This window comes from Heterocephalus glaber, unplaced genomic scaffold (genome assembly GCF_053883595.1).
Source record: "Heterocephalus glaber isolate CG9 unplaced genomic scaffold, H.glaber_assembly_v1.0 deba00001118, whole genome shotgun sequence".
Lineage (NCBI taxonomy): Eukaryota > Metazoa > Chordata > Mammalia > Rodentia > Bathyergidae > Heterocephalus > Heterocephalus glaber.
Window position 1 is genome coordinate 1,042,473 of NW_028258196.1, and position 72,089 is coordinate 1,114,561.

A 72,089-nucleotide genomic window follows, 5' to 3' on the forward strand; every position below is an offset into this window, starting at 1 on the left:
TGATTGGTAGGAAAGCTGGCAACCCAGAGGTGCCAGTGAACAGAGACAAAAAGAACCCTTAGAAAAAGCCTGCACTTCTTAGGCGAAGTGCCAAGAAAGGGGAAAAACATAAATGAAAATAATTTCTCTACTGTAGCAGAAACCAAATGAAAAACTGAGAAAAACTCTATGGGAAGCCCAGACTCCTACTCTCTTTGGGTCCCTCCATACAGCCACCAGGGTGGTATCAAAGGAGGATGGGAAAGGAGCCAAAACTTTCATTCGGATTGGGCTGGGCAGTAAGGAGGCTTCTCTTCTCGTGTGGTTGGGGGAATCAGCTCCTAGACTTCCACCCCTACTCAGCAATGGTGAAGAACCCTTCACTTCCCTTGCCCCCACCCACCGTGTGGGTGCTAGGGGAGCCACAAGGCAGCAGTCATCGGGCACTGACACCCTTCCAACCCGGGAGGGCACAGTGGAGGAAAAGTGGGCAGCTGGAATAAAGAGCCATTCCCTGGGATTTCAGGTGAGGCTCCATGCAGGCCATAAGTTCACAGGAGACAAAAAGCTTTCTCTGGAGGATGAGAGACCACATAAATGTTTCAATTTTTTTTTGTTTGTTTTTTTGTTTTGTTTTGGTTTGTTTTTTGACTTTCAAGGCTCCCAGAACCAAATCTGGGATATCATAGGATCACAGAGCTAAGTACAGGTACAACACTCTCACTCAAAAACCTAAAACTTCTATGTAATTCTCCAAAATTCAAAACTTCTTGAGTGCTAACATGATGCTCAAAAAGTTTTGGATTTTAGAGCATTTTAGATTTCAGATTTTCATATTTGACATTCTCACCTGGTAAATCTGTACAAACATTCCAAAATACAAAAACTCTAAAATGGGGAACACTTCCAGTTCCAAGCATTTTGGATAGGGGATATCTAGCCTCAGTTAACTTTCCCTTAACCCGAAATTCACCTAATTCACACGTTCCCTGCCTTTGTGATAGTTGTTAGATATAACAATTTGGCTTAGCTACATTCCCTAACTTTTAATCATACATTAATCTTGGTGTTGCTGCGAAGGCATTTTATAGATATAATTAAAGCCCATAATCCGATGATGTTAAAACCAAAAGATTGTTGTAGGTAATGTGAATGGCTTGATTCAATAAGTGGGAAAGTCTTAAGAAGAAGAAATTCCACTTCTGGACTTTGCTGTCACCTAAGAACTCTGGTCTGTCCTATGCTCGGCCAGCCCCGCCATTACATAAGACAATTTTTGGCATCAAATCTCATAATACGCTCTATATATTCCTATTAGTTCTGTTTCTCTGTTGAATCCTATGTGAGTACATATTTTCACACTTTATAGTTTGTATTATAAATAAATCACTATAGAATGAATTGGAGCATAAACAATAACTACTCCTCCTACATCTTTTTGTTGCCCCTTGGATGAAGTCCAACAGTCATGTGTTAGCTAAAGGTCTCTCTATAATACCTCTAATATTTTTTGCCATAGTAGTAATGTAGTAAATCATTACAGATACCCAATTCCAAAGATTTTTTACCTAAGTACATAACTTCGACCAATATTTATGGTTTGGTTTATAAAATGCTATAACGGTACTAGCCCTTGTTTTAACGCGTTGGCCCTTTTGTGCAGTTCCACCCCACCCCACAGGTGGCAGCAGCAGCTCTTTCTGGCATGCGGTTTTCAACGCGGCTTCGGTCTCTGTCAGAACCGACCAAGTCACTGTCAGAGAGGGGGCAATCGCCATAGAGTCCGTGGGTTTATGCCCATGATTACTTTCTGAAGGAGTCCTCCCCTGTGGTTATTCACGTGCAGGCTCGTGATAAGCAGAGAAACGCCCACCAGCGATGGCGGCCGGACACTGCAGGGCCGGCCCTCGAGGGCGCGGCATCCTCGCACCACCACCCCGCTCGGGCGCTGAATGGTGCAGCCCACCTGCGCGCCTGCACCCGGAAGTCGTCGCGGCGCCCTCTGTGTCCTACCGCGGTCGGCCGGGTCCATGGGGCCTCAAGGCGACGGCGGGGCACGGCCAGGCGCGGCGGGGCCGCGGTGCTCCGGGGGCCTCCGCGGCGCCGTCGCCGTGTTCGCCGCTGTGGCCGCGGTGTTCACCGTCACCCTGCCCCCGTCGGTGCCGGGGGGAGACTCGGGTAAAGTATGCGGGCCGCCCGAGCCGGGCCGGCCCTAGGTCTGCGGTGCTGGGCTGTGGCCGGTCCGCCGGAGTGGCTTTCACCGCCTCTCCACTTCCCCTGCGTTTTTATCTTCCATTTCTCTTTAGTCCGCACACATTACCGAGCCCTTCCTGCGTTTCAGACGGGAGGAATAGCGGAGGTCCTGTGCGCATTCTGGTGCTGAGAGCGCACGCCAGTCACTGGATAAGCAGCTGTATTTGAAGTGGCGCTAAGTTAGGGAGACCGCAAGGAGGACTGAGGACTGAGATGGGGCGGGTGGGGTCCTGCAGAAGGAGGTCAGGAAAGACTTCCCGGAGGAAAGGTTTTAGTTGAAACCTGAATATTGAGGAGCCAGCCAAGCAGAATATTTGGAGGGAAGACCTTTTAAAAAGTGGAAACAAGGTGCAGCTTAAAGCTTGCTGCTTCTATGGGAAAGAAAAGCCTGGCCGTGGGCCGTTTAGATGATCTGCACACTTGTTTTACATTTGAGACTAGAAGGTCCTAGTTGTGATTTGGGTTCTGCTTTACTACCAAATTAAGTGATCATCCAGGGATGCCTTATGGCCATTAGTTTTGCCAGAATGGTGCTGTAACTTCAGGCAGTGGATCTGTGGTTATCTACCAGGTCTGTCAGGCAGGAGTCCTGGTTAGTCTAACCAGGTACACTACTTAGGAGGAGGCCGCTGTCTGGTGTTGGCAGGGCTGCAGTCCTCCGCAGGCTCGGTTAGGGGAGTGTCTGCTTCTGAACTCAGGTCAGGTCTTTGCTGTGCCGTGGACTTCTGTCAAGAGAAAGAGATAGCGCATCTGCTTGACACCTGTCATTTTGTACCCTAATCCTGGAAGTGATACGCCATGGCCCTGTTTTATTCCTGGAAGTCTGTAAATCCAGCCCAGGTCAGGGGAGAGGATTACACCAGGAGTAGGGGATTACTGGGGTCCATCTTCAGTGCTGCCCACCACATCGAGAATCCTTGATGTTCCATTTTCCAGCTCATTACCTTCGCTTTTTCTCGTCCTGTTGAATAAATAGGAGTGCTGTTTCAGTAGTGTAGTAAGGAGCAGAGTAGCACATTTCCAAGATTCTTATTATAATGGAAAAAGCTTCATGTTTGTTTTAACATTGGAAAGCATTATTCAGAGGTTAGGTAGTTTTGTTTCTTGCTAAAAAAAAAAAAAAAAATTGACAGCTACTTAGAATTGTGTGGGGCTGCTGTATGGGTGGCATGAGTAATGCACTTGGGTGCTCATTAATCCTGGTTCCAATGCTTAATGTCAGTCACTGCTTTATCCCTCCCAGCTTCCCTGTGAGGTGGGCAGTGTTCTCGTCCTAGTGTAGATGAGAAAACTAAAGCTGTGTCCAAGTCGAAGCCAGTAAAGGCCACGGGTAAAGAACCCAAGTAGGTTAGCTTTAGAACTAAGAGGTTACTCTTGTAACCTCTACTCTTTGTCAAAGAAATTTGGGAAATTCTTTATTAAATCCACCACCACACACATAGTGATATTTAAAGTCTGTGGTTTTAACCGTGTTTTTATTAATACTGCATTTTTCCCCCAAAAGAACAGAGTTAATATATATACCTTGAGTTACCAAATTTTTCAAGTATTCTAATCTGTTTGTTTAGGTTTATCAAAATAGTGGTTGCTTCTAATTTTTTTATGTTTATTTTTAGGAATGATAAACTTTTCCAACTACATGGCAGTATGTATGGAAAATTTGTTAAATTATAGCCTTGATAATTTTATGTGTTGAATGTACTGTTCTCCTTGAATGTTTATGAAATATGTTTTCTATCAATAAATAAAACCTATCTTCAAACCATAGTAAAGCATTTATTCTTCTTCCTGTTAAGTCTTAAGTTATACTCCATAAATCCATCACATTGTGTGGCCTGCCAAAATTATTTTTTGTTCTACGTGAGACACATAGTTCATTTCTGAGCAGGAGTGGGAATCCAGCCTCCACTGAGTTAACATGTTTGGGTTTATGTATTTCAGTATCCTGTGGTTAGCAAACTTGTTACATGACACTAGAGTAGTATAAGTGAAATTAAAAAGGAAATGTTACATTTCCTTCTGTGCCACCCCACAAAGCTGTGAGTCCTAAATCTGAGTGTACTTCAGAATTCCTCCAGAAATTTGGGCCACAGTACCAGAGGGTCTTATTAGACTAGGGAGTTTTGGGATGTGGTCAGGGAATCTTTGAAACAAAGTAACACAGTGACCGCCAGGTAGTTGTGATGCAGAACTTAATGCTGAGGAAACTCCAGTGTGAAGGGTTGGGTGAAAACATTAGCTATGAGGCTGAGTTTGGTGTTTTGTTTTTTTTTTAACTATTCACTTCCTCCTTTTCTCAAATGCAATTTAGAAGCATTATTTCCCTTTAGCTCTTTATCCCAAGGTACATTACAGGTTTTGAATAGTGGCATCTTTTCTATTTGGATTTAAGTTTAACATTTAATAAGAGTTAATGGAAGTTTGTTAAATTCTAGATTTATTTTTATAGAAGAACTGCTGAGTTTTTTTAAAAATTTTTTTAATTTTTTTGGTTGTTTTGAGTCAGGGCCTCATTATGTAGTCTAGGCTGGCCTTGGACTCACTGTGTAGCCCAGGCTGGCCTGGAACTTGCAATGATCCTCCTGCCTCAGCCTCCCGAGTGCTGGGATTACAGGCATACATCACCATACCTGGCCCAAAAAGCTGATTTTTTTAAAATGTTAAAACTAAGCTAGAGAAAATCAGCTATTTTTTCTTAATGTTAAGTACAGTTTACATTTTAAATGGAAGAGAATGAATAGTGACCTTAAAAGTTTGAACTCATGGTATGTTTTGTCATCCAGAAATGTAAGAACAAAATCTAATCAAAACAGTTGGGATCAAAGAACACAGAGCTAATCCAGTATGGAGTACAACTATAAAATCATGTTTGCGAGTAGTTAGAACAATTCTACACATTTTTAGACCCGGGACAATTTCTTTTTGTGATAGTGCACGCTTATAATGCAAGCTATTCAGCAGGCTGACTCAGGAAGATTGCAAAGTCTACATCCAGCCTCAGCAACTTAGACCTGTCTCAAAAAATAAAACTAGTAAAAAACCGGGGGTGTAGGTCTATGGGAGAGCACTTGCTTTGCGTGTGAGGGGCTGGGGTTTAAGTCCCAGCAGGGTAGGGGCGTGGGAGGGAGATAGTACTCAGGATACAAAAGTACCTTGGTTTCCAGGGGGCTGGTCACTTGTGCTCCTAATGCATGGACATGAGCAGTGTGTGTCTGTGGATGCCCTCGTGGGGCTTCTGTGACGCACTCATTCACCCCAGATCTGTGTGCAGGGCTTTAGGTAAAATCTTGGTGCGTGGTCAGAGGAGCAAAAGGTGGCGGTGTCTTGTTGGGATCCTGAAGTGGATGCGATAATGTTTTTAAACTTGGTGGGAGAGAGATGGAAACAACTGGCCAGAATATGAGGCAGTCTAAATAGTGCTAAAGAGAGAGGCTCAGGCGGGTTCTATGGATTAGAAAAGTGATTGATTGTAATGGGGAGGTCGATTGTGGAAGGAGAGGAGTCACTGAGAAGGCAGCCTTGAGCCAGGTCTTGAAGGATTAGGGGAGGACGCTGGGAAAATATTCCAGGGTGAGAAAATGAGTGGTAAGAGGTGCAAAAGAGGACCACTCCAGGGGAGCACTGGGTGTTAGATTTCACTGGGGTGAGCCCAGGTTTCAGAGACACAAGCCTAGGCACCTTGAATGACTTGCTGAGGAAGCTGGACTTTATCCAGTAAGGAAAGAAGAGCAGCCGTGGATCTTTGACACCAGGCTAGGATCCAGCCAATGTTTTTGTTGTGTGGGGAGAGGGTGGCAGAGCAAATAATTTTGGTACGAAGATGAATTAAAGTTATCCACCAAGTCTATTGCTGTAGTCCAGGCCAGAGAATGTAAAGGTCTGAACTGTAGCTGGGCAGTAGAAATTAAAGGCAAAGTGGTGATAACTATTGAAGGATAGAAAACGGACATTAGTACTTTTCCAAATAAGTAATGGTAACTTTCACAAGTCATCGATATTGACCAATCTCTGACACTGTATTGTGCTTCAGTGTATAGGAAAGAGTCAGAAGGGGTCCCTGTGCTCTGGATACTTAAAATATTAACAAATGGGCATTGAGTTACTGGATCGTAATTGTTGGTCATAATCATTAACAGAAACTATATGTAAAGAATATAATGAGTCACTTGTTTGGAAAAATGTACTGCAGTAGAGTTTACCAAAAGAACCTAAAGGAAAATTGTTTGACAATATCCAGCCTAATTAATGCAGACAAGGACACATGGCAGGGTCCAAACCTCAAGTTTCTGTACATTTTATGTTTCCTAAGGTCTCCTGTTCATGGATTGTTTCTTGGGAGAACACAGTATGTTCCACTAATGCTATGTGAAAGTATTTTTATATAAGCAAACGAAGATGACTTAGGAGGGAAAATAAGCACTTTTTAAAAACCAAAATTCGCCTGTATTTCCACTGACCAGTTATTAAAAACTATCAAGGATAGTTCATTCAATGAGACTTAAGGGGGGAAGTATTCTTAGACTATTTCATGCTGCTAAATCTCTACAGATTTAGTTTTATCCAGTCAAATTAATGCAAAACCCCAATGCAAGCATTTGAATTTTGAAAACTTTGGAGAAGTGTCACTCTGTAATAGTAATTATTGGTTTTACATTATTTTTTCACAGGGGAACTGATCACAGCGGCACATGAGCTTGGAGTAAGTTATTAGTTTTATTGTTTAATCAATGCTCTCATTAACAGTTTTAGGAATTAAGAAAGTTTAATTAAGCATGAAATAAAGTAGATTAATTTATTTTCAAACCCTAGTTTTTAGTAACTTATAAGTACAGTATGTGACAATTTACTTTAAGTTTTAAATCCAATTAAGCTAAACTATAAAGGAAAGCCTGTAGTATATATACAGTAGCTGGCTTATTATCACCCCAAATTTTGTTTAAGCTGTGGAGAATAAAATAAATCGGGTTAACAATTTTAATAAGTTTATTATTTAATAAACTTCATTATAGTGCATGATCCCTTTAGGCAAGACCTTAGGACTGTCAGCATGGCGGTAATCCCATAACAGTGTGGTCCTTTCAACTTTCTAACCAAGACCATATTTCAGAACTTGCTTTTCTTCAGTAGTCTTTTAAATGACCCTAATGTACTGTAAACCTAGAGAACAAACTGCTGAAGAACTGATAATGAAATATGTCACCCTGTCTCTAGGTGACATGTGGTAGACACTGCCAAATCCACTAAGGAAAATACTTACTTGTATTGGCCTGGAGCATCACAGTGGGAAGCCACCCTTCCTTCACACATGTAGTCATTGGCACTTCTTACCTCCCTGAGAAGAGGGCTACTTTTGGATTCAAGCCTGTGCAACTCTCCCTTCCCAGATGCGAGCCTTCTAACTTGCTGATTTTCTGTAGGTTGCCCATCCTCCTGGCTACCCTTTGTTCATGCTGGTGGCTAAGCTGGCAATGACACTGTTGCCTTTTGGGACAGTCGCCTACCGGGTCAATCTCCTCTGTGGCTTATTTGGAGCAGTGGCTGCAGCATTACTGTTTTTCACTGTTTTCAGGTACAGTAGTTGATGAGTTAAAAATTAATTTTTAATAATTGGAGATGTGGTTTTGTATGAACAGCCACATCTAAGGGTTTACCCAAGACATGTGATTTCACCTTTTGAATATTCAGTAATGCTGTGTACATTTGAGCCTGCACATGATTACACAGTTGGTTCTGCTGCGTAGGATGGAACGAAGGTGTTACTACTTCATTATCACCTTTCTTTGGTTAGGCAGAACTAATGAGGTTTGTCATTTTAGGAGGATGCAGAAGGACCAGTTTAATTCAACAATATGAAGTTCATTGTTTTGTAAATGGTAAATGTCATTTAATTACTCATAACACTGCTGATGGGCAAAGGCCTGTCAGGCTGGCCTGAATCCACATGTGTTATATACCCTAAATGTTTGCATGTTGTATGCTTTTTGAAAAGAAGTTGTTGGCCAAGAAAGTGACATTTGGGGTGTGGTTTATTAAGTTTTCACTTTGTTCTGTTATAGCCCTAGGGAAGGTAGGCTGATGGAAGGCTTTCTTAGTTTGGGAGCTACTCTGCTTTTAAACGTTAGGTCATTAGTCTAGGAAATTGGCTAGCTCATTTGTCTTTGATGTTTTTGTCTCCTCTATTCTTAGTCTAATCAATGCCCAAGAGAATGATAATGAAAAACACAAATTATGCTTGGTGAAAAGGGAAAAATAAAGCACTTCTTCCAAAAACTTTTGACATTTAGGACCAGGGATTTAACTCAGTGGCACTGCGCCTGCCTTGCAAGCTCAAGGTCCTTAGTTCAATCCCTGGCACCAAAAAAAAAAAAAAAAAAAAAAAGCAATAAAACTTTTGACATTTTTTTATTAAAAAAATCATTTTTGTATGTAAATATAGTATAATTTGAATAGACATTATTTTAACTGTTACTTTTTGTTGACCAGTATTTATAATGTAATATCCATAACACTACCCTTCAGCTAAATTCTTTCTAAATTCCCTTTTTAACTATAGGAAAGTAAAAGTTAACATAATTATAACTCTATAAAGTTGTGCTCACTTCGGCAGCACATATACTAAAATATATAACTCTAAAGTTTACATTTAAATCTATTTGTAGAGAACTTTCAGATTCAAATATTTTTATTGTTGATCATTTACTAAATTTTTATCTATATAGTTTATTTAATGTTTTTATTTACATGTTTTCAGTGACAGCCAAATCTTTATAAAAGGCTTAAAATAACATCTCTGGATTGATTAGTGTTATGCATATACACTCTTTCTAAGTGGTTAGAATAATTTTGATTAGAACTGTTTCTTCTGAATCTTTTATAATTAAGAATTATTAGTATTTCCATTGACAAAGAAGTTGATCTTTTTCTTTTTAAATATCTTTGTTGAAATTTGGAACTTAATCCATTTTATATAGAATGTTAATTTTTACAATATATTTTGAGATAGTTAAAGGAAACTTAATATTTAATCTTTTTTAATATTTCATCCTTTTTAGATCTTTTATATAGCAAATACATGTATTTAAATGTTACATAAATATAAGTGGTTTTAGGCAAATGAAGCGATTCATTTTCTAAAACTTTTCCATTTTTCTTTTTTTTTCCCCATGTTTCTTAACGTATTGCTGATGCTATGCCACATGAGAACCACTATAAAAATTATATACAGAAATCTTTTCAGAATCTAAACAGCTTCGGACAATAATTTTCTTTTTTTGAATTGTCCACATTTAAAAATAATTTTTATTATGATGATAATTATATGACTTTTACATAAGCACAATAGCCTGTGGCCCTTTTCTTTTAATATACAGCATTAATGATAAATTTTTATACTTGCTGACATGTGTTTTGTTTTGTTTTTTTGACATGTGTTTTAAATTAAAACTCTAATACCACTAAATGGGGTATTTGAGTGGCTTTACTAATAGAGTACTTTGGAAAAGTTGCTTTCTTTCCAAAAAGAGATCTAACAGTATTATCTCTCACATACATTTTAATATGAAAATACTTCATTATTTTGAATACAAATCACTGACAAGGTACATGTCCTTGGGGACAACCTAGTTCAAGTGGCAGATCCGCTCTGTCAAACAATAGACACCCTTCAGAAAGGAGAAGCCATCTCTATGGTAATAGGACTAACAGTGGCCTATTGATTGAGTGGAAGAAGACATTATACAATGTCAGCTGGCTTGTTACAATTTCATTTGTCATATGACCTGAACTTAACCTCTGAAACCTTTCTCCTGTGAATATAAACTCAACAGCAGGACAGTTTTTGTGCAGCCATTGCAGTGATGGCTTTTTCTCAGTCCTAGCGTACAGTAAATACATTCCTTTCCAGGTGACTCCTCCACCAGAATTTGTTCAGGAGATATTTCCCTATTTTATTCATTTATAAACCAAATCATCATCCATTCTGCTGAATATTGGAGGGTTTGATCCAGGAAACAGTTTTATCCTTTCTTTCCCCCATCACTTAAGAGAACATTACTGTACACATGGGATTAGTGCTGACTGGTGTGCACTGAATTAATTCTTTTAACGGGTTTAGGGTTTTTTTCAGATAATTGTTCACATAGCGTTCACTATAGTTAGCTCTTGGGGTGGACATAAAGACCTTCTGTACTTTTTAAACAAAGATTGTATTTCAAAAGCAAATTTCTGTTTAAATGTGTTGATGTTAAAAGCTCCATTTTTTTCAGTAAACATGACTTAGATTGAAAGAACAATTTATTCCTTGTTTCCAATTACTATGTAATTTTTGTTTTTCTTACATCTTTCTCTTGCTTTTAAAAGCCATAAGATGTCATTAACACTGCATTTTTTGTCAGTCTTTCGTAATGGTTGGGCAAGAACTCGTTTATGTTTGCTTTGCTCTAACATAGCATATGAGTAAAGCAGCACAGTGAAAGCTGTGTCATTGTCGTTTATTGAATTAAAAATAGTAGGATTGTGGCAGTTTCTGTATTTATTTATGGATTGTTCCCTTCAGGGGCATTTTAAGCACGCATTATATTAGAGGAGTTTAATACATTTCTTTATATGAAATAATATCCATTTAATTCAGGTATATATCTGTGTATTTAAGTTATGTAATGAAGTTAGTGATTTATGGGAACTGCTGTTTTCTGTTTTAAAACCAATGAAGTAAATCATTTTAAAATTTAATAGTATATTTAAAGTGTCTTGTTCTATTTGAATTACACAAATCTCATTAATATAACGTTTAAAAGTTATAGGTAATATAAATCACAAATATACACACCATTTAACTTTGCTTAATACTTGAATTTCAGCATTATTTTCCGGCAAGCATAAAAAGGTCCTGTGTAGAGAACATGGAAGAGAACTGAAGTCGCTGTCCTCCAACATCTCTGTGCTTACATTTTATGTGTTCCGGTATTGCCAAAAGAGAAGGGATATGTTGATAGCATTGCATGATGATGCCTTACTGCAGGAAGATTTAACATGCTTACGATCTCAGATGACGGCACATCGTATTGATTTTGGTAGTTACAGGACAGGGGCTATATCCTTGACAGGCTTGAGAGTCAGCATATCCTTTTCAAACTATTAGTGTTCAAATGAACTATGGAAAGGGCGAAGCAGAAGGATAGCAAGTTTGAGCCCAGTCCAGGCAGTTTAGCAACTTAGCAAGACCCTATCTCAAACTAAAAAGTACAAAAAAGGGCTGAGGATGTAGCTCAGTGCAAAGGCCTTGAGTTCAAACCCCAGGAAGTAGTTGAAAAACAAAAAGCTTGTTGAGTGAAACTCTGTAGTTTTTATAATCAAAATTTAGTGTATTTTTTGAAAGTAAAATAAAGTCACTAACCATTTAATATGCAGTTTTTCAGATTTTTTTTTCTAAAAGGCACTGTTTCTGTAAGCTTACATAAAAACACTAATACCATTAACATTGTATAATATGAAATCAGATCTCAGGCCAGGGATTTAGCTCAGTGGCACCGCACCTGCCTCACAAGTTCAAGGTCCTGAGTTCGATCCCCAGTACCAAAAAAAAAGAAATCAGATCTCTTAAGGTTAAGTAGGTTCCCTAAGATATATGAATATTAATAGTTAAAAGTGTATAGAAACTAGGCCTGTTTATTACTAAGAACTTAGCAATTTCACCCATACTTAAATATCTTCTGGAAGATTACTTAATCCGCATATCTCAGGCAAGGGACTTTGTCATTTTTATGTTACATATTCTAAACCTTATGTTGCTGCTAAAAATTAATTTGATTATAGTTTTGGAAAGCAAGTACTTGATTCTGAGCCCTGTGTCTGCTATTCTTACAGCTTCTATTAGGATTCCATTCAATAAAGAATAGAAAATTAAAATGCCATACCTTAGAGAATGCAGACTCTCCTGCTTAAGGGACATTTGGATTTCAGGCTCAAAGAGTATTTTAGATTATTGCCATAGAGAATAATGTGAAACTCTTCCTAATTTCAGAAGTAACTATGCATAAGTAACAAATAGTCACTAAGTTTTTGTAGTTGGAGAAGAATGGAAAGTACTGGAGCATTAATTTCCATTCAGGAGAATATCTGTCTTGATCCCTGGTTAATTGATCATGTATTTCCCTCATGCTTGTATTAAAATTGCATTGACTCAGACTGGTTAAGCATATTAAAAGCTTGGCTCATTTGCATTTTCTTCTAAGTAGAGGGACATATTAGGCTCAAATAGTGCTTCATTTTGAAGGGAAAAAAAGCAGGGCAAAAACTCTTTTAAGACTGTAGAGTCTTTTCTGACAGCTAGTCAGAGTTAGAATTAGCTCAAGGAAATGGTAGTAATGCACTGGCTGGCCTAATCCCTTTGATATCACCAGGTATCCTCCTGTTCATGGGTTAATTGCTTTAAAAGCGAAGGCAGTATTCTGAGCGGTGGGCCGCTTCACCTTTTCACAGCTGTTACCATTGAGTGACAACTAAATCCCATGTGTAAGATGAGGAAGAGCTCAATCTCCAATTGGGAGAAAATTTATGTAAACCGCAATCCCTTCAGAATGTGCGGAAGTCATAGACTTTCTTGATTTACTCTGCTTTTCCCAGAAAGCTCTATTGTTCACTTTCCTAAGTCCCATCAACCCTTTGTAGCAGAATATCACAGCGGCAGCAGATAGCTTGAAATATATAAATGCTATCATAGCTCTGATTAATAGCAGTGCTTATGAGTCAAGTCTGATAACAGTGCAGCTCTCCACTCAATTTCAGATACTGCTAATGGAATCTGTCTTCTCCAATTGTAATATGAGAAGGCCTAATTTGCCATGGAGCTTGGAGCTGTCACCAGTAGGGGATTGTGGGGTCAGATGGGAGCTGCCAGGTTTTTGCCCTGCAGCTTGTATCTCTCACTTTGAATAGAGCAGCCCCCTGCCTGCCAGTTAGCTGATAGGCCGCCGTGGGGTTTATGCCACTCCGTACAATAGGAAAGGCTCCATAGGCTGACTTGATAATTGTGAAGCTAGCTCATATTTCCACAGCTACTGCGCTGCATAATTTCTAATAAGTGGTTTTAACAAATGTCAGATTATGAAAAGTTTCCTCAATTACAAAAACTTATAAAACATTTAAATTACTAAATCTGTTTCCTGCCGAGATCTTGCCACTGGAACCAGACATCAGTTATGGCTATTCTGATGAATGCATATATTTCTTTAAAATTATAAGTTATAAGTCATATAATGAGTTAAAATATTAAGATATACTTCATAACTTTGCATAAGGCCATTAATATTAAATAGTTTATTGAGTTAGTATTGCTAATGGAAGTAATTTGACACTCATTCTGTTGATTTTAGTTATTGGGGTGCTTTAAGTTTACATTAAGTACTTTTAGTTTCTTCATATTGTAGACATTACACAGTGTCTTCCTCAGTTCTCAGTTAAAAAGGATGAGTCCTGAGGAGGTACCTCGGCCAGCACTTGGGGAATGAGATCCTGGAATAGACTTTCAAGCACTTGAGCTGCTGAATGCAAAATACACTATCAAGATTGAATAACAGGCCAATCCTGAGGTCCTGTGTATTTTCACACATTTCAAATTGAACTGATTAAAATCTGTAATATGGGGGTTAAACTAGGCTGTCCCTCGAAAAGGTATTGAGGTTCTTTGGCGTACCATGGAAACTTGAGAAACCTGAGTAGGATTCTTCAAAAGACTAGTTCAGTGTTGTCTCTTAGATAATTCAGGCACAAGTTGATGGGATATAATAAAATGAGTTGTTTTAAACCTTGAAGAACTTTATCATTTGTTACTTAATAAGTGAATCTTAATTCTAATGGAAATCATGTGATTACATTTTATTTATGAAAGCTGTTCATAATCTTGTTCCTTCTATTTCAGTTGTGCTTTTATCCTTTTTGAAGACTTTAAAAAATTTCCTCCCAATGTCATATAGTGCTTTGAAATCAGGAATAATACTTTGTACTTTTCCTTTTAGAGGACTGGTAGTTAATATTTATGTAGCTGAAAATTCAGGGTAGAAACAGTTTTCCTTTTGATCGATTCTTGTGAAATAGAACTAACCTTGGTAGGATTTTATCTGGCCTGACAGTAAATTTATATAAAATGTGGAAAAAGAACTTACTTGCAAACTTATTTAAAGCAGAAATGTTTAAAAATTGCTGGCTTCAGAGATGCAACTTTTTGCCATGTCCTCAATTATTGATTTATGTTCATTAGGCCTAAACTTGGAAATGAAAAGATTTAGATTCCATAGCTCTCTAAAACAGCCACTGCAGAGCACTGGCGCCTAGGTGATGCCTGTGCCTGTCGCTGCAGGAATGCTGCATGAGCTCTACTCAAGGAAAGAGCTTCACAGTGCCTAGGGCTTTATAGCCGAGCTCCCTTTTCCCAGTGTGGCCATCCACCAGGTAGACAAGAAAGATAAATACATAGCAGAGATTATGTGAATGAGCCACAAGGGAACAGTTATGTCAGCTTCCTGAACGAGACCCAGAAAGATAAGATCGTGGAGGGTAAAGAATGATGGATTTGCTGTTGATTGTGTTCTGTTTCACCAGACTCCTTTCCTGCAGTCCCCTGCACCTTTGTAGTTGTTAGCCTGAATCTGCAGTAGCAGTAGCTTATTACATACGGGTGTTCGATTACTGCATGGTGACCAGCCAACTCTGAGCCCACTCACTTTGAGTAGGAGTTCTCAGTACAGATGGAGAGTAGTTAGTATACGCTCCATGTAGGGCTCTTTGCATGCAAGTAACACCAAAGACAAATACATTCATGGATTTTAGGAGGCACATCCAATGTGTGTGTGGAAGGAATTGCCGGTTTTTGTTATTTGCCTTTTGATTGAGGGTTAGACATACATGTGACTGCACATAAAAATCAAATACTGTGTAGTGGAAAGAAAAATATACCTTGTCATCAATAGCAAACCTGTGTCAGTGGCGTAAATTGTAACCTTTTCTGATTTATCCATTGTGTCAACAGATGAATGCTATTCCATCAGTGCGAAAACTGCTGCACAACCAGTACCTTTCCTAGGAGTCTCATCTAGGACTTCTCTGAGCCAAAAGAAGGCAGTGTATTTTGGCCAGAGGCTTCTGATGCTCACGCCTCTTACAGCTTCGCAGCAGTGTCATGCCTGCCCGTGCCCGATGCAGAATTTCATCGTGTGCATTACGGGCTGGAATTTCAAATCCTTGCCTGGTGTCTTCCTACTCTTGGTGTGTCTCTCTTCCTTGTGCATAAGCTGTGGACTCCTGGGATGAGAACTGCATGATTTTAGTGTCATCCCAAACAAAAACAATTAGAAGATTTATTTACTGCACTGCGTGATAGACTTTATATATAAAATATTTAATATATTTATGTGAAATAAAACAATGACTTGGGTTTGATATATTGAATTATCTATATCATTACTTTTTTCTTTTATTTTGAGAGGTTAAAAGTTAAGTATACATCTCTAACAGTGTAAAATTTGATTTTGATCATTGGTATTAATATGTGACTATCCTTTACAGTAGTCACATTAAAATTATAGCAGTGGTGTTCAGAGTGTGTGATCTTCTCACATTGACTCATGACATTTTATATTTCTGTATGTATTTCATTTGAAGCAAAACATGCTTTAATCTTGCTCTATGAGCCTTTTTCTCAACTTTCTCATATCCAAGCCATCATAAAGTACTAAGTTAAAATGGATAATAGTTTAGTCTAAATAGTCTAGACTAATAGTTTAGAACTAATCATATTCATTCTAGTAAAAAGAGTTCTCATTTTATTCACCACTTCATTGGCATTTGACTTCTTTTTCTCCAGTTTACTACTAGTCTTTGTTAAATGTGTCATTGTTAAAAAACTAGTAGTAGAAAAAAAAGTATATCTTAATTTGAATGGATGAATTAGTATAAGATTCCACTTCAGCAGATTATTAATTCTTCACTTGCTTTAAAAAATTATAACAAGTATATTTGTTCAAGAGAATTAAATGAAAATTGAAATAGGGCTCCTAGATTGCAAAGTAAAAGCACAGTATTTTTGATTATGTCATTTTTTAAAAAAAATTATCACACTTAGTGAGCCAGGAATCATGGCATATGCTCATAATCCCAGCACTCTGGGAGGCTGAGGCAGGAAGATCAGAAGTTGAAGGCCAGGCTAGGCAACTTAGAGAGACCCTGACTCAAACAAATGAACAACCAAACAAAAATAATCACACTTACTTGGCCTATTGATAGGTGACAGCAGTTCTATTTGTGTTATTTTGGGGGTGCTTACATTTATAGTTCATCTGTATATTAGACTTTATTGGAAATATAGAATGGCTTGTGGGCTGAGGTCCATAACTTAATTTAAAACTCACATTTAAATAATAATGTCAGATTGGATGTCTCTTTATTTATTTAGGATTTTTGAGACAGGGTCTCACTATGTAGTTCAGGCTAGCTTTGAACTCACTATTTAGTCCAGGCTGGTCTCGAATTCGCAATGATCCACCTTCCTCGGCCTCCCATGTGCTGAGATTACAGGTGTGTGCCACCGCACCTAGCCATTATTTTTAAAAGAAAGATTACTTAGCTAGAAATTAGAATTTTCAATTCACTTAATAGCATTACATGTAGGAAGATTTCTGAATGTTTTACTTATATAAAATTTTTTAAATATGTGTCATAGCCTTTCCAGGGGGGCTGAATTTATAGGGTGTGCATTCTGGCCAGCGTTATTGCCACAAAGAGACTGTAACTTAACTTGTCTAATCACTCACTGGACAACCCCGCAGTGATAGGAATGACTGCTGGCCAGGCTGTGACAGGGACCCTAGTACCCTAAGGACTGTGGGTTCATCAGAGCCTCGCACAGCTCTCTGGGAAACACCATGGTGTTTTGTCATCAACAGTTGCAGGAGTGCTTCTCAGTCGTTTCTCTTGCTGAACAAGTGAGCCGAGATTGCCTTCGGACAGCTCACATGATTTTCACAGCGTCACTCAAGCCGTCCTATGCACAAATGTGTAGTGCTTTCCTGACATGGAAGTTCACTGATATTTGGCTCAATAAACTAGAGGATGGGACTTTGAGGTATTTTGTTTGAAATTTGACAAAAATTTGAAAAAAGATTAGGAACTTTGTGTACAAAGTTAAATGACTTTTCTAGAAACACAATACCCTAATGTATCAATACAGTTGTTCAGTGGTGTCAAAAATCCAAAACTGAGCCAGGGATTTAGCTCAGTGTTTCTGACGCCTGCTTTGTAAGCGCAAGGTCCCGAGTTTGATCTCCGGTACCAAAAAAAAAAATCCAAAACTAATTTTCTTGGCTTTTTAATATCTTGTATAGATTTTAAGCTCTTCCCATATAGTTTATTGTTTTGATTTAGTTACAGTTAAAAATTCATATTTCTTGGACTCATTTTTTAAAACTGCATAGAAAAATCTGTGTGTTCAGTACCCTTCAATACATTTAATTTAATGAGAACCTGAAGAGGGCACAACTGTCCTGGTCATAGTAACAGTACTTTAGAGATAACCTAGGGAAAGTGATCCCTACAGTGAATGGGAACAGTAAGTGGGCGTTAGGTGTAGCCCAGGGAAGGCCCAGCAGTGTTCCAAACAGGGAGAGTCTCATTTGCAAGGAAACCCGTGGTGCAGAAACAGCTTGTGAATGCAGGGACTTGAACGCCATGTAGTGTTACTGAAACCTGAAGTGAGTTATGGAGGAAATGAAGCTACCTGTGGGCTTCAAACAGATCATAGAAGACATTGACTGTGGTTGTGAGATCTTCTGACAGAGGAGTCATTGAAAGGGTAGGTACAGAAAAGCGCGAGATCAGATTTGTTTTGGATCCCTGGCCCTAGTGAGCAGACAGCTCACCCTGATGTTGGTTGGCCTGGTGTAGAGAAGAGAATCAGTTTTAAAACAGTAATGAAGTACAGTAGGCAGCCTGAGGTCTGTTCAACAGGGAGAGGAAGCATTGATGACTCCGAGTCTATCAGCTTAGATAACTAAGGCAGATGATGATCATCCTGAAGGTAGAGAACGCAGAAGCAGGGCTGCTCTATGGCAGAGAGGAGGGAGGCTCAGTTTACATGTTACCCTGAGGTTGTCGGGGACAGCCCAAGTTGGAGTGGCACTAATGTGTACCGAGGCAGTTGGAGACACCAAAGTCTGAAACTAGGAATCGAAGTGCCGGGAGCAGAATTTCTTTTTTGTTCAGTTTGTCGTTGCCAGCTGAAATCAAGATAGATTAAAGCATGCCAAAGAGTAGAGTCAGAAGAATAATTTCCTGAGACTGAAGAGAATGGCATTTCGGCAACAGTCAGCTTTAAAGGAGTCACTGGGAAAGGAGGAGGCATTCGGAGAAGATGTAGAGCCACCCTTGAAATCTAGGGGATCCTGGGGCCCCAGACATCAGCCAGTGGTGCGTGCTGGGGAGAGTGTTCATCTGCCGTGCACAGCACAGAGGTCCAGAAAGCCTGCAGTTGCACGGAGGCCTCAGTGGAAGCAGTCGCAGGTGTGTAAGAGTGAGGAACAGGGCAGAGGCTGCCAGTGTGGACAGTGACTTTGAGCCTAGCTATTTGTCCTGATAGTAGCTTGCTTTTTAGCCATTTCTCTGTCTCGTTAAGGTGAAATGAAGCATGCTAAGAAAATGATTAGGAAGTAGGACTTGAACAGTAAAATAAGATTATCTTCCCACGGAACCAGTGAGAGGGATGTAGACCATAGTCTTCAGGAAGCCATCATCCTTTCCTTTTCTGGCTTGCTTTGCCTTGGCTTGGGGGATCCCTGCTGCTGGCTGCACACCTGTGTTCCCACGCGTTGCACTCAGCTAGCAGATGTACTTGTGTGGCTTACAGGACAAATACACTTGATTAAAATCTTACAAACTTAAGAGCAGTTCATTAGACCATTCCATCATGGGCTGCTTTCAACATAGCATCCAGTTGGATTTAGCTGGCCTGTTTCACCCTCTAACAGTCATAACAAGATCCCTTCTTCCCCAACCCTCTTTCACTGCCTAGCCTGACCTTCATTTTCAGCTTACTCTTTTCATTGGTGCCCTCCGCAGTCTTTGGTTTAATGGAGACCAGCAATGCTTTGTCCATCCTTTCTATTTCCTCTGTCAGCTCCCTACTGGCTCTACTTCCTTCCCTATCCAATCAAGGGCCCATGGTTCATGCTTGAATTCTTTTCTTCTTGTCCTCTTGTGCCTCCTGACCAAAGGCTTGCTCCATCTGTCCTCCCCAGGCCTGCCTCAGGCTGCAGGAGACACAGCAGCAGCCCTTTGCACTCATGGTACTGCTCCCTACCCAGAATCTCTGTGGTCTCCACCCTCAGCTGCAAATCCTGAGCTTGCATTGATTTTCCATAAAAGATGTTTCCAATTCTACTTTCCTGAGTCTACTAACTTGTACATTTTACACGTTTATATAGTCAGTAAATGTTGATTCTGAATCTTAGCATAAAGCAAACTTTAAAGGCAGTGTGTCAAAATGTGTTCATTTTAAGGGAGATCTAGAGTTGGACTTATAAAATGCTGTTGAAATCAAAGAAATATATGCAGTCTTAGTCTATATAGATTATTTTATTAAAATGTAAATGGTGAATATAAGGCCTTCAAAATGTTTCATACTCTTTTCCACACGTGGATGCACATAGGACTTTATGCGCTGGGAGGCATTCTTCGTCTCTTCTGTGTTCCACAAGACCAAGAAAACTTCCATGTTTACGTTCAGATTTTTTCAATTTCATTTGAAAACATGAGAGGAATTGTCATAAAGAGAGGGTAGCATGTTTCAGGCAGGATTCCAGGTTGCAGGCAACTGACTGTGTTTAGCAGAAATGTTCTAAAAGAAAGTTGGGAAGAACTTTACACTTCAGTTATAAAAGGACAAATAATCCTAGTTAAAGAATGGGGCAAAAGATCTGAAAAGACATTTCTTCAAGGAAGATATACAGATGGCCAGTAGACACAGAAGTCTGAGCATCTTTAGCCATTAGGGAAGTGTATCTCAGAACTCGGGAGACCCTACTTCATATCCACAAGAATGGCTAGAATTAAAAAGCCAGTAACAAGTGCAGGATCTATAGAAAGAAGTCAGCTCCTTATACTGTGCTGATAAGAAGCAGAAGATCCACTATGCTTAGGAGGTGTTTTTGATCAATACAGTGAATATTTAAATTTTTAAAAAATCTATCATAGTAAAGACACATTGCCATTAATCTCTCTCAGAATACCTCCCCTCAATTCAAACACACTTATCCCATCCTTCTTGCTACTTCTTGGAACAGTTCTGGAAGTCCTCTTTGGTGAGTGTCTTTAGTTGCTCTGTTGTGGCTGCCTCAATGTTCTGACCTTGGAGAGGACCCAGAAGTCAGGGTGCCAGATCTAGTGAATAAAGTGCTTGAGAATCCACTGCAGTGATTTTTTATTTGATAGAAATTTGCTGTAAATGCTTGATCAATCAATGTGTGATGGTCATAAAATACAGTTAAGGCTTACATTTTAAAATTTATTACAGTAAAAGATATATTGCTATTAATCCCCCTTAAAATATTCCCCTTTGATTGGAATACTTATCCCATCATTCTTGTCTTTTACTATAGTAAGTTTTTTAAAAATTTAAACATTCACCATATCTTTCAGTCATCCCTTATATATCTTCAACTTACATTAGAACTAAATCCAAACTCTTGAGGCTTAGTTTGAGCTCCAGGAAATTTGTTTGATGCTAAATAGTTGAGATTATAGGTTTGATTTTCATTACTGTTTCTTATTATCAGTTAGTTACCTTCTCTTCTTAACTTTATTCAGAAGCCTCAAATTATTTCTTTGGTAGTAAAGATAATCAGGTGAAAAAATATGTAGATTATTTATTGCAAAACTATCCTGACCTTGGCAGGGTATAGAAAAAATTCAGATTGTAGATCTTGCTGATGTGTCTATCACAAAATGTTATGTAGCTAACTATGTGTAATGATAAATTTTATCATCAAAACATAAAATTTTACCTTATTCTCTTAAACTTTTAAAACCTTATGAAATATTTGGAAAGAAAGTTACCATAGTTCACAATTCCAATAATTAATCTCAACAGTTCGAATACTTTAGGATGTCTCCCTGAGTGTGATAGCGAGTTAAAAAGTCTTTGCAGATTCGTTAGTCTTGAATTTTCTTCCTGAGAATTCATTTCCAGGACCAGGACTTTCTTCTCATTTCTCCTTAATAACCATTTGATGGTTTTAAGCTTTGAAAAAATTTCCTGTTAACAAAATATAGATTTAAAACTTGATTCCAGAGGTTTTTCAATAGTATTAAGCTTGTAGTGGATTATTTTGATAAAACGTGGAAATAAACACAATTCTAATAACCAGACTTACTATAGCCTACTCTTCACTCTGGGAGGTAATGTTTAATTAAGTAAAAGTGCAGTTTATTGTTAATCTGGAATAAGGGGCCAGGGATTTAGCTCAGTGACGGTGCGCCTGCCTCGCAAGAGCAAGGTCCTGAGTTCAATCCCCAGTACCAGAAAAAAAAAGATAAGCTAATCTGGAATGAATTATTTGAACTGACACTGATGAAGATGGGTATCTTTTCACCCAGTGTTGTGATACTAGATGGCTGTATTAACAGTTTGAGTATCAGTTTTGCCACTTAATTGCCATGGGACCTTTGGAAAATTACCTGTCCTCTCTGGACCTCCATTTTGTCATTTTAAAAAATTGTTGATTTTTTTTTAAAAGAATTCTTATTTTGACAAGATGTTTCAGATTCATTTTGTACTTGAGCTACTCCTACCCTGGGAATCAGCCATCTTGCCACAGACGCCATTTTATTTTTTAAGTAGAGGAAAAACTTACTTCTTATGCCAACTTTCCAGAATAATACTGATACATGAAAGTGTTAGAAATACTTTAAGCTTCATTCATTCATTATTAAGTTTCCTTTGTATGCTCAGGGCTAGGTGCTATAAATATAAATGAAGTTCAATTCATATTTCAACTGCAAGGCCAAAATAATTGATATAGTTAAAGGCTACTGATGTTCAGAGATAGGGTAGAGAGCTGGGAATTGAGAAATTTGAGAAAAGAGTAATATTTTTCCCTATTTAGGAATAGGGAGGACATTCTTGGGTTTAGCATGGCAGAGGTATGGTGTTGGGAGAGGCATATCATATTAGGGAATTGTGAGACATTTGATTAGTTGGTAATTTGTGGCTGAGGAACCCAGTTTATTAGAAGCCTGGATTCCAGTCTGACTCATGTAGAATTTATTCTGCATGTAATGAAGTGACCTTAACTTTGAGGCTGAGTAGCCACACAGCATATGCTTTAGGAAATTTAATACTGTGCCATATTGCAGAATACAGACAAGTTAAGCGATTAAAAATATCCTGGTCTCAGGCAGTGGGAATGTAAACTGAAAATAATGACTGGATAGGACAATAATTTAGAAGGAAAAAATGACTTTAGGGTGCTGAGTTGGATTGCTGGGACAGTGTGAGCCTCTGAAATAAGAAACTGCTAATTTTTCTAAGGGAAAGAACAGAAATAAATTTCCAGTAGAAACTCAAAGAGAAAAGGAAAGTTTGATGAATTTTTCTTTCTCTTTTTCTTTTATTTTTGAAACTGTTTATTTTTATTTTTTTAATTTTTTTGTCCTGGGGATTGAACTCAGGACCTCAAACATGCAGAGCACAAGCTGCACCATTGAGCTATATCTCCAGTACCAATGATATTGAAATTTTTATCTAACATTTTCTGTGACAGTTGATTAAAATCCATAGAATTATTCCATAGTTTTTACACAAAACAATACAATTAAAAATTAATGACTTGGAGCCAGATCATGTCATAATTATTAGACGGTAAATTTTCTAACACTATTAGAAAGAGATATTCAATAATAGCAGTAATATTTATAGTTTTAGGTTTATAGTAAAATAGGAAGCTGTGTTAGTTTGATGTGTTCAGCCATGTTACTGGTTTCAGATCAGATCTCTAAACCGAGCTCCAGGTTTTTGGTGGGTTTGAAATGCATAGCTCTTGTTGGATCTGGGAGGAAGATGTTTGTTTCCCAGCCTTGCATTTGATTCTCATGGTATTACTGAAACTCACATTCCTACCTCCCTCTTTTAAAACTAGCATTTTAAACTTCAATTTTGCCTAAAGAAAAAGACATTAGAAATTAAGTAATTAAAATCATCAGATATTGTGACCAAAACATTCTTTGCCTTATGTGGGGTGACAAAGACAGAAGAAGGGACCTGGGTCCAGACTAGGTGTTTGACATTCCTAATTTTTACTGTTAAACATATTTCGGACTTATGGAGGTCATTCTTCTTCACTGATCTAGTATGACGTGACGCATTTGCTACCACTAGCTACTATTTCTTCATTTCTGAACTGGCTTGCATCCTAGACCTAACACCAGAGAATGAAACTTCATTCTTTCCATGAGTTTGTTGCTTTGCTTGATAATGGACTGTGGACTTCCTAATTAGAATCTGTTGGAAGGAGTTATTACATGAAGTAATGTATGAACCATATAATGTGTCGGGAGGATGCTGGATGGGTGGCTGTCATAATTTCTGCTGGTACAGTTTTTGAAAAGGAAAATAGAGTCGGTTCTTTTTGTTAGAAAGAAGATTTCATGTTATCTGTATTTGCAGGCTTTCTGGCTCACGCGCCGGAGGAATCCTTGCTGCGGGGGTGTTTTCATTTTCTCGTCTAACATGGCAGTGGTCCATTGCAGCAGAAGTTTTTAGCTTAAATAATCTGTTTGTGGGGCTGCTTATGGCTCTTACTGTACATTTTGAGGAGGCAGAAACTGCAAAGGAAAGATCAAAGGTAACCTATTTTGATCAATGTGAAATTATTTTTGTTTTAATTTTTAGACAGACTTGTGTTTCATTTTAACTTTGGTTTAGATGCTGTTTATCTATTCTGATTCGGGCTGGGGATTTAGCTCAGTGGTTCCAGCGCCTACCTCGCAAGTGCAAGGTCCTGAGTTCGATCCCTGGTACCAAAAAAAAAAAAGTCTCACTATCTATTCTGATTACTGTCAAGGTAATCTAGGCATGTTGAGGGAGAGAATGTTCTCACTGCTTTGATTGTGAATGACCCACAATAGCCCTTATGGAACATGGGAGTTTTTCTCCTCAGAGTTGAGAAGTTTCTTGAGGAGGGATTATAAAACCCTCAGTGCTGTAGGTAAGGCAGACTTCTTAGTTCTTTTGTGTGTGTGTGTGTGTGTGTGTGTGTGTGTGTGTGTGTGTGTGATTGTAAAGTGCCAGGTTTTAGATGGACCGACCACCTTAAATTGTAGACCATTATAATTCATTGACTTACTGATTATGAAAATGATCAAATCTGTATTTGTTTAAACTAAGAGTATCAAATGTAAAAAGTAGCTCAGAAGAGATTACACTTATTATCAAAACTTTTTTTATTAATTTTATTGGTACATTTTAGGTATATAATATAATGACATTCATCATTGGGAATTTGCACCTTTACATAATCTCTCTCGGTTCTTATTTTTTCCCCATCCCCCTGCCCTCCCTTCAACCCCTCCAACCCTCCCTATTTACATATGAAACCCAATATTTTGTAAAGTTAATATGCACTAATTTTTAACATACATATAGAAAAATCATTTGAATGTCTTGTAAGAGCTTCCCATCTACACACTGAAAAATGTTAGATTATCTTAGTGTGTGGCAGCCTTACGTTCTCAAAGAATATCAAAACCAAAGAATACTATGACTTACCTGTGGTTCCCATAAACAGATCAATGATGCTATTAGACTTTTTTGTTTAAAATAGTCTTTTTCTCATTATATTAAAGAAAAGTTATTTAATACATTTGGTTAAAAAGTGTGAACACACTTGATTCAGCTTCAGGTTTAGGGACAACGGCAGCGGGGGTTTGCTGTAGGGGAGAGAAATCGGGCTCAATTCCAAGAACCAGGAAAAGTGAGAGCTGATATCCCAGGCACAGGCAGGGTCAGTGGGTGAAAAGTTCCTGAGTGGAGGCAACAGGGCAGAGGGGAATCTGACTCAACTGACCCTGCAGAGTTCTCACAGAAGGAGGGCCGGGGTGATGAGGGTAGAGGTGCAGGAAGAGGAGTGAGATCCGACCCCTCCCAAGTACCCAGTACCCAGATGTGGAGGGTGAGTGAGGGCTTCTGTTTGTGCTGACTTAGTGGTGCTTTTGCTAAAGTGGACACCGCATGATGGGCATGGAGCTCCGTATCTGGGCCTGCGTGAGAAGAGAACCAGAGAAGCCTGCTGAGTGCGCTCAAGCAGCGACTCTGTCAACTGTGCAATGAGTGCATGTCCCACAAGGTTAAACTACTACCGAGGCTTCTAAATATAAATACAGTATGAAGTGCTATCATTCATGTATGTAGTAAGAAAAAAGGAAAACAGTTGCTGAGCTATAGAAAGGAAGGGCTCAAGATGGGTGGAGGGGAGGGATGAGGGTTGGGGACGAGGAAAAGAGTGAGGATGTGTTACGTGTGTGCACTGGCTGCGCACAAAGAGTGTGGACATGTACTGCACACATGCGCTCATCAGTTAAAATTGAACAAAGAAAGGAATCATGCACTGCCTTGTTGCTGTTAAGTCCTGATCTACTTACAGGACTTGCTAAGAGTCAGCTGGAAGATAGTCATTTTAGGTCAAACTGCAGTTGTTTGACAAGAATGGGAAACATTAACAAAAAATTATGGTGATAAAACTGGATGTGGTGAAGCATAACTTGTAATCCTAGCACACCAGATGCTGAAGCAGGAAGATCATGGGTTCGAGGCCAGCCTGGAAAACAGGGTGAGACCTTGTCTCAAAAAAATTATACTCATAAATATTAGTGGCCAATAAAGTATAATTATTTGCATACAAGAGGTGGATTTTAACCTGAATGATGATTCCAAATGTTTGGTTTTAATAGTAAGAGTAGCTTTTTGTCATTGTCCTAGAGTTTTAGATGAATTTCTAATTAAGTTTTTTTCCTATTTATTTTCAGATAGCTAAAATTGGTGCTTTCTGCTGTGGCCTTAGTTTATGTAATCAGCACACAATAGTAATCTATGTTCTATGCATAATACCTTGGATTCTCATTCGACTTTTAAAAGAGAAGGTAGGTTTTGAAATTTATCAAAATAAAAATACATCATATTTCGTGTAAGTGAAGTGCAATATTTATGGCACTAGAAAACTTGGAGCTTTAATTTTTCATAGGTTTTATGTAAAGCATAAATAGCCTTTGGCCTTAACAGTATTGACTTAAAAAAAAAAGAGGATTTACAAAAATTATGCAATATTGATTGCAGTGGCATCTGGCCTATTTTGTAATTTTCTCCGTGATTCAGAGCAGCACCTCAATGAAAAGAGGATACAGGGTTTTCAGTGGTTTTCTTACACATTTGAAGACACAGGTGAATGCCAGAATACATCACTCGCTATTTAACTGCATGTTGAGTGCCACCCTGTGTCATTGACTCCCACCACCACGTGCTGGAGATTTAGCTCTCAACAAGCAGGTGACGTCGCTGCTGCTGTGAACTAATTAAAATCCCTGAAAAGTAACAGTCTGTTTTCTCCGAACATATTTCCCTAGAAGGAGAAATAATTGATCTTCATTTCATCTTTCTCTGAAAGAAAAATTATTGTTAATTAAAATGTCGGTAAGAAGCAATATAGGAAAATTACTCTGTTAGGCATTGCAAGATTTGGGCAAGGAAAAGGCAGAAAGTTGGGTTAGACACAAACACTTGGAAGATAAATGCCCTTTACTCTGGTAAGCTTCCTCCTAAAGGGTGAATAATTCCTAACAAAGCTAGTATTGGCATCTTTTTACTTTTTTTTTGTGAAGAAAGGGCTGCATTTATTTGGCATCTTACTATTTGCTAATTGTGCCCTGCTATAATCAGAATTCTAATAGAAAACACATAATAAATAGAATAAAATTAGAATATAGAAATAGAGAAAGTTATACCAAAGCTTTAGATACAAGGGTTGATCAAAATATACAGTGAACATTTAAATAAAGAAATTTACTCTAGTAAAAGACACACTGGGCCAGGGATGTAGCTCAGTGGCACCGCACCTGCCTCATAAGCGCAAGACCCTGAGTTCGATCCCTGGTACCAGCAAAAAAAAGAAAAGACACATTGCCGTTAATCCTCCTCAAAATACTTCCCCAACTTTGAAGCACCTCCTGAAGTCTTATTTTATGTCTTTAACAGAAATGATAAAAAATGTGGTGAATACTGCTGCCTGCTGCTATCCAATAGAAAGGCAGGCTTGTAAAAACATTATGGTGTGTCCTCATCTGTTCTATTCATCAAAGCTGTCACCATGTGACTTGTGGCTCTTCTTCATAGTCAGAATGACCCTGAAAGGTCAATGTTTTGGATTGATTTAGGACATCAAGGCACCCGTGTCAGCACAACTAAAGACATTCATGAAAAAGACTTCCATTACTCCTCCAGAAAGGGTCAAGAATAATGAGATAAGTGCATTTGAAGAGAGCAGGAGAATGCTGAGGGGTGGGATGCACAGAGGTGGGTGGACAGACGGTGTGGCCCACTGTCCTGTTGGGCTTCCAACTGGAGCACATGCCAGAGAGGTGCATCCTCCAGAAGGGCCTCCAGAAACAGATGCTTTGTGTAGAATGTGCAGAACTCAGAGTTGATGGTTTAAGGGGCAGTTTGCCCTTCACGGAGGAAAGCTGTTGAGGAATGATGAAATTTGTAGAACTGTGACTCTTCAACATATCTCTTTCAGGTCCATTATGTAGTAGCAGAGGCTAGAACATAAGGTCAACAGTGAAGTCCTAGGGTTGCTGGACCTCACTGTGAGGTGACTTGAGGCAAGGAGTTCTGGGTCGGTTGGTCTCAGCCCTGGCTGCACCACTTTATTATCTGGGAAGCCTGTGTGAGCACATGTGTACACAACGTGTTCCATGCACACAGATGCACAGGCACATGTGTGTATTGTGCTGCAACTTGTCCCCACCCCACATAGTTGTAGTATCATTGATCAGGGGGGTGAACCCCAAAGCTCAGTCTGTTTTGCTTCCTTTCTTACTTCCCAGGTGATTCCAGTGTGCTGCGAAGACGGAGCCCTTCCCACACTCTGTAATGACTCCCATAGCACTGTCTCCCATTTATTTCTCACACAGAAGGAAAACATTGCAGCAACTGCATCTTACTGCCAAACTAGAAGCATTCACTTTCCCTGAAACCACTTTTAAGGCTAGCAAAGGCATGTTGTTAGATTGGGTATTTCCACACCTTTTCACGCCGTCATTTTTCATGCATCTCATTACTGCCATAGAAATCTCAGATGGAATCAGTGATACAATAAAAACACTCCACTTTCAATTAAGAATGTTTATTTGAAAACGCTAACGTAAATCTGCTTGTTCTACTTCTGGTGAATGGGAATGATGGTGTTTATATTCATTCACACAGATTGATTTTTCTGTGAAAGAAAATTGGAAATTTCCAATTGCGATATTTATAAGAGACCCCTCTTTCCCAGTTATTGAAGCAGCCAGTGATTCAACCTTTCTGATATACCAGAACTCACAGTCTTCTGGATTTAATCTTTATGAAACTTGGTTGATGTAGTCCTTTGTTTTAGGAATGTACAGGTCAGAAATACATTTCTCCCAAATACGATATATGAGAAGACACTGTTATATTTAACAACATGTTCCCTTTAATGTACCATCTTAAATATACCTTGAGAGGAGAAAACAATTAGGTGAGCTTGGAGGTTATTCATGAGCTAGTTTTATTTGTGCCAGACATTTCTGTGAAATGTTCCTAGCCCTTGCAGAAAGAATGACGTTGTCAATATATAATTATAATAAAGCATATACTTGGAGTCCACTCCTAATGGTGGTGATGAGGTGAACTGGTATGAGAATGGCATTTGGGGCATATTCAAAATCAGCCAAACAACACATAATCAGTCCCACGTGATTACCTCAGCTGTGCAGTGCTGCGTGTCATGACATGGTTTTAAATGTAAAAGATGCAATAAACACAATATTCCTTAGTCTTCTCTAATACCTATTTGCTTCACTCCTATTTCCCCTGCCAGGTAAAGAAGTTCAGGCCAGTGCAATTTCCTGGTAATCCATAGTAATCAGAAGGGTTACATAGTATTCGGGAGTGACTTGATATAAATTGAGAGATGAGCTTTGAGCAAACATATTTGATGTTTTCCTTGATATATTCTTGAAGTTCTAGGACGAATCAAGTAGAATAAACACTGTCACACCACCATGCGCTCTGATGCAGGAGCTGTCCCTGGGATCCGTGGTAAAGCTGGGCCTGGCCTTCTCAGCTGGCTTGCTGCCGTACCTCTACCTCCCTGTCTCGTCCTACCTCAACGAGGCCCGCTGGACCTGGGGAGACCAGACCACTCTGCGAGGCTTTCTGACACACTTGCTCAGGGAAGAGTATGGAACATTCAGCCTAGTAAGCTTGTACTTAAAGCTCTTCTAAGGAAATAAGTGGCAAAACTTATGCTTGGGCCTTTATGGAGAAAAGAGTCATTGTTTATCAGTGACAGTAGATGGAATTTTCATCTAGTTATTTATAAAATAAACATGTGGCCATGGGCCAGGGATTTAGCTCAGTGGTTTCGCCACCTGCCTCAGGCACAAGGTCTCAAGTTCAATCCCCAGTACCAAAAAAAATAAAATAAACTTGTGGCCCTTACGCAAAATCATGCTGTGTATATCCCAGATATTCCTTTCAGGATGACAGGCATTAGAAGGAATCTGCTGCTTACAGTGGAAGGTTTTCACTCTTGTTAACATTGGGTACCAGTGTGGCGCTTGATCTGTGAATAGACATACCTGGAAAGAATCGAGGGAAAGAAACTTCAAACATTTTAATTTACCTTGACCAAAACATTTCCTAAAAATATTTGATGAACAGTGTTTGTGTTACAAATTAGTGTTTAAAACTGAAGACCTACCTATAAATACTTCATAAAGTATAAGTTCGGTAAATGGGATTAGTGTGCTGTAAAAAAATTCAGAAGGCCTCGCTTTCCCTGAGACATAGTAGGGAAAACCGCTCACCATAGTTACAGTAAAAGTTGCCTGAGAAAAGGACAAATAGAAGCTATTTTGGTATAGAGAGCTCTTCCAAGTTTTTCTCGCATGGTTTGTGTTCTGTGCGCTGCTTAAGAAAGTGAGTCTCAAGTATATTGTGTATGACCCCACTCATACAGAATTCTAAACATTGCAAACCCTAAACAATCTTGTTTGAAGATACATTCAAAAGTAGTAAAACTGGGCCGGGGATTTAGCTCAGTGGTTCTGGCACCTGCCTCGCAAGCACAAGGTCCCAAGTTTGATCCCTGGTATCAAAAAAACACCAAAAGTAGTAAAACTATCTTTGTAAAAAGTAGGGGAATCATGAACACCAAGTTCAAGGTCATAGTTATGTCTGGGGGCTAAGGACTGAGAGGCCTGTGGGGGCTTTGTTGATACTTCATGGTATTGATAAGGTTTTGTTTCTTAAATGAATGGTGAATCTGTAGATTTTTTTTAAAAAGCTCTTTATCCCTTAAATATTTATTATGTATATTTGACATAGAGATATTAGATATTATATCTTATATAGATATTAAACATTTCAAAAAATAGGTAAATAAAAAATAATTATTATTGACATTTAAAAGTTTGATATTTTAAATTTATTCTCTTTATTTATATTGATCAATCCAGATTTGAACTTTGTACTGTTCACTCATAATTGTGAAATTATGGACTATGATGTTGTAATGAACTCTAATCAAAGTGGCCAAAGAAGAGTGTAAAGAGTGTTCATAACAGAAGCATTAAAAAGTCTATTAATTTATTAAAATGTGTCGATCATTCCTACTAGAATAGTTGAACTGATTTTTAGCCAGTTATTTCTAATATCCTTCCTGAAAGTTGTCCAAGTTTTGTTTTTACTGACTTTAAAAATTCAACAAGGCTTTGTGGACTTTGAAAGAAGAGAGATATGCATTGTATTTTGAAAACGTGTAGCTTTTAAGTGAAGATCATTAAAATGCAGTAAAGTAACAAAGCTGAAGTTTAATGCTTATGCAAATATGTGTTGTCTTTTGTGTTTAGGCCAAATCTGAAACAGGATCCAGTATGTCTAAAATACTGCTGTGAGTATAAAATATTTGAAACTATTTTTAAGTAAATATCCATTAGTTCTTTTAAAGGACTGTTAAGGATTGCTGGGTTCTTTTTGATACTCAGATACTTGAAAAAGTATCTGAGCATTAGTTTTCATCTCTACAATTAATAGTTGTTTGCAAATGCAGTATTGTCATATATTCTCACTTTTTTTCTCACTAAGATAAAGTTTAAAGTGAGCAGTAAATACAACAGTGAATAAGAATATTGGAAGAATCGATGGAGCCTAAAAAACTAAAATGTTTCAACTTCCAATGGGATGCAAAATTACCCTGTGTAGTGTTGCTTTATAAACAATTTATTCTTGAGCTTGGGATTTAGCTCAGTGGTGCTGTTGCTGGTTGTGAATTCGATCCCCAGTATCAAAAAAAACAATTTATTCTTTGTTCTGGGTTTTATATTGTCTTTATCATACAGAAATTTTATAACACTGTATTTCACATAGTTTGAACAATTATTTTCTTGTTATTTTGGCTGGAACTATGTTTTTAGTTCTTCAGAGCTCAATTTATATCTTTATGATTATTTTTAGCTGTCTTTGTCATAAGCTCGGTTTTTGACTTACATATTTTAAACAGCCAACCTTATTAGAGCCAGTTTAAGCAGATATATTTTCATCTATATTATCCAGTAGTGTTCTTTAAAAATGGATTAATAGTTGCTTAAAATTACTCAGATTAAGACAAGTTGGAAATATGTGTGGCAACTTAAAAATATCCATAACAATTTTAATACTCTAAAACTCCTGAATAAAATAGGTTTCTTACAACACGAAAGTGATATTACCAGCTAATTACCAGTTTGGCATTCTCTGGGGTACTTGAAGAAAGTATGAAGAGAATATTTCACCTTTATATAGGAGGCCATTCCTAGGTTGTCACAGTTTGCCTTGTGTGCTAACTAGTTTGCTTACTTTCGCTCGCCTTTTCTTTCTTTTTTAAACAACTTTTCCCACTCCAAAAAGATGCATATCTTTACATTATATTATTATACATATATTATTATTGAAATTAGAAAATAAGAAAATTAAAAGGACCTATAATTGCAACATTCAAGATATCTACTATTCTTAGTTTGTTAACATTTTTCTCTGTATTCTTCTGAACTTTTGTGTGTGTGTGTGTGTGTGTGTGTGTGTGTGTGTATAAGTGAGATAATTGTTGAGGGTGATGCCACATACCTGTAACCCAGCCCTCAGGGGAAGCTGAAGCAGGAGGAGCATGAATTCAAGGCCAGCCTGGGCTACATAGAGAGACACTGTCTCAAAAAAAAAAAAAAAAAGATCATATTATACATGCTATTTTATTAGCCTACTGCTTCTCACTTTACACCATATCTGGAAAATATTTCCCTATCAACAATTATTCTTGTATAGCCTTTTGAAGATTTTTATAGTTGATTTTAAATATTTCTTTTTATGTCTGACTTAAGAGTTTTGTGATTCCTTTTCACTTTTTACAGAGGAGAAAGTAGCAAGAGCTCAGTTTTCTTTAATTCACTCTGTTCTCTCTGCTCTCTGCTCTGCTTTGCCTACCTTCCCCATGCTGGCACACTACAGCGTCCAGGGTTAGGCTTACATTTACTTGAGCAAATCCTACGGGGACCCTAACCTCTCTCAAAAAGAACCTTAGACCATGCATCCAACGTGTATTATTTGTACATAAATGTCACCTGGGGGGGGGGACATTAAAGCCCTCCTTCATATTAAAATAATAGCTATTGGGTCTTATACCCAGAAAAGGCCCAGACCGAAGCGATGCCCACTCCCATCCGCACTATTTGCTAAGTCATCGTGTAGACCAGAGGCAGAACCCAGCCTTCGGAGTGAGAGTTTTCAGTCTTCTGTTGTTTCAGGTGGACAGGAGTGTTGAAAAAGACAACTAATAATGAACTTAGGAAAAAATTCTTCAGAGTGATAGGACCTCATCATCTGCCCTTTTCCAGCCAAGCAAATTAAATTCTTTCCCCGTGCGTATCTCTAAATTGCAATCCTGTACAAGGGAATTATTGAATCTAACCTTAGGCGGTGACCATCTTTTAGAGCTTATGTTTAGGAAACAGTTCTCTAAGAATTAATTTAGAGACTAACTTCATTTCTTTTGAAGGAATGAGCCTCATGCTAGAATCAATTTTTCAAGTATATTTGCAAATGAGTTCGGATAGCTTCTTACAGTAGGTGAGTCTCCATTAGTAAAATACGTATTGTGTGGTTTCCATAATTATGGTGTCACATTTTCTCCAGTAAAATTGCCAGTAGGTAGAAGAAAGCTCATGGAGATGGTATATAATTGTTTCTTTTTTAAAAATCAAAGGCTGCTACAGCAGTGGCCATTTTAAAGAACACTTGAAGAATGCTTCTTAGCTGTTTGTTTGCTTGCAAAAAAAAAAAAGGTTGGAGATTACTTCTCTTGGCCTTTTTTGTTTTCTCTTCATGATTAACTCCAAAAAATGCCTCTAGTTAATTTTTTTTCAGTTGCTAAATTACTGGCAGCCATGTCCACATTATCAACAGAATAAAATTCAAAAACCCATTTTAAACAACTCATTATACTGATTGGAATATTCCATTCAGTATACCAGTATTAAAAACACAGAATTATTAGCTGGGTGTGGTGGCACATACTTGTAATCCCAGCACTTGGGAGGCTGAGGTAGGAGGATCATCTTGAGTTCGAGGCCAGCCTGGACTACATGGTAGACCCTGTCTCAAAAACAAAAAACAAAACAAACAAACAAACAAAACCACAGAATTATTTATCTAGATCCCATCACAAATTATACATGTTAATATTCAAAACTTACAATTGTAAAATATCTTAGAAGTATTTAACTCTTTCTATGATGATGGTCAAATACATTCTACAGAGAATATTTTATTTGTAATTAGCCAAACTTGTTTTCTGCCCACAATAAGTTAGTTTGTTTTTCACAGTTCTCAAGTAACAAGTATGAGGATGGAACTCTCACTCAACATTCAAGCTCTTGCAGTGTGGGCAAATATATGTTCAGCAAGAAAGTGAGTAAAATGATTCCTTTTGCCATTATTCTTACCATGGCTGAATGAATGTTTGCAGTATATCATTGTAGAACATTGCCAGTATTCTTTATGTTCCAAATCAGTAACTCTGCTAACCATCTCTGTTAAGGCAAATATGCTTCATTAAGAAAATGAAGAAGAGGGCTGGGGATTTAGCTTAGTGGTTCCGGCGCCTGCCTTGCAAGCACAGGGTCCCAAGTTTGATCCCTGGCACAAAAAAAAAGAAAATGAAGAAGCTAGGAAGAACTTAGCTCATTTTATCTCCTGATTATATATCAGTGTGTCAAAAAGCAATTAGTTTATGCAAAGAGATAGGTCATTTGATGTCTTAAGCTTTGGGTTTGATTGCTTACTCTGTCCAGGGCTAGTTATTATTTTTGATTTACAAAGGAAGCAAATAACTGTTTAAATTCCTCTGATAATAAAAAAAAAAAGCCTTAAAATGTAGCTCTGTTAGTCCCCATTAATTTTTATTCATTGTACTTTCACATCTGTTGAATGTATTTATATGTAAATGTACACCTGTACATATATGTATGTTTTATTTGCTTAATACTTAACATTATATTGTTAACGTTTTCCCATACCAAAAAATATGAAGCTTTAAATCATTTAAATCCTGGGCCAGGGATTTAGCTCAGTGGGTTTGCCGCCGGCTGCACAAGCGCAAGGACCCGAGTTCAATCACCAGTACAAAAAAAAAAAGGAAACAAAGTCTATGTAAATAGGGAAGAGTGGTGGGAGTGAAGGGCACATAGGTAATGGGGAAGAAAATAAGAACTAAGATGCATCATGTTCAGGTACAAACACCCAATGATAAATGGAAATGAATTGTATACCTAAAAGGTACCAATAAAACTAAAAAAAAAATCATTTAAATGCCTATATTCCATCCTGTGACCATAGAAGAATGAATTTAAATGTTCTCCCATTTGAGAATCATTAGATTGCTTCTACTTTTTCGACTTATAAGTGATAATAATCCTAGAGCATTTTTATACACTGACATTTTTCATATTTCTGTTTATTGCTTCAAGATTTATACTTGAATTTCAAATGACTGAGTAAATAATTATGAGTATAAAGGTTCTTCATAGAGATATTATTTAATTAATTTTTCTCAAGGATTATACTAACATACATTCCCATCCTAAATTCTAACTGACATTGAGATTTATCACTTTTAAATCTTTATTATTTCAAGCATGAAAAAAGGCTTTTGTTTTATATGTTTGATTACTTCTGAAATTTAACAAGATTAATAGTGTGTGTTTTGTCTGTGAATATCCTTTGCCTCATAGCTCCAAGTTAAGTTGCCTAAGTATGCAATTCAGGTTTATTACTAGGTTTTGGTTATCTGTTCCTACTCAGATTTTTAAAACTGAGGTTTTTCTTCTTTAAAAAGGTAAGTTTTGGAAATGGAAATGTTTTCCTTTAGTTTAAAGCTGTGTAATAGTATGATGTTCATGCATATTAACTTTGCAATACTTGTATTTTTTTTTTGTAGGAACAGACAGAATTCGCCATTAGTTTGGCTTTTTACTGGAATGTTTTACATTTACTCATTGTTCTTTGCCTGGAGGGCAAATTTAGATATTTCTAAACCACTTTTCATGGGTGTGGTAAGTTGTACTTAGATATATCCTTTAACTGGAAAGTTTCTGAGGATTGTACAAATTTGTCTTTCATGAGCCTTGTAGAAGAGCAAACGATTTCAGGAATAAAATAAATCAGAAGTTAAATTATTGACCCATTAAGACTAAGCCTATTTTTAGAGAGGAGTTGCAACATTTAGTTAACACTGTAGTGAAATAGAAAAACAAATCTCAGATATTTTAGTCATTGTGTGTATATGTGTGTGTGTGTGTGTGTGTGTGTTTACACTTGTAAATATATGTACAATTGCATTTCGCCTGGAAATTTTTTAGAGTAGCAAAAGAAATGAGTGTTATAACTGAGGGCACTTACCAACACATTCCTTATTTACCTCACCAGTCCCAGGACTGTGCTGCAGAACTGTTTGCCCAGCAGCCATCTCTGAGATTAGGGCATTTCTTCCCCTCATAATAGAAACTGTATACATACATCAACTGATAAACAAGATAAGCAGTGTAAATGGAGGACGGACCACTTGCTTGCTAATCACCCTGAGCTCCTGTCTGTGGCTCCTGTGTGTGCCGCAGAGCGGGCAGACCCAGCCATGAGTCACCTTCAGGGCTGTGCTAGACAGGCCTGGCCCCATCACCCCCAGCCCTGGCGCTTGGGAATAGACTCTGCTCTTGGACAGATGCTTCCTGTGGGCAGCTCCTTTCTGAGAGTGGGGAGTGGCAGCAGGGTGGGGAGACGGGCGGCCTTGCAGGCTCAGTTTCTTGGTCTCGCCGGAAGAGGCAAGGGGGGCCCTAGGCTTGTTAGATTCATGGAGCTCCTTCACAGGGAGGGAGGCTAGAAGTCAGACCAGAGCGTTTTCCTGCTCCTCCACCCCATTTCTGGAGCCCAAGATGGACGGTTATAGTATTAAAGTGAATGTGTGCATCAAGAAGGAAAATGCAGGCTCAGGATATGACTCAGTCGTCAAATGCTTGTCTAGCGTGCACAAGGCCCTGAGTTTCATCCTCAGCACCACCAAAAATAAAAAATTATTTTAAAAATGAAGAGAAAGAGGTTCATGTCAGACTTTGTTTGAAAATTGAAAAAATGAAGCAATCTGTATGGGGTTGGATTTAGAAGCTCCGTTAACAAGATCTGATCTGCATGAAAGCAGGGGTAGCACTAGGTGTGAGCAGTGTATTTTTAGAATATATAAGTACCTGATTGATCGCATGAGCTGGCCAACTGGACGCATGGTTTATGTGTCTCTTACAGGTGGAACGGTTCTGGATGCAGAGCAATGCAGTGGTAGCCGTCCTCGCTGGCCTTGGCTTGGCCACACTTGCATCCCAGACGAGTCGAGCTCTAAACAGCGGTGGGCTTCAGCGTCTGGAATGGCTCTCAGCAGCTCTGTTTGTGGTTTACCAAATGTATTCTAATTATAGGTAACCTGCCTTATTTTTGTGAAAAGTAGCACCCAAGCCATAGACATTTGGATACTTAGGTGTGGGACTTTGTTTCCTTTTTTTTTTTTAGTACCAGGGATCAAACTCAGGACCTTGTGCTTGTGAGGCAGGTGGCAGAACCACTGAGCTAAATCCCTGGGCCTGACTTCGTTTCATTTTTAGCTTGTATTGGTTTCCAAGACTTGAGTGAGACAGCTTAGTCCAAGTGCAGTGGTCTAATGTCTGGAGGTTGTTACTCCTCCTGAAACAGAATTCAAAATGGGTCACCGGTGTCTTCAGGCCCCTGCAAACAAGGGTTCAGACAGTGTATACAGACTCTTTGTATACTCTCCTCTGAAGAACCTTGGAGATTCTTTGTAGAATTTAGAGTGTGTGTAAAATTCCATGATCTAAAATACCACTTACACAGAGAGTAAAGAGACTTGGAGCTTTTTTGTACACTAAAATAATTCACTTCATGCCTCAAAGAGTTCATCTTTTGTGTAATGTTGGGCCCTTTTCCGGTTAACTTTGTAGTAGAGACTATTAATTATTTTTAAATGAAGTTCTAAAAGTTTCTTAACTCTCGCGTAGTATTTTTAAATATATATGCATTTTAAAATCTGTTAAATAATGATCACAATGAAATCTCAGTGCAACATAAAAGATGTCCAAGTCTTAGATGACAGTTCATTTCTAGCAGTTTGATACATGTTACAAAAGTGGGAGAGTCCTTGGTGTTTTGGTATAGTGAGAGCTGACAGGAATAGTTTTAGAATCAACTTCCTCTTTCAGTTTAACTCTGAAAGCCATCGTTCCTGGCCATCCCAGAGTAGAGCCTGTGAGGAAGGGTTACTGAGCCTCATGCCCGAGGAACAGGGCTGCTAGCTGGGGGAGGGTTCACCAGCCTCCCTGTACTCCAGGTTTCTTGGGTTCAGGTCACTCTCCACCAGCCTCGCCACCGAGATGTGTGCACAGACTGGGAGCTCAGCTTGCTTTGCCATCTTTGTGTCCCCCAAGGGGATGGCATTAATAGCTACTTTGCTGGGTGGCAGGATGTGTACTGCCACCCACAGCAAGGTGGGGAGCAATGGCAGGAAACAGCAACCACTGCACTGATCGCTCAGGCAGGGTGATACTGCATTCCTAGAAGTCTGTTTGCTTTGTGAGGCCAACCTAGTGATGTAACTTCAGGCGGTGCTCCTCACCGCCATCAAATGTAAGATACCTGATAACGGGAAGGACATTCCTTCTCCCATTTTTTGATGCTTTTTCTCTTTTCATGTTAAGTTCTCAGAATTCATGCACTTTTTCTTTGAAGTTACAAACCCTGCTTTGTTTTTTAAAAGAGCTGTAGTGCTGTTGTCGGCAAGAGCAAACAGTGGAGAGAAGTAGAGAGCACACTGGAGAGAACACCTGGAGAGGAGTAACCAACACACTCTCCTGCTCGTCCTTGTTGGTCTCCTTGGCCAGAGAAACTTCTTGGCCTTGAGAGAAGAGAAACCGCAGGAAGCTTGGGGTGCAGGGAAGTGGTGGGAAGGGTCAGCCTCGGCATGCAGGTTTACATCAGAAGCTGGCAGGTTTCCTTTTGCATTTCTGAAAGTTCCTTTGGTGTAAATGGAATTATTATGAAATTACCTTAATTCCACATAGAGTCACAAACCTTAGCTTTGTCGGATGAAATTGAATTACTTTGGGGAGCGCTTATTCTGGGACACTGAACATTTCCCTTTTTATAAAGATGGTTACAGGGCCAGGGGTTTAGCTCAGGGCTTCTGCCACCTGCCCCACAGGCGCAAGGACCCGAGTTCAATCCCCTGTACCAAAAAAAAAATAAAATTAAAAAAAATAGTAAAGATGGTTATAAATTCTAGATGTAAAGCAGAAACTGGGTTTTTTCAGTTGTAGTTAGGTCTTTCTCTTTTTTTTATCAGATAATAGTGTTTTTCCCAAATATATACATCCTCTCCGAGGATGTAACTTAGGAAGTATTGAAACATGAAATGTAGATTGTATGATATGAAAAGAATGGCAGTACTCTTAAAACATAGCTAACTGTGCTGCAACTTTAACTTTTATCTTTCTATTTAGCATTTGTGACCAAAGGAGCAACAATGTGATCGATATGTTTGCAAAGAACCTTCTAGACTCTATGCCCCATGATGCAATCATCTTACTCAGAGGCGATTTGCCGGGGAATGCTCTCCGTTACATGCACTACTGCGAGGGCTTAAGGCCAGATATTTCATTAGTGGATCAGGAGGTAAGTATATATAATATATAATACATAATATGTAAAATACATTTAGAATATAGCAATCATTTTTAAAACATTTTTGAAAAAAGCTGTCTTAAATAATGGATGAGTGCATTATTCATAATCACTATTAGACCACATGTCACTTTTTTTGTTTAATAATGCAAATCGTATGCGTTGTTTCTATCATTTAAACTGACTGGTTTCAGAATTACTGTGTTTTGTTGACTTGGTCCTGCATGCCTGTAACGCCAGCTACTTGGGAGGACGAAGTAGAGGATCGCAAGTTTGAGGCCAGCCTGGGCAACTTGGTAGGATCTGTTTTCAAAATAAAACATTCAGAAGGGCTAAGGACGTAGCTCAGGAGTAGAGCACTAACCCTAACCCTAACCCTAACTCTGTGTTGAATCTAATATAAATCATACCGTGGAAAAGTAAACATCTCAATTTCTCAAAATAAAAATTATTAACCAAAACTCTGCTGTAGAATTTTTGTATAATCTTCGCTGATCCTATGACGAAAATACATTAGGAGGGAACTTGTAGAAATTTCGATGGCTATGAAGACAATTTTTTGCAACTGAAAAACTATATCTAAACATGATTTATTATTTAGACCATAAATACCTAAAAGGGGCCACATCTAACTAGTGTTTAGAGGAATCATGAGGAAAAGAGAAATTCTTAATCTTGAAAGAATAATGTGATTAGTTCAGCTGGACAAATTATTAGAATACTTAATAAATTATGTTGAATTAAAAAATAATTAGAATTTTGGGAGAAAACTAAACAAATTTTCAAATAATCTAGGGAAATTTGCAAATTGCATATATTTTATAAGCAGTTTGCATTTGTATTATGCATACAAATTGATGGATTTGATCTTCAGTGTGGCTTCTGAAAAAAACTTGTTGATAACACAGTATTGTACTGTGATTTTAAATACACAATTCAAAATACACAATACAAAAGGAATTAAAATTCCTTTTGGGAAGGCCTGGGGACACAGCTCATTGGTAGAGTACATGGCTAGCATGTATGAAGCTCCAACTTCAATCTCAGCACTTAAATTATACATAATGTGTATGCATTATTTGTGTGTGTGTATATGTATGTAAAATACCTATATCATATATATGTACTATTTGGGGCAACAGCTACCATACAGTTGAGAAGCGTGGATTTCACAGAGAATAAGGTCTAAATCCAGTCTTCCTTCCAGCATTTCTGAGGCATGTGAGAGGGATGAGTGATTTTTCCTCTCAGAGCTTCTGTTCCCTTATGCATGAAATAGAAGTTATCATTATGAAGCAGGAGGCTTTAGAATGCAAAACACAGAATGCCTGCCGAAAAGTAGATTAAATTATGGAGTTTTTATTTCACATAATGAGTAGTTGGAAAATAGGAGGCTTTGGTATTGATATAAGCAACTCAATGATAGCAATATTCTGGGGCAGCTTTTCTGACTTTTCCCTCATAGTCACAAGATGAATGTGCACTTCCCAACATCATACCGTAAAACAAGGTGCTTCTTCTGGGCCCTGTACTCCCCCAGCTCTGTGTTGGGAGACCTTCAGCAGAGAGGGTTCATTTGCCCAACTCCTACAATACTCACTCGCAAACCACTCTATTGCCCTGAGCTACCTGCTCAAAATAGGGCGACGTCAGCAAAAAAGGAAAGCAGTAGCTGTTGAATGGGTAACCAGCAGTGTCTGACACAATTATTCTCACGTGGTAAGGTCAGTATGAAAGTTAAGTGAGGAGCATGAAGGTCCTTAACAGAGGATGTTTAATTAATACCAGTGTTTTCCCAAACTGAAGCTACTGGGTAAGAAAATGTAATACAGTAAGTATTTATTGAATTTTAGCAGGTATACTTAGATTAAAATTAACTTATAGCTGGGCATGTTGGTGAATACCTGTAATCCAAGCTACTCAGGTTGATGGCTAATACCACAAAAATAAATAAAGAGTCATTTGCTAGTTAAATATCTTACATGAAGTAAAACATATGCACACTTGCTGAAATGATGCATGAACGCTAACAAAGTTGCCAATATACTGTCTCTTCTACATAAAGAGCAGTTCTCTCTACATTAAAAGTATAAAATTAAGTAGTAAGCATATATTAAGTATTGAATTAAGAAAATGATCTTCGGGCTGGGGATTTAGCTCAGTGGTGCTGCTGCCTACCTTGCAAGCATAAGGTCCTGAGTTCGATCCCTGGTACCAAAAAAACAAAAATGATTTTCTTGTGCATCCATTTAGCTATAAATGTCTCTAGTTTCTCATTTTTTAAGGCTGAGTAGTACTACATTTTATTTTCTTTTAAATCTTCTTTATCCAGTCTCCAGTTGATGGGCACTTGGGCTGTTTCCAAGCTTTAGCTGTAACAAACTATGACGCTATAAACACGGATGCGCTTATATCACTGTGGTAGGATTCTTTTAATTCTTTGGGGAAGATCCCCAGCAGTGGAATAGCTGGGTCAAATGGGACTTCCAGTCCTAGTTCTTTGAGGTATCTCCATACTGATTTCCACAGTGCTTGCACCAGTCTACACTCCCACCAGCAGTGGAGCAGGGTTCCTCTTTCCCCACAGCCCTGCTCGCATTTGTTCTTGGTTGATTTCATGATAGCAGCCATTCTTTCTGGAGTGAAGTGGAATCTCAGCATTGTTTTCATCTGCATCTCTCAAATGACCAGTGATGTTGAACTTTTTTTCATGTATTTATTTGCTGCTTTTACTTCTTTGAGGCGATACTCTTAAGTGAAATAAATAGGACACACGTGTGTAAATGCCAAATTGTTTCTCTGGTGTGAGAAACTGAAAGTGTAAATGAGGATCAAAATGTGTAATTGATAATGTGAAATAGGAAGGAAAAGTCTAAAGGGGCAGAGGAAGTGGGAGGAAAAAAATAGGAGAAAAGGAAAACAATGGAACCAAAGTCTTTGTAAAGAGGAGAGAGTGTAGGGTTAAAGGGAGGGCAGGGGAAGGGGAATAAGAACGGAGAGACCCTGTACAGGTGCACGCTCTCAGTGATGAGTGTAATCGTTGTACACCTGAAATGTACCAATAAATTTAAGTTTTTAAAAAGGCGATTTTCTTCTAATTATTTTAATTGAAAGAACATGTAAAGATTTGTAATTAGCTTGGCACTGCTAGTAAATTCAGCTACTTTGGTCAAAGGGGTTTGTCGTTTGCGACCTAAATTATTCTGTGATTGAGCTCAGGATTGGGAATTGGGTCTTATTCGCTGGGATGAGCAGCACTTGCTCTTTGGAACGGATGAAGCTGTGGCTCACCGACGCAGTTCTGTCTCTTGCCTTCCCGGCCTAGCCTGACCCTCACAGAGATTTCACTTTGAACAAACATTCAAGAACTCTCCTGTGCCTCCCATGCACTGGGTGCACAGAGACAAGCAGAGCCAGTCCTTCGTCCCTGGGAGCACAGTCGTGTGAGGAACAGGCCAGAGCTGGGCCTGGGGCCTGGGGCCTGGGGCGGGAGGCCCTCGCAGAAAGCCAGACACCACCTCGGGTGACAGTAGAGGTGATGACACTGAGGACTGGTGTTGCTGGGACAGTTGTATGCAGAGACGTAAAATCCAAGGTTTGGTTGTTTTCAGAGTGGCCAGGGCCACACTCCTCTGTTGTGCTTGAAAGGATCCATTAATGAACAAGTATATTCACATTTTAGAACTTTTTTGTACTTGCTAAACTTGATTTTGTAAAGAAGTATACTAAAAGTATGATATCATATGCGATTTTCTGGCAGATGATGACTTATGAGTGGTATTTACCCAAGATGGCAAAACATTTGCCAGGTGTCCACTTTCCTGGGGACCGGTGGAATCCTGTGGAAGGAGTATTACCTACTGGAATGGTCACATTTAATCTTTATCGTTTTCTTGAAATAAATAAACAGTAAGCATTCTTTTCATATAATAGCTTTTCTAAAATTGTTTCTGTAACATCTGTGCCTCATCCAAAAGACCAATTTTCTACACCTATTTCCCTGTCACTGGTGAGATTATCTTTGTAATTAAATTGAATATCTGTGCATAAATGAGGCCAGGCAGAAATAAATGTTATTGTTGTGGGTAAAGGAAAAATAAAGACAGATTAGCAAGAACAGCAAATAAGATCGTAGTACAATTCAGAGAAATTGGAGATGTGCCTTCCTGCTTGAAATCATTGCAGGTGTATTGCAAGCAATTATAGTTTCCTCCTGATCAACACCATGGCCCCCTTTTAAGTGTAAAGCAAATTTTTCAGGAATAATCACTGTATAAAAATAGATTAAGGATTTTGTTTTATAAAGGATAAGACATTTTTATAAATAAGAAAAACACCTACAGTTTACACTAGCTGAGATAAAAAGTATGAGAATTATGAATTCCCATACTTGAGAAAATAAAATTATTCATAGTTAAGGTCAACAATAAGAACTCTTATCAGTGGTACAGTTTTTAACACTTCTCCTGTTACTGAGATGTTCAAGATCATCTAGAGCTTGAAAAAACAGGAAAATTTGCTTCATAACTTTTTTTCTTAGAAAGAGGACTTCAGAATAATCTTTGTAAATCCTAAAGTTAAATCAGCCCTTGCTAAGAGTGGACTGACAGTGTCTAGAGGCTTGTGGAGTAACACGAAGGCAATGGGTGTAACTATGCTGTAAGGAACACTGACTCTTCTAGAATGACAAGTGCAGGACCTACCAGTCTCAAAATGGCATTTTTGTGAATTTTATTCAATTCAGTCCCACAAAATTTAATTTGAGTCAAGCTGTGACAATAAAAAGAGAAATGAAGCTCAGTTCCAAACCCAGGTAGACCACAGCCTGGTTGTGTACGTATGCCAGTGTGGCTGTAACTAGCAGCACCACGGTCACCTCTGCGCTGGCTTCATGGCGTCAGAAGGAACGCTCAGTGTGTATCTACTAAATAGGTCATTTCCTGACCGTGGACATTAAGTATTCTGGGATCACAAATGAGGTAGCCATTAATTCTGCCTGAAGGCATCCACTGAGCATTTGTTTAACTAGGAAGACTCTGGGATGTTCCAGGAACAGTGTTATGGAAATACTGCGTGCCCCTTGGGAGTGCTAGGCAGCTGGAAGAGTATGAAGCTATGGATGTCTGGATTTCAAGGACAACTACTGCTACTAGTTTGATATCTTACTTTGGATCTCATTCAGTTTTAACATAAATTATTTACTTATACATAGACAAAGTCACACACATAGCATATTTTACATAGCTAGGACAGTGTCTCATTTTCTGTTCAGTTTCTTCACCTAACATCATCAGTGTCTCCTATGTAATTAATGAAATGCCTTCAGTGCCATTATTTTTGCTGTAGCATGGTAATTTAACAAATATTCTATTTTCCTAAGAAATTTTTGTTATTTCTAAAGTTTTACTCTTTTAACATAGTGATAAAGTTTTGTCAGTGTTTTTTACTAACAAAATCTCAGGATAAATATTATTTATTAGTATCTGTTTTTAAAATTTAATTTTAAAATAATATGTGTTAATTATAAAATAAGAAATTATATTTAAAAGTTAGACAAATGTGATCCTATCACTCATCAATAATAAATTTATCGAAGATGTGTATTTTTTATAAAGTTGAAAGTATAATGTAAGAGTCCTGTTTTTTTCATTCAACAGCATACAAACATTTCCCTGCTTTTACAGACTTTTTGTAAATATTTTAGTAGACACATGCTGTAGTTTAATAATAGATTAGTAGGACTGTCTAGTAGATATTAACATGGTATATACATTTAACTATAATAAAATTATAAGCTAGAACAAATGCCTTTTTGCATGTAGTTTTTTGTGGAGGAGATAGAATTTTAAGTTATTAGTACAGAATAATTAGTACTAGTAAATTAGAATATTAGAATAATTCTAATAATAATTACAGTATTAGTATTTCACTTAAAATGAAATTTCTTAGTGTAAGATGTGAATGATCTGAGGAACTTGATAGGGATTTTCTCCATCATCATATGAAAGCTCTCTAAATGGGTACTTTTAAAAGGAAGAAAGCCAATATTTATTGAACAAATATTTTATTTTTATGATTAGCAAGCCCTAAAATATTTTTTCTTTTTCTGGTGTACAGTTCTATGAATTTTAACACAAGGATACATTTATATAATCATCACAACAATCAAGATACAGAACAACAGTCTGGCTTGGAAACCCCCTTTGTGCTGCTCTTCCCTGGTGCTCCTGTCCCCACGGCCCTGACCCTGGCAGCCACTCTTCTGCTCCTCACTACTGTGGCTTTACGTCTTGCAGAATGTCGCACAAAGGGAACCGTAGAGCGTGTTGTCTGTTGGTCATGATATATTTCCCTCAGCACACAGCCTTTGAGAGCCATCCAAGCTGTGTGTATCGTAGTTCATTCTTTAGGGTTGCTGAGTAGTGTAGTTTGCTTGTTTTTTTTACCTATTGAGTTTTGAAGGTTTCTTTATGTGTCCTGGATGTGAGTCATTTATCAAATATGTACTTTGTAAGTATTTTCTGTCTTTTTATTTTCTTACAAATGTCTTTTGTGGCAGAAAGTTTTTTATTTCAGTAAAACCCAGTTTTTTTGTTTTATTGGTTATACTTTTGACTTCCTATATAGGGACTCAGCATAGTATCAAGCCATAAAAATGTTGTCATGCTTTCTTCTAAAAGTTTTGTTGTTTTTTCTATATAAGATGTCAGATTATCCCCACACTATTTATTGAATTTCTTCAGTGAATAGTATTTGAAACTTTCTTTATTATCTACCAAAAAAATGCTTCTGGATTTTTTGATTGGTTTTAATTTGATTAGTGTTTTCCATTCTCTTGCTCTTAACCAACCTGTATCATATTTAAAATGGGTTTCTTGTAGACAGCATATATTTAGGCCTTATTTTACTATCCATTATATCTTTTTTGGGGTTTTTGCTTTTTATGAAAAATAAAATTTCATAACAAAATAATAAAAGAATAACAATGATGAATAGACTATCATCTCTTCAGAGTAAATACTCAGAGTACAATACATAGGCAAAAGAAATGAACAGATAATAGCTGTTTTTAACTGATACCTTTAGATCATTTGCATTTAATACAAATATCAATATGTCTAGATTTATTTCATTTTATTATTTCCTTTCAATTTGTTCCCTGTTTTTTATTGTACCATTCTCCCTTTTCTGCCTTTTTAAATTGATTTTTAAAATTATTCCTTGAGATTTTTACTGTATCTCTTGGTAAATGTTTCTTTGGTTTTTTGTGATTTTTTGCTGTTGTTGGTTTTTTGCTGTAATTGCTTACTGTTGTTTTTTTTCTTTTTTCTACTTGATGTTCTTGAGATTACAGTATGCACACTAACTTGCCACAGTCATTTAGGGGTGACACTTTACCACTACTGGTGGACTACAGAAACCTTACTGGCGGCATGTTAGTCCAGATGTTTAATTCGCCACACTTTTGTGTTATTATATATATTACATCATACATATGCCAATTTTCTTTTCCAATTTTCATATATATATTAAAGAACTTAAGAGGAAAAATATTCTAAAATATTTCTCCAGACATTTACCAGGTCTGTTGCTCTTCCTTCAGTCCTTAGAGCAGAACTGTTAGCAGTGGATCCTCTTAATTATCCATCATCCAAAAATGTTTTTATTTCAATTTCCCCCTTTTTTGGATATTTGTGGACATAGAACTCTGGATTGATAATGTTATTTTATGTCTTTTGATCTGTGTGTTTATGAGGAGAAATCCACATTTAAATCATTGTTCTCTTGCTGAAATTTTCTCTGCTGCTTTCAAGTTTTTTTATTTGTTTTAGTTTTCAGTGGTTAGATTATATGGTATGTGGGCATGGGTTTGAGTGTTTGGGGTTTGCAGAGTTTCTTGACCCTGTAAATTAGGTCTTTCACAAATGTAAACTTTTCAGCCATTACTTTAAATATTTTTATTTTCTGTTCCATATTGTTTCCTGTCCTCTGAGACTGATGACACAAATATAGACTTCAATATATTGTCCTACAGGTACTTGAGACTCTGGAATTCTTTTTTCAATCCTTTTCTCTCTTTGTTTGAACAGTACAATTTGTCATCTTTGACATACCCTCTCTCCAAATTTCTATTAAGTCCAGCCAGTGAATTTTTAATTTCAGTCATTGTATTTTTCAGGTTTATAATTTCCATTTGGTTCCTCTTTATATCTTCTGTTTCTTTGCTGAGGTTTGCTGTCTTCCCATTAATTTCAAGAGTATTTGCCTTTACTTCTTGGTGCATGGTTTTAATAGCTTTTCTAGTCTTTGGCAAGTCTAGCATCTGTCATCTTGGAATCGATATCTTTTACCGACTTTTCACTTGGAATTGAAATGTCTTTCTATTTTCTTCATATGCTGAGTAATTTTAGATTTTATCCTGGACTTTTGAATATGTCTGCCTTATTTAAATGTCAAGAAGATATCTATTTTTTATTTGCTTGCTTTTGTTTAGCAGAACATTGGCTAGGTCCATCTCAGGCTGCAAGTTCTAGCCTACCTTCTGTGAATTCTGGCTCCACTGCCAGTTTTCAAAAACATTTGCAGTGATATTTGGATCAATGCCATGTGTGTGCTACCAAGTGTCTCGTCTGAGACCTGGGTGGTAGTTTTCCCTGTGGTTAATTTTTCAAACTCTATTGAGGATCAGATCCATGCAAAGCAAGAGAACTCCTAGCTCAGAGGTAAGCCAGGAGTTCATACACAAGCAGGGTCGCCTTCTTGATTGCTCTCTTTTCCGGTTACCCCAGTACCCCAGGAGGTTTCTTTCATCCTCATTTGATACGTACTTTTGGGTATCTGGTCCTTTGAGAATAGGACAGGCAATAGTGAAGGGAGACAAATGATAATTCACTGCTGATTTGATTGAACTTTAATGTTGGTCCTATGCCCAGTCTTTTTTCTACCATTTCCAGGAGCTTCTTCCCAGAGCAATAGTTGAATGCAAAGGGAGCGATAGTAGGCTTCCTCCACCTTTCCCAGAACCAGACTTTGCATGTTTCAGCCCTGTACTTTATACCAGCATTTCATTTGATCTGAAAAGTAGTTACCAGACTGATTTCACAGATGAGGAGACCAGACATGAGTAGTTTAATGATTTTCCTAAAATCCTAGAGGCCATAAATAGTGGGAAAAATATCTAAAATCTAAGCTACAAGTGTTTTCTTTCAAACTTTACAAAGTGTTTTACTTTTAACCAATTTCCCTACATATGCCCCCTTTTCTTTCCTATAGTAAAAACTAAGTCATAAATTACAAATTGGAGGCCAGGGATTTAGCTCGGTGGTTCTGCCGCCTGCCTCGAAAGCACAGGAATCCGAGTTTGATCCCAGGTACCAAAAAAAAAAAAAAAAAATTACAAATTGGAAGAGAACTATTCAGTTATTTTTCCTGAATCAGGCTTGTTTAACCATATCTGTTACTAATTTTTGCAGTTATTCTAATCTAATTAATTTTATCCAGCAAGTATTTACTGTGTTGGGTATTCATCATCCTGTGTGGGATTCAGAGTTAATTCAAGAATAGAGGGCCCTCCTTAGGACAAATGCAAATAATAAGTACAAAACAATAATGACAAAAACATTGAAAAAAGCAGCAAAGGGTAATAGGAATTTGAGGAAGGAAAGACTACTTTTAAGTAGGGATACAAAAGAAGAATCTCAGTATTTCCACCTGTAAAATAAAAAGAGGCATCAGAGAAAATGTTTGTTTCCATGTGGGACAATACCACAGCAGTTTTTCTCGTAACAGTGCCTGTCTCTAAGTATTTCTTTAATGTTACAGAGAGGAAGATTTTTTTCATCTGTTTGTTTGCTTCCCTTCAGTCCCTAAAAGCAACATTATTACACAAAAATAAATTTCAAACAACCTATTTGGGCAAGATTTAAATAAGCCAGCCTGTTCCCAAATGGTTTATTGGTAACCAGGGTTTAAGGAGTAAAAAGCGACTTTTCATGAATTATATTAAATATGTAGAATTTTAAGTTAAGATATATTTTTTCTGCCTCCCACAGGAAGGACACATTTGTTTGCATAGGGATTCATGAAGGTGACCCAACCTGGAGGAAGACGTACTCACTGTGGCCTTGGGGGTCCTGTGACAAGTTAGTTCCCCTGGAGATTGCATTCAACCCCGAGGAGTGGGTTAAACGCACAAAAAATATCTATAACTGGACTGAAGAATACGGGAGGTAGGAACAGCAGTTCTATTTTTAAGCAGAAGATAGCACTTTTGCTTACCTAAAAAATGCTACATTTTGAGATCTAATGGTTTCTGCATGCATTTTTATGAATTATTAAAATGATTTGCTGCCTACAAAGTGTCATAAAACAAATACAGAAAAACAGCACATCTCTCTTCCTCCTGTTCACAGGATGGCAGGAGGCAGAGGGGGAGAGGTGGTGTCGAGTGCATACCACAGCAGGCACACACACGACCCCAGCTGTGTCCATGCCTTCTGAAGCTGTTTTGTCTCCTGGCCCCACCCCACATCTTATCACCCTAAAACTAGAAGGGATTTATTACTGCAGTCGAGGTTGAAGAGGCACTTGATGGCCCAAGACAGTGTCCACATGCATGAACTTGTTACATGCTTTTTTCCTTCAAGAATGGCAGATATGCGCAGAGCGTGTAGCTCAGTGGTAAAATACTTGCCTATTTGCCTAGCATACATGAGGCCCTAGGTTCAATCCCCAGCACTGACAAAAGAAAAAAATGCAAATCATTTTTCTGTAGGAAAGATTGAGTTTGGGTCCATTTTTCACAGTTGTTGGATATTAACCTGGTTATGTTTTGGGGGACATTATTAGTGTTCCTTTAGCATTTCTACTCTCTCATACGGAAAATAAGTCACCATCTAAAGAAATTGCCCATTATCTGTTAAATTATGAATTACTGTATTTAAAGATTATATATCCTATTGCAGTCATGATGAACTTTTTAGAGACTGAGTACCCAAAATGCAATGCAAAGCCCACTTATTTATTACAAAGTGCCAACACTGCAATTAAACCTGAATACTGAGCTTTTGGTTTAGAAAAAATAACTCATACACTTGGCTCATGTGCTGACAGAGATGGCTCTGCATGCCCGCTGCAGCCCACATGGCATAGGCTCGCCACCACTGACTTATTGCATACAGTTTAAGAACAAGTGACAAGACCATCTGAACCCATGCCATGTAGGTATTGATCAGCATAGACAGACCTCACTGTGTGGAGCTGCCAGAGTGAGGTGGTGAGGCCTGAGTGGAAGCATCTGTGGCTTGCGTGAGGAAAAGTCAGATGACATCTCCAGATAGCTGGTGAATGGTCCACATACACAGTGTCACTCACTGTCTTCCTTCTATCCAATAAGCATGCGCTGAAGGGAGTGTTAATTAAGACCAATCAGCACAGCCTTCTTCCGGCAGCATGATGGCTCCGGCAAGGGGTGACCCTCTGGTAGCTCATCCCCTGGCTCTCCGCTGGGTCCCAAGGGTGGCCTGCACCTCACCTCTGCCACCTGTTGTAGTCTCACAGCTCGCAGGACAGCAGCCCCAGAGCTCCCCAGCCTCTCCTAGCAGTCCTTTGCTCCTGTGAGGCTCCAGAGCCTGTTATGCGGATCAGGAGCACATTTCCTCGAAGCCTCAGTTCCTTACCATTGAACTGGTTTTTAGTTGGGTTACTGTCAGCAGCCCATGTCAGCAGTCTTGTAAAACTGAAGCGTCTCATGTCGCGGCGGTGAGCTGACAGGTGCTGCCTCTCCTGTCCCTGCAGGTTTGACCCATCTTCCTGGGAGTCTGTGGCCAATGAGGAGATGTGGCAGGCAAGGTAACTTCTCTATGCACGCATCAGTCTACTCACACACAGCGGAGCAGCAGCCTTGGCGCTTTCCATTTTGAGAGTATAAAAACAACATAAGCAGCTATTTCCTTTGAGCCATTGCATGTGAATAGTCTCGTTTTGTCCTCCTAAAGCCCCATGAGGTTACTGACCCCCACTGTATAGAACGGCATGCTTCAGGGGACAGGGTGCGTGGCCAAGGCCGCTTGCTGCTTGTGCTGGAACCCAAGCTCGCAGACACTGAACTACAGTGCTTCCCATAAAGCAGCATGAGTGAGTGAGACTTCATTACAACCCTGCTTCTGTTAGAATGTGCTGGTAGCTGTTCAGCTGGCACCTGTTTAATACAGTGAACTCTCAAGTTAACAACCGGCCTGACATACGAATCACTTGACTTATGACCAGAATTTTAGTTTTAACTTAAAACCAAACTCTTGAATTGAGACCCAGATGTTGGCTGCTTGTGCTTCCAGATGGTCTCAGATACAGATTTAACCCTTAAAGAGCTCTGGAAGGAACATGAACATTCTTTCCTGTATGGTGTTAACTGAGAAATCCTGGGCCAGTGTCTCTCTAAGGACACTGAGATCTGCCTGTGTACAGGAGAGAGACGCTGAAGGCTGTGTAGAGGAGCCTGAGCCTTCACTGACCAACTTGAGTTACAGCCAGAGCTCAGGAACGAATTGAGTTCATAAGTCAAGGGTCAGTCCACTGTACTTCCTGAAGGTCAGGCAGCATCCTGTGCATCAGAGCTGCACGTGTCGCTGGAACACAGTTGCTGCCCTCACGGAGCTCAGAGTCTGACAGAGCACACTGGCATGTAAGAGAGGTCTCACTGTTAGTGTGAAAGACACTGTGCTTTCCTGTCAGGCAGGAAAAGCTTACTATGTCCTGCACAAAACACTGTGTAATGACAGCCACTGCTTCCCTTTCCCTCCTTTCCCTGTTACTGTTTTTAAGTAATCCAGACAACTTACACTAGCGGACCTTGGCCTGAACATGAATGTACAGGTCCGAAGTAGTACAGACAGTGTGCCCCCATCTACAAAAATGTACCGATGCCCAGTTTGTGCCAGGGACTACACTAAGAACTGAGTTGCAGTATAAAGGGCTTTCATAAGTTTAAAGAGGCTCATAACCAACTGTCAAGAAATACAGCTCTAATGTTAAAAACATAAGCACAGGACAGTTTGTGCAGTGTTTATTAAAAAGTCAGAAATGGCCCATTTCTAGTTATCAGTCTACTTACAGGGACAGACACTGAAGACCCAAGTGGAGGTAGGCTGTATGTTTACACCGTTCTTCACTGTGACTGACTGCAGGAAAGCCGAGCAAAAATCACATAAAAGAAGAATGCAGGTCTTTATTTAGGCAGGTATTGATGTAATTGGTGTGCTGAATACAACTTGGATGAGTTCGTGTAGTCAAAGAGCCCAGCCGTCTTTCCAGAACTAGGCACACTCGTGGCATGAGCTGCTGTGGCAGCACCTCCAGGGCCGTCCGACAGACCCAGCACACCCCCCTGCCGCCTGCCCTGGCATAACCACAATGTACAGCTGGAAGAGGCCAGTGTGACATAGCAGTGATGTATGTAGACTTTCTTCCTGACAGATTTGATAGTAAGTATGAATGCAGTGTCTTTGGGGAACGGAGTTGCTGGTGGTTTAGAATAAGTTTCTAAGAATATGAGCGAATGAAAAATGATACAGTAGAGGGTTTTGTACACGCCATGTCCGAGCAGTTAGCCCTGAATGTGAAATGGGTGACAATGACTGTAATGCGAGGCCCCACTCCCACCCCAGGATGAAGACACCGTTTTTTATCTTCAACCTGGCAGAAACTGTGAATGTGCCTTCAGATGTGAAAGCTCAGCTCTACGCTCATGCATATAACGTATGTTATTCTTTTATAAAGATGGGTATTTGGTGGGGAGATGGCAGTGATTGTTTGGGATGGGAAGGGTGTACAACAGTTTTGTTTTCGGTACCAGGGATCAAACTCAGGACCTTGTACTTGCCAGGCAGGCACGATGCCACGGAGTTATATCCCCGGCCCTGTGTAACAGTTTTTTATTCTTTGCTTCCAGCTTCGTTTGGACATTGTAAAGCAGTATATAAGGGAAAATGTTCCATATGATCACAGTGTCTAAAGTAAATGGCTGTAGTAGACACAATACCGTCCCTCTGCAGGATGTCTGTGTCCTAAACTCCAGAACTTGTAGCTGTTTCCTTACATGGCAGTGGGGACTTGGTAGATTTGATTAAGCTGAGGGTCTTACAATGGGAAATTGTCTTGATTATCCAGGTGGACGTGAAGTCTAACAGCGGCCTGGGCAAGGAAGGAAGGGGGTGAGAGTGAGCGGAGATGGGATGCATCACCCCGAGGCGCTGGAGGCGGAGGTGTGGCGGTGGGTTGGGGAGTGCAGCTGCCTCTGGAGGTTGGCCAGACTAAGGAAATAGTCTCCACAGAGCCTCCCGGCAGACACAGCTCTGCTGATTTTATGGCTTCTCACTGCCAGAAGTACAGATAATAAATGTATGTTGCTTCAAGCCACTATGTTTGTGGTCATTTGTTACAGCAGCAACAGGAAACTAATATAATGGCTTTATTTAAAAAGTTTAAAAGTTCTGGCAAGTTACCCTCTATGCAGAAGTCCTGATCCTGGCTGTACTTGAAATGAGAGGGCCACAGCTAGTTGAGATTTCCTGAGTAAAGAGGTCATGGAGAGATGCTCCCTCCTAACTGGCCCCAGGAAGCTGAACAAACCTTCCAAATGCAGTCACCCTGAGGCCTTCTCCAGATCTGTCCCCACTGGGAAATGGGCACATGGGCCAGAGCCTCGCTGCTGTACTTCTCCCCCAAGTCTCTGCCTCTGTCATCTGCAGCACTGGGCTCTTCAACTCCTGCAGGCAGGCTTGGAGTCTGCTGTGCAGTAAACAGATACCCTGGCAAGGCCCATGGACACAGAGTCCAGAACTGTGTGTGTGAACCACGGGTACTGCTGCTGTCTCTGGACTGCCATGTGTCTCTCCGGGCATTTGCTTAGGGCTGAGTCAGAACAGCGTGGGGTCTAAATAGTTGACTGATTCTACTCCTGAACTCTGATCATTGACTTTATTCATTTATTCACCACTCACAGAGCCCTTACTGCATAGCTGTTCCATAACACAGATTGTGCTGGAGACAGCTGGCCTTATTCCTGCCCTCAAAAAGGTAGCAAGCTAGACAGGGAGCCAGGAGGCTGAGTCCTCATTGATAGTGCAGGCTTATGAGTGCAGAGGGCTGGGGGAGCAGAGCTGGGCTGAGCCAGCTGGGCAGGAGATGTCACTGGGCTGTCGTCTGAATGACCAGAAGGAGCTCACCAGACAGATGGCGGAGCCAGGAAGCCAGAGACCGAGAGCAGGCCGTCCATACGGAGGAAGCCACAGGCGCATCCCATGGGAGGGCAGACAGGAGTCCTGAGTGTGGTGGGCATGGCCTTCGGATTGGGGCCTGGCAGGGCCAGGGCCAGGTTCTCTGGCCATTCCGCCACGTGTTGTCAACTATGAGTCACTTAACCTTTGGAAGCCTTGATTTTTTCTTTTTTAAAAATGGACATTGAACTTTAAAATATTAGATCTCACATCCTGGTCATCTCTCATTTCCTATTCATCTCTAATGCCTTGTAGCTCTATGCCTATGTAGTTCTATGTCACAAGCAGTCTTTGTTTGGGACTCACTGATATTTCATGTTCTCGTTAGTGAGGTCTTCCATGCTGGTTGTTAGGCCGTGCTGAGGCTCCCCTGTGCATCTGTGGTCCCTGTGAGCAGTGAGCTTTGCCCTTCTCCATGCACACGCACTGTAGGCGTCTCCTCGCCTGTCTCCAGTTATGTGATTGTATTTACAAGCAAATTGTGGCCAATTACTTGATGGGTCAACACAGACCCACCCCAGTGCTGATTCCTCAAGAACATTCTTGCTAGGTACAAAGGATATTTTTCCTATTATCCCACTTAGTAGCTTATACAAGGCATTAAGTTCAGGTAATATTAAGTTCCGAGATAGAAGGGAAGCAAGCAGTAGCCAGCTCCTTGGGAAACACTGGGTCAGGTAAGGATGTCCCGAACGAATGGAAGGCCGCCCTCTAAGACCAGTACTGTAGTAACACACACAAAGGAGGAGATAGCGCTCCACACAACAAGAAGTGATTGGCTTCTCAAGATTCAGCACGTGTGGCTTAACAGGCCACCCAGAATTAGCTAATGCTGCCCAAGCCACAGAATGTTCTGATGCCTGCGACTGCAGTGGATGGGTCACAGTGAGCCTCTGGGTTTCTTGAGCACTCAGGGAAACACTCCTGGAAGTGCTGCCTCTGCGGACTTTGAGAGCCTACCTGGTGTCGGCACCTGCTGTGCGCTGCATATCCCTCCTCCTCAGAGGGAAGCTCAGGATGCAGGGAGAAGACAGAGTAGGAAGGCTGGGTAGAGAGACTGTGTGTTTTACCAAGAGGGTTAGAGGGCTTACGCTGACCTGACAAAGTACATGGTGATTTTTTCATATTTTATAAAACTTAGATTAACTACAGAAGTTGCTTTAAAAGGCAGCTTGAAGGCAAAGGCTTATTAACTATGGAAATGATGTCTCAACATGGATTGTGGAGTTTTTGACAAAGACACTCTTGAAATCAGTGTACATTTGTCTGCTCTGGAGTAGGAGCTGCGGAAGTAGATAATGCAGTTGGTCCCTTTCAAATTAACAATGTTGCAACCTAATTCTAACTCAAAAACCCGGGTCCCATTGAAAGTATCACTACCCTGCCTTGTTGAGAGGTTCTGGAATATTCCTGGGAATCCAGCTCTGACTTGATGGTCGCCACGAAGGCTGTGACATTCTCAAAGAAGCAAACGTAATGCTTCATTTTGTGATTTTCCTCTGCTTTTTGTTTACACATTAAATTTTCAGGTATTTCCTTTCCTCAATACTGAAAATTCTAATTGTATCCAGTTAATACTGTCTGATGTGGGAAAATCAAAATTCTGAAATATAGCAAAGTTTTAACTCTCAAAATTGTAAACTGTAGACTGTGGTGAAGATTTACAGTATTTTGGGTTAAGGGTGCTTTTCACCTTGTTTTTCCAGCCTCCTCCAGGATGGGGTGGTTGGGATTGTTCTGTTGTTGTCACTCCTATTGTCTTTAATGCCAAGAGAAATTCATGGAAATAACGTGGGACAAAATTTAAATTTCTTCCAGTTCTTTTGCCACACAGTCTTCTAAAGGAAGCTACTTTTTTTCTCCAGCAGCTAAATTTAGAGTTTCAGCCTCTCTGCCTGTTGAGTAAATAGCTTTCCACAAGTTAGAACTAAATCCTTTTCCCAGAACATCTTTCTGGAGGAAGAGCATTTTGCCCTGACACAGTGTGTGTCAGTTCCTCCCGCAGCACCCGAAAACCCCAGAAGCGCTTTTAGATGAAGCATATTTGCCTCCTGCTACTGTAATAATTACAGTAACATCCTGCATTTTCTGCATGGCCTAGCAACGATTAGATTTTTACTGTAGGCTGCTTGGATTTTTTTTCTTGTGCTGTCAATTTCTCTGTGTTTTCTGTTTTCTTTTTAAGTCAAGGGATAACAATGGAATACCAACATTTTTGCTGTTTTCCAGCTTTATAAGGAGATTGTCTATTTACAAAAGGAACACCCAGTGAATTGGCACAAAAACTATGCCATCGCCTGTGAGAGGATGCTGCACTTTCAGGAGAGAGATGCAGATGCCGAAGTCCTGTTGTCTGAAACCATCAGACATTTTCATCTCTACACTCAGAAAGCACAGAATGATCCACAGCTCGCTGATATTTTAGCTGCTCTCAAGGACCTGAGAAAAAAACTGCAAAGTCTGAGAAATATTAAAAATGTCAGAGACAGCAAAATGTGAAAAACCTGCTTTCATTCAGCTTCCAAAATCCTGAAGTCCAAAAGTTTTTCTTCCAAGAAAAGAAACTGCAAACTAAGTTATTACCCAGATATAAGTATCCTGGTACAGCAGTACTGCCTAATCAATGTTTGTATTTATGCAAAATTCTGTTTACCGCTTGTTACCATATTAGTATTTCCATGAGAGGCTTTAGAAAAGACATCTTCCTACTGCCACAGTCTTTCATCAGATGACTCTGCTTGATTAAACTCTAGAAGAGAATGCGCTATTTTCATTTATTTAAAATATTGACCATGAACCTTTTAAGGACCATGCTTATTGGTATCAATTATATAGGTTAAATTCTTAAAATTTTCATACCAAAGACATTTTGTTTCCTGAAAGTAAAATAGTTTTTTTAAAATGAATAATGTTATGCTTCATGTTTAAAATTCCTTTTTTGAAAAAAAGGAACTGTCGTTGTTGTGTATGTCACACTGCAAGCTACACACCAAGCAGGTAATATTGTGGAAAAGTTTGAGTTGTATTGTCTCAGATGGTTCTCTGCATTCACTAAAAGAAAAGCTAATTTGGTGCCTAAACTGGCGAGTGAAAAGCATTTCATATTTACTTAATTAATTTTATATTTTATTTCTATTTGGACTCACAAATCTAGACCCAACAATTAGTAGGTTCCTGCTGCCCAAATGCAGAAGAAGTGCATGAGGACAGGAGGGGTGTTCAATAAATTCATTTCTGTTACAAGCATCTTTTATACCTATTACTAAAGAGAACCTAGGAAGAAATGCAAATAATCGTTCTTTATTTATTATGACAGTTAATTAATAGCAACCTGTTTTAATGAATAAAGTCACTCAGAGTCCTTCAGTACTTCCTAAGTAGAGGCCTGAATCTGTAGGGATTCTTTCCCCCCAATTGTGTGGCTCCTAGACTGCAGGCACTATATAGGCCCCTGTATAGAAATGCTCACTAATGAAGAGGGAGGGCTAGAAGCTTGTCTGCATTCAAAGATCACTGGTGAGTCATTCAGCAAGAAAAGGCCCCTTACCAGGAATAGTCACAGTTCCGTGGCATTGTACTAGCAAAAGGGTCTGATCAAAGGTCTCCTGCAGAGCTTGCATGGTTCCCTTTCATACTACGACCATAATTAAAACCACTAATTCTCTTTTAAAATGCTGCAGGATGCCATGTAGGCATCTGTCTGGAGTGTCCTTTGTGATGTCATAAGCTGTTAAGGACCAGTGCCGAGGGCTTTTGAGCGAAATGCCAGTCATGAAGGTGCTTCAAGACAAGGGCGCCCCTAAAAGCTTGACAGGCCTTGACTGCACAATTCGAGCTGAATTTGCCCCTTGTCAGCTGCCAGTAAATAAATCTCAAAGAGGGAAAAGCTGAAGTTTCATTACCTGATCCATGGGGCTTTGTTGGTTTTGGCATCACACAGGGGAAGCTCTTGCCCCTCCATCCTCTGCATTTGAAGATGTCCATTGGAGCCTGCAGCGCCTGGACAGGGTTCAGAGCGGAACCTTTTGAAGAGTGTCAATAGTTGTAACAGTTCAGCTGTTAGGAAGACAAATAAATGGAGGAGCTCATTAATCCGCTTTTGGCTCTCAGTGCCTTTTGCCCTTTTATCACAGCCTTATTAGGCTCCTACTCATCTTGAACCAGAAAAAATGAATTGAAGTTGTTGAGTACTAATTGGCAAAGACTTTTAATCATGGGCCAAGAACTTTCACTGACTTGAAAGTAACTTCTCCACAGGGAAAAACCCAAAACCTGGGTTACCTTAAAACAAAAACCTGTTGGAGTTCAGTGTGGTGTAAAAATTTAAGGAAGCGTTGATAAATTGTCTAAGTTTATCCATTTGAAAGAAATTATGTAAGAGTATGATTTTTCACTTTTCTGGGAGGAGAAAGGGCAATAAAATGCAAATGCTCCTTAGTAGCATGTTGTCTTTATTGGTTCAGAAAAGAGATTGCATGTCTGTGTGAGCAGACCGTGTTTGTTTCTGCACATCTACACCTGTGTGTGAGTATTCATCTGAGTACACATACGTGGTATTTGAGGCACCTTATTAATGGTAATATTTCCTAGTCAAAGCCTTAAGAATGGCAATGAATGCCTCTTTTTGAGGACATCTTTTTCAATGTGGGTCTCTGCTTAGAGTACTGACTTGTCAAATGGTATGTGGATTATTATGGATTTGAGTGGCAGTGGTTCAGGGCCACTCTCTTTGAGAAAACAGTGATACAAAGTCCAAAGTATAGGATCATAATTATATTTAAATTTCAAAAAATCATTGGCAAATGAAACTTAGTAAGCTGAGCTGAGAGGTGCAGGTGTTGGGCTTCGTTCCCATATTAACTGTTTTGAAGAACCCTTTCCTTTCTCTTGTGTGATACTAAGTAAGTTGCTTTTCCCCCTTTCTCTTGCATAGAGCATGACACCATAAGATCTAATCGAAGGGAATTCTTTCATTGAACCTGCTGATGAAGAGGATGTGGAGATGACTTCTCACGTGGGATCTGGCCTGTGTCCCCCAAGCAGTGTCCCTGGAGGGCTGTGGGTTGGCAGCATGACAGGAACCCCACAAGGCCAACTTCTGCCTGGACTTTGGCCTTGTGGGAGCCAGCAAGTGGGAGCCAGCAGAACGGTCTGCCTTCCCACATGCCACAATGCCTGCTGCCCTGGCACTGGGCTGCTGATACCAAGGGTGAGGAGAGGCCACTGTGGCTTCAGCACTGCCCAGCGACCCCAGCTGGGTTTGCCTGACTGTTCTTTTTACTTTGTTTTTTAAAAGGACCCATTTCATGCAACCAAAATATAAAGGAATCAATTACTAGTGTACCATTTTGAAAAACTTAAAATAGAAATTATGAAATTCTATTTCTGCCTACATTCTTAGTGTTTTCTAATGATGGAGCCATGATATTTAGCTTTTATGATATTTGACTAAAGCCCATTTTGAGTTTTAAGGTTATTGTTATGTTACCCTTCAGATAACTCGAAGTCACCAGGTTAGTATATGATGAGTAGATTTTTAAATTTATATTTAAAAACTTAAATATTTTGAGTCCTTGATCATAATACCTATCAATATTCTTCAGAGGTTAAAATATTAATGCTTTTAATATTCAGGAAAAGGAAAAGTTTAATTCCAAAGGCTGAAAAAAATTAATCCTGTTATACCAGATTCTTTTGTTCTGTTTTATTTGTGATATATTTTATAAATGCACCAATACAGGGTATTACTTAAAATTCTGCTCTTCTAACTGGCTCTTAAGTCCTATGGCATAGTAAAGAAAATAATTCCAACCCAGGAAGAGACTCATACTACTTTACCCTCAGATTTTGTTGTGGATGCAAAACCATTGTAAAGCTCACACTGACAAACCAGTGTTGCCGGCAGGATTCTAGGAACATCTGAAGGCCAAGACCCTGGCACAGCGGCTGGGAGCAGACACGGAGTTGCCACTTAGTGTGACCATGCTCAATGAAGACATCCCGGCAGTCAGCACCTTCTGAGGCCTGTCTGACTTGAATCCGCCTGTGGACTATTTAGGCAGCTCCAGGAAGAGTGGAGTGTGGAAAGTAAACTAACAGAAGTAAATCCTAAAGCCTCTGCCCCCAGAAAAAAAGAAACCTGAAACATTTCACTGGTATAACGCATATTTGGTGGGAACTGCATACTGGAGAGACTGGATCCTGTCCTTTGGAGGGAGGGGCAGGCTGAGATTCCAAGGATTAACGTGAACCCCGCAGTCACTGGCCTCTGGGTGGAGTGCTCTCTCTTCTGTGTATCTAAGGTGTTGTGTGAGGGTTATACAGACATTGTGGTAGCTTTTAAATACTGAGTTGATAAGGTTGAGACGTTGCAAGGTAACGGCCAAGAACACAAAGGCAAATAACTGCTGGGCCACACTCCTCTCCCAGGGACTCAACTTCACAAGCAGCCAAAAGCTCAAGTCTTTCTGGGCCCCGCTGCCATTAGGTGAGGATAATATGGAAGTGTAGAGTCTGCTGCAAGTTGAGCATAAGTAGTATAAGGGAAAGAGGAGTATAGTAGATGGATTTGGAACACCATCTTTATTGATAAGTTCATTAAAGATATCTGTTGATGCTAGTAGAGATTATGAATTATGTACGGTTGGGGAAAAATACCACAATCATCTTCTATTTAGAAGTGTTAACTGGAAGGAGTTATTTTGTAATGTAACCTTTGAAAAAAGATATTTGAGATTTCTCTCAGCTGAATGAAATATTCCCTTAGATGTGTGAACCATTGGAAATATCCTTAATACCTGTGGTTTGGCTTAACACCAAAAGGGCAGCACTGCTTGGGAAATCAGACCCAGTTGCTCATCCTGGGGAGAAACACCTGGTACCAGAACCTTGGGAGCTAGGAAGATGGGGTTCCCTGTGAGGCCCTTCTGTACCAAGACGTGAACCCAAGGTGGCAGCCCTGGGTGTGGCAGAATCCGAGGAGAGGGAAAAGATGAAAGGACTGGAGGCTCCTTGTAGTGTCTTCCCTCGCAATAGGTTCTGGGCACAGAAGGAAAATGGTAGATAATTGTATTAATAGAAATGGTTTGGGGCCGGGGATGTAGCTCAGTGGTTCCGGTGCCTGCCTCACAAGCTCAAGGTCCCAAGTTTGATCCCCGGTACCAAAAAAAATTGAAATGGTTTTAAACATGAATGTAAAAAAAAACAAGTGTTTTTTAAAATTATTCTAGGAAAAGCTACAGAGTTGTTTAAAAGCAGAAATTATCTATTAATAAGCTGAGCTTCTCTGATGAGTTAAAGGCCAATGAAACAGTAAAAGGAAGTTTCAATAAAAGTTTGTTTATAGAATGAAAAATCAAAGCTCAATTATACAGAGCTTAAAACAGGTCATTTCACAGTGGGAGAGCACTTGTGGTGATTCTTATTTCATCTGTCCTAACTTCCGCCCTGGGTACGGCACACCCGTTCCATGTGTGCACCAGCCTCTCTCTCCAGCGACAGAGCTGCTAGCCCTGACCTTCCATTCACCCACACTCACCCGCAGGCTTCCTAACCATGCAAGGCTGTGCATCCCAGAGTGGTTATCCAAATGCCAGACATGAAGTCAGTTTAGTGACAGTTGACCAGTTCCTCTTAATGACAAAGAATAAAAAATCTAATGCATCTGAGCTAACAAAGGCAGATACTGTTTCATGAAACGTGTGCGTATGCACATGTGTAATTATAACATGTATTCTACTATGTATGTGTGCATATGTATAAATAACATGTCCTATAATAATTATATAAGCCTATAACTGTATTACTAGGTCATAATATAAAATGTTTTTATTATGGGCCACATTAAAAAATAAATTTGGAAGGGCTGGGGATTTAGCTCAGTGGCGCTGCATCTGCCCTGCAAGTGCAAGGTCCTGAGTTCGATCCCCGGTACTGGAAAAAAAAAATTGGAAGACATTGGCTTAGAAAAACCTAATACGAAAAGGCTTGTAAAGGATCATCCAGTGTTAACTATCACAGTTGATGCAGTTTAATACATGAAGAAACTGAGTCCTGTAGTAAGTAAGTAACTTGAATAATGTCACACACTGAGGGGGTGGTGGAACTGGAACCAGAACAGAAGCTTCTGGTTCAGCTGGTACCCACTCCCTGTTCCCATTGCACGTAAAATCAGCTGGATTCCTCCATCCACTGCAGAGCACGTGAATGTCCTCGGGTGACGCTGCCATCTTTAAATTATGATAAACTGTTCTAGAGGTAAATGGTCTGTGAAATCAAAAACTGTGTCGCAGGAAATTGTTTAAAAGCCATACACAAGTTCTTTCTCACTCTCCTCCAACCCTTCAGAATGTAATTTTCCCCCTTTCCTTTTAGAAAGGACCAAATTGTATCCCTAGCTTTTGATGGAGAATTTCCCCACCCATTCTGTACTTAGGAATATATACCCAAATTAAGGGTTTTAGCGTGATAAGAAAAAAGTCACTTTGAAATCCAGGAATTTATTAGCATAAATTACATTCCAGCTGAATCAGCTGCTGGCAGCTCCATTTGAAAAGCGTTGGTCTAGTTTCTGTCTCTTCCCTTGTGAGCCAAGGTCCAAACACAATCAGAAGAACATCTCTTGCTCTACTGGATGTCTTTGGGTTTGGACTTAGACTTCACCTTCCAGGGGCCAAGCCTGCCTGGGGGTGGTGCTCACGACTGCCCACTGCTGTCAGTTCAGCCCCTTGATGAAAAAGGCAAAGGGTTACAAAGGCAGAGGTCCCTTTGAAGACCCACGTGTCTGGTTTCCTAATTTGGAACAATTTTGTGTGTAGCTAAAATGATTCTTTTCAAATTTTGCTCCTGAGTCCTAGTTATAAAAATGGTAATAATAATCATGATTATTAGTCACTAATCAGTGACATTTGTCCTCCGTTGATTGCTTCAGTGATTTGAAATCATCAGCATTTCTTTCATGTACTCTCAGAACCATAAGTAATTTGGCCTTACCTTGGGAAGCAGGTAAATTCAGTGTCTCATGAGTCACAGACCCCTCTTGATGTAACCACACAGTTAGGTTGCTTATATGTGTCATGTTTTTGGTAAAGGTATAAAAATGGCCTGCTTCACAGGGTTACATTTAATAGGACAATACTTCCTCTCTTTCACTCATTCCCTCGTGAACAAACAAATACTGTACTTGGTTCAAAAAGCCCAATCCTGTTGGATATTGTGAACTAATCTGTACCCTGTAAAGGTGTGAGTCTATACAAAAATCAAACAAAACTAGAATTTGTTTCAAGGCGGTCTCCTGAGATCCCCTAACAGTGGTGTTGTTATCGTGTGACACATGGGATCTGCTTGAAATTTTGCTAAAATATTCTGTTTTTATTACAGGGCACTTGGATTGAATAAATACCTTTGCCAACACTTTGGTGTCATCCCATGAAGCCCAGGCACTGTGCGCATGAGGAGTTCGCCTGGTGGGCTTGAACTGGGAGGCTCCATGCAGTCCAGGCCTTCCCAGCCCCTACACCCCCAGTCCCTGGAAGCATGCCCTCTGGGAACTGCAGTAGGTGCACCCTACCATGCAGCTATTAGAGCTGACTCCAGCTCTGCCACTCACTCACTGGTTCTTACAGTTCTGAGGCAAGGTTCCCTTTGTAGAGTGGAAGTGTAAAAGCCTGGCTTCAGTGGGGCTATACGACTGTTTTGAACAGGGCTGGTACACACCAGCGACTTAGTCCTGACCATTTCCATGAATGTGTCATAAAACTGGTTCCTCTTACCTTATACACCTCTGTAAAACAAATCTTCAAAGCCTCTTCATACTTTACTTGTCTTTTATATGTTTAAAAATGTCCTCACTCGGCACACATCTGGAAATTTTAAATAATTCCATTTGAATTATAGTAATTATAAATAATGCAGTAAATTATATGGATAACTGGCACTTACATGAGAATAACCACAAAAGCAATGAACAGATGGAGAAACAGATCAGTCTTGTCAATAGGGAGACACATCTCAACCCACCGTGTGTGTGCATGTGAATGTCAGTGCACACACAAGTAAAATCCATGCGCTCACAGTTCCAGTGACTCCGTTACCGTGACCCACCTCAAGGAAGGGTGGACACTGTTTCTCTGCCTCCTCTTCCCAATCTTAGGTGTTGCTGTCTGTACCTTGGATCCTGCTCTGCCTTCACCTGTGTGATGGAGATGCTCCTGGGCCCTCCCGGGGTCCTGTGGGGGTCCCCAAGACCAGCCTCCTCCTGGGGCTGCTTCCCCAGCACTGTGAGGACTGGCATGGGCGGGAGGCCTGGAGTCGGGGTGCAGGCCGTTGCCGGAGGACGGGGCTCTGGGTGGCTTCATAAATGAGCACTCCGTCCATGTCCATTCACTTACTTTTAATTCGTTTAATCAAACATTATTGTACAGGCCTGGACGCTAGGTTTTCAGAGGGAAGGCAGACGGGAGGGCCGTGGCCCCACAGTGTCTTCCTAGGGAGGGGAAGCCAGAATGCCCGTCTAAGAGCTCACCAGAGGGTCCCTTCCACCACTCCTGCATGTCCCCAACAGCAAAGTCGCGGGTTCTGTTAAGCCGCTGAGAAATGTTCACCGCCACCCCCAGCGCGCAAGACCCGGGCTTCCGCCCCCTGAGCACTGAGTGGCTGCGTCTCGCGGGCCTGCTTAGTCCACACAGGGGCCCCCCGACCACCGACCAGCCTGGACCACCCCTTCCTGTCAGCGTGACTCCCACGCCCAGGGCCACAGAGCTCGGCCTTCCACTCCAGCCTCCTCCTGCGGATCTCAGTGGTGCTGCACTCGGAAAGCACCGGTGCTGTCTCCCTGTCACGGGCGGATGATGTCCATTTCTCTACAGTACTGCTACCTACAGTACCAGACGGTGCGCCAGGCAAGAGAGGCTGTGCTCACCTGCTCCTGGGCCCTGCAGGTCCTCAGCACACGCTGCTGCTTAGCTTTGGTGCCCGGAAGACAGATCCTGTATCCGCAGAGCAACAGGGAAGCACTGCTTCTGTAGTGTTAGTGTATAAAGCGTCATCTCAATGTGATCCTGAGAGGGTAGCTCACAGACCCAGACTGAGAGACTGAGTCTCTAAATTACTTGACCAGTGCTCTTCAAGTGTATCAAGATCATGAAAGACAAGGAAAATCTGAGAAGATGCCACAGACTTAAGGAGCCTAAAGAGAGATGACAACAAAATGCAGTGGATCCTAGGGCAGAAAGAGCTTTTACCAGACCACGGGTGACCTCTGCCTTCCAGGGTATTCAGGTTAGTTTCTTGGTCTTAATAATTATATTATAGTGATACAAGATACTAAATTAAATAAAGCTGGGTGAAGAGAAAACAGGAACTTTCTGAATTATTTTTGCAACATTTGTATAACTCTGGGCCAGGGATTTAGCTCAGTGGTTCCACCGCCTGCCTCGAAGCACAAGGACCCAAGTTCAATCCCCGGTACCAAAAAAAAAAAAAAAAAAATTCTATAACTCCAAAATTATTCCAAAATGAAAGAATTTTTAAAATGTTTTGAATGAATCCTTCTTTCCTTCCTACTCCTTCTCATTCTTTGTTGACTTCGATAGGTCTCATGATGAACAACAGAGAGGACAATGGTCTTTACTACTCAGGTGCACCAATGATCAGAGACAGATCCTTCAGGGCAAAGGCTGAGGGCGGCCGGCCAGCAGGTAGGGGTGGGCCTGTACCTCTCTCCCAGGCTGTGCAGGGGCCTCGTGCAAGGAAGAGCTTCTCAGGGAGCCTGAAACTGTTTCTGGTGCCCCGAAGGCTCAGGAGAGGCCTCTGCCATTAAACTCCCTCCCAGCCTTGGGTCTCAGACTCCCCCCACCCCAGGTTGGAAAACAGCAGGATCCAGGCTTGGATTATTTGGCTGGCCTGGTTTCTTTTTCATTCAGCTGCTACAGGAGAAGAGGGAATGAAGGCAAAGCAGCTTCATACCTTAATTTTTTCAGAGGATGATTCAGGTTTGCGTAGCTTCATTAGCATTTTCAGATAAAAATACATTTTAAGTGGCATTATGCTAAGTAATTATTCTTACAAGATATGAAATTAAACACATTTTACTCAGCATGAAATTATTCCTGCCACATTTAAGTTGGGTGACAGCTCGAGAGTGTGGACAGTGGGCTACAAGAAGAGGAGAAGCAAACCAAGTACTTTAAAAAAGCCAACCCAAATACCCCACATAGGTAAGTCCTTGTAGCACAATGCTGTTGGCTGCATGGAATATTAAACCTGCTACTATAAATTTCACGCCTCGCATTCCTAAAGCAGCTGCCGGGTGGTGATGCCAAAAATTAATTGGAAATACCGAGGCTTGCCTTGTGTATTCTAACCAGTAGAGGGCACAGCGGATAAGCATTGTGTGTGCCGGCCGGCCACACAGCAGCAGCTGATAAGGCTGTTTGTAATTGCTTCTGTAAAGATATGTAGCCACATGCTTGGATGCTTATTTACATTTAGGAATGTGGTTCGGAATAGAAGGTTTAGATTTATAACTTTGTTTTTCTCTATCAATACATGGGAGACTTTTGGTTGTTGCGAGCATTATATTTACCAATGCACAATGTTAAATTGCTGGATTTAATTGTTACAGTACAGTGAATTATTCTATTATTTCTTACTTTTTTATCCCAAGGAAAATTCAAACTTTCCAGGCTTTAGGGCAGGATAAAATGGCTCTGAGCACTGTCAGTGTCTCAAGAGCACATTATTTTCTTATTGGATTGTATTAACTTTACAGATGGAAATTTGAAGAATTAGAAGGCTTAGAGATGGAAAATTTGGAGAAGAAAAGAATAATGTCTTAAGATTTCTGGAGGGGCTAACTGGTAAGTCATTTTGAAAGCTGCTGATGCAAATTCTCATGGCAAAAGGCATAGCAGACCCTAAAATTATCAAGAACGGAGCATAGAATTGCTAAGAAGGAGGGAATCTTATGTCACACTCAGAATTGCTAAAAGATTATCCAGAGCACTCTCCCCCGCTTCTCCTCTCTCCTCTCTCCTCTCTTTACCTGTTATAATTGGCACCGATTTTTCTTAGGTAAACTCCTAATAGGGCAACTTTCCACGACCTGGAAGAGGGTGTTTGGCAGTTCCACTTAGTTTAAAAAACAAACACAGTCTCCTGTCTCAGATGTACATATTTGTTCCCAAAGGGACAGCAACATGACATATATAAACAAACATTCATCCATAAGCACTCTAATTGGCTGCTGAAGGCAAAGCTGGGGGAACAAAGCCTACATAATAAAACGCATCAGACAATAATGCTAAGAAAAGGGTAAGGCCTCCCTCCTAGTGGGGAGCTGGCTGCTTCCTGAGTCAGGCAGCCAGGAATGGCCAACTGTCCTGGGCACACGGTCTCATCAAACTTCAGTAGGCCTCACCTGGGGGCCTGAATCCTGGGTGTCACCAACCCACACAGTCTTCCCACCACAGACTCCGCCTCTCCCTCTGGAGCACTTCCCTGACCTGGTCAGAGGAGCCCAAGGGGGAGCCAGGCAAGGAAGAAATGGACCACAGCAACGTCCCAGGTGAGAAACCAGGACCGCCCACCCAAGGATGGCAAGGCCTGCTGTCCACTCTGTGCCCTTTCGAGCTTTGAGCATCATACCCCAAGCAAGTACTGCCAGTATTACCATAATGGGTGGATAGACAGTTGCTTTTACTAAAGAAAGCAAATTGTAGAGCAATGGGCCAGGGCCAGTAGATGGTGACTTGCCTCTTCTTGGACCTGCTTTTCCTGTCAGCTTCTCTCCTTGCCATCTGGATTCCTTTCTCACAGAGATGTGTGTGACAGAGGATCTTGCTATCATTTCTCCTTTGAAACTTGGGTTGGTTGCTTATGTTACACCATTTCCTTACAAGTGGACTTCTGCAGGCTCCTGTGTGTGTTTGTGGGTGGAACATTGTAAAGGGAAAGGAGAGCAAGAGAGAAGCAGAGAGGCCATTTGTCAGAGTCAACCTGCAGGATTTTCAGTTTGGGGTCTTAGGATGGACCCGAGCTTACTGTGCAAGTTAAGGCCTCCAAAATCTCATTCATTTCTCACAAGCTATCATTGTCACAGGAAGTTGTTTGTGCCTCCAGAATGCCAAGAGCCACAATTTGGGTCCCAAAAGCTACAGCAACCAAGGAGACATCTATTTAAAGAGTGCTCATCTCTTAAATGCCTGCCTCTCGTCTTAAAATCATCGCAGTCAGAAGTTAGATTGAATATTTGCAAATAACCACTCCCATGACATATAGTTCTCGGTCTCCTGCAAAGAAGAGAATCCGTTCCAGCCCTCTCCACTCCACTCCCCCTCAGCATGTTGCATATGGCGAGTCTTCCAACCGGAGAGCAAGTGTCCCGCACACTCATCCCGACAACCCCCACATCCCAGCCGGCCCTGCCCCTCTTCCCCAGCACCCCGGGTCTGTCCTGCCTCTCACCCCTAAACCTCAGCCACACTGGTCCCGACACTCCAGGCCTTGCCTACCTGGCTGCTTCTGTGAGAGCTGCTTTATTCCCCAAAAAAGATCCTGCTGTTTGTACTAGGCTGAATAGTATCACCCCAAAATATCAACCTTGTTTGGAGATGCAGCCTTTATAGATATGATAGTTAAATCGAGGTTGTGTTGAATTCTGGGTCCAGTGGCTGATATCCCTGTAAGGGGAGGAGAGGAGACAGTGCAGCCAGCCCCCAACATCTGCGGTTCTGCATTGGGATCCAACTCACTGCAGACAGGAAACATTGGGAGGAAACCGTCTGACTGAACCTGCACACCTATTTACAGCATTCACATTGTATTAGGGGTAATGAGTGATCTAGAGGTTATTTAAAGTATGTGGGAGGATATATAAAAAATAGTGTGTGGAGGATATGTGTGGGTTACACACCGATAGTGCACTGTTTCACATAAGGGGCTAGAGTGTCCGAGGATTCTGGTACCCTCAGGGATCCCATCACCAGCTTCTGTGAATGCCAAGGACAGCTGTCAGCATGTTGGAAGAGGCCCAGTCAGACCAGGGACTGAAGCCACCAGCAGAAGAGCTAGGAAGAGGCAGGGAAGGACTTTGCCCTAGAGCATTTGGAAGTTGATCTCTCTCTCTCTCTCTCTCTGTTTCTACTTCCCTCCCTCCCTTTCTCTCTCTTTCTCTCTCTCTCTTTCTCCTTGTTTCCTTTTGTGAGGTTGAAGCCAAAGCCTTTGTACTGAACAATAGCCCCTGCCTTCGGTATTTTCTATTTTGGGACAGGGTCTCATTAAGCTGCGAAGTGGCCCAGGCAGACTGGGCTGGAACTTGCAATCCTCTTGTCTCAGCCTCCCACAGTGCTGGGACTGCAGACGTGCCACATTGCACCTGCCTGAGAACTTGATTTCTGACTTCCAGCCTCCAGAACTGTGAAAGAATAAATGTCTGTTTTAAGCTACCCAGTTTGGCATGATTTGCTATGGCAGCCCTAGGAAATTAATACAGCATTCCTCCCATGACCTGTCCGCACTCAGCCCTGGCTCCTCCTTCGGAGGTCCTTCCTGGGCTATGTAAGCTTTGAGTGTTTCATATTCTTCTGCTTTCTTGAAAACAGTTCATCTTCTTCACAGCCCTTCTCATGACAGGAATAATTTATTTATTGGTTTCTTTTTCTTTACATTCACTGCTTTTAAAGCTCCAAGAAGGCAGGGGCTAGCTTTGTTTGTCACCTTTCTATGGAGGACTGGCCTGAGACATAAGCATATTCGATATTTGATGAATAAGTGAATGAATGAGGTATTTCAAAGCGAGTGTGGACACAAGTTGTGACAGGTTCATGGGGTTGTTGACATTCTGCAGCTGAAAGTGAGTGTGCTAGACTGAGTACAGAGCACAGGGGGAAGGACTGTCCTTTGAAGGAGAGAAGGAGCACAACTGGGAGTTTGAATTTAAGGTACCTGTGTAGCACTCCAAAGTAGATGTCAGCCAGGTGTGGTGGCACACACCTGTAACCCCACTACTCAGGAAGCTGAAGCAGGAGGAACACAAATTTGAGATCAGCCTGGGCAACTCTGTGAGACCCTGTTTTAAAATAAACATTTTAAAAGGGCTAGGGGTGTAGCTCAGGTAAGGTGCCTGCCTAGCATGCATGAGGACTTGGGTTCCATTCCCAGTAAAACACACACACACACACACACACACACACACACACGCACACAGAGTAGGTGTCATCTCAACTCACAGGTACACCCAGTTTCTGCCTTTCCTAGCCTACTCCCACTCCCTACTCCCAGTGAACTTTGCAAGAGCCAGAGTGAGCTATTTAAAATATGAACAGCAATATCCCTTCTCTGGTTGCCATCAGAGCTGTAGTGGTTCTTCCATATTATTTATTAGTTTGTTGTCTTAATTATTTATTGTATGGCTAACCTTGACCTAGTAAAATGTACAGATAATGTTTTAAAAAATTATCACAGTACAGACACATTACCATTCATGTCCCTCACAATGCTCTCCCTCACTTTGAACATTTAACCCATTGTTCTTGCCCCAGTCTTAGCAGTTCTGGAAGTGCTCTTTCATGAGTGTCTTTATGAGGTATGATTAAAATACATGGTGAATACTGCTGCCCAGTGCCATCCATTGAAAAGGCAGGCTCATAAAAACATTACAGTGTGTCCTCAACCACCTTCTTCACAGGATCCGGCACTGCACAACTTCTGGCTCTTCCCCAAAGTCAAAATGACTGGCTGCATTTCTGTCAGAATTCTGATCTTTTGAGCTCTGACAAGAATCTGCCATCAGGCTCAGTTTACAGCATTCTCAGGCTGCTTCTCCAGCTGGCATCTCTAACCTTTCCAAACTTCTCCTGCAAGCCAGTTCCAAAGGCTTCTGAACCACATGGTCAGATACTGTCCACTTCTAGAAACAAAATCTGTCTTAGTTACTTTCCTATAGCTGAGACACAATACTCAACACCCACAACACCTAAGGAAAA

At 40.1% G+C, this 72,089-nt stretch overlaps 1 protein-coding gene across 6 annotated transcripts; it reads left to right on the plus strand.

Annotated features, from left to right (window-relative positions):
* The first annotated feature begins 1,960 nt into the window (after window positions 1-1,960).
* Tmem260 (transmembrane protein 260) lies at window positions 1,961-59,544 on the plus strand. Of its 6 annotated transcripts, none has more exons than XM_004871082.3 (16): window positions 1,961-2,157; window positions 6,900-6,931; window positions 7,650-7,801; window positions 23,939-24,116; window positions 26,296-26,409; window positions 29,585-29,764; window positions 31,420-31,460; window positions 34,424-34,507; window positions 36,036-36,150; window positions 37,391-37,560; window positions 39,652-39,823; window positions 43,593-43,741; window positions 49,885-50,061; window positions 51,629-51,682; window positions 53,497-53,587; window positions 57,337-59,544. In XM_004871082.3, exons 1-16 carry the CDS (start codon window positions 2,010-2,012, stop codon window positions 57,604-57,606), a joined length of 2,127 nt encoding a protein of 708 aa, XP_004871139.1. In that variant the 5' UTR covers window positions 1,961-2,009; the 3' UTR covers window positions 57,607-59,544. The 6 variants fall into 6 exon arrangements, with proteins under 6 accessions (XP_004871139.1, XP_021104855.1, XP_021104854.1 ...); XM_021249195.2 differs by lacking the exon at window positions 57,337-59,544 and adding an exon at window positions 53,999-57,322 and having other exon boundaries at window positions 1,981-2,157; XM_087210142.1 differs by lacking the exon at window positions 1,961-2,157 and adding an exon at window positions 15,257-15,492 and having other exon boundaries at window positions 2,168-6,931.
* The last annotated feature ends 12,545 nt before the right edge of the window (window positions 59,545-72,089 follow it).

Excerpts from the sequence above, each read along its gene's own strand:
- Tmem260 (XM_004871082.3), top strand. The coding sequence starts at position 2,010 with ATGGGGCCTCAAGGCGACGGCGGGGCACGGCCAGGCGCGGCGGGGCCG. Across the intron at positions 2,158-6,899 it reads GGTGCCGGGGGGAGACTCGG|GGGAACTGATCACAGCGGCA; the intron begins GTAAAGTATGCG and ends ATTTTTTCACAG. Across the intron at positions 7,802-23,938 it reads CTGTTTTTCACTGTTTTCAG|GCTTTCTGGCTCACGCGCCG; the intron begins GTACAGTAGTTG and ends CTGTATTTGCAG.